The sequence below is a fragment of the Mytilus edulis genome, chromosome 1 (assembly GCF_963676685.1).
Source record: "Mytilus edulis chromosome 1, xbMytEdul2.2, whole genome shotgun sequence".
NCBI lineage: Eukaryota > Metazoa > Mollusca > Bivalvia > Mytilida > Mytilidae > Mytilus > Mytilus edulis.
Window position 1 is genome coordinate 42,662,359 of NC_092344.1, and position 54,115 is coordinate 42,716,473.

General features: G+C 32.0%; 3 protein-coding genes across 8 annotated transcripts; 1 reads left to right on the forward strand and 2 right to left on the reverse strand.

Moving 5' to 3' along the window:
- Positions 1 to 2,011: 2,011 nt before the first annotated feature.
- LOC139482776 (ER degradation-enhancing alpha-mannosidase-like protein 1) lies at positions 2,012 to 20,614 on the reverse strand. 4 transcript variants are annotated; one of them, XM_071266841.1, is made up of 13 exons: positions 20,282 to 20,614; positions 18,227 to 18,299; positions 16,290 to 16,390; positions 14,050 to 14,221; positions 12,045 to 12,228; positions 8,771 to 8,862; positions 7,775 to 7,857; positions 6,937 to 7,036; positions 6,870 to 6,890; positions 5,848 to 6,092; positions 5,380 to 5,476; positions 4,460 to 4,654; positions 2,012 to 3,822 (listed from the first exon to the last, which is right to left on the reverse strand). In XM_071266841.1, exons 1-13 carry the CDS (start codon positions 20,533 to 20,535, stop codon positions 3,733 to 3,735), a joined length of 1,707 nt encoding a protein of 568 aa, XP_071122942.1. In that variant the 5' UTR covers positions 20,536 to 20,614; the 3' UTR covers positions 2,012 to 3,732. The 4 variants fall into 4 exon arrangements, with proteins under 4 accessions (XP_071122942.1, XP_071122947.1, XP_071122952.1 ...); XM_071266846.1 differs by lacking the exon at positions 6,870 to 6,890 and having other exon boundaries at positions 6,916 to 7,036; XM_071266851.1 differs by lacking the exon at positions 18,227 to 18,299 and having other exon boundaries at positions 20,282 to 20,395.
- A 2,803-nt stretch (positions 20,615 to 23,417) lies between these two features.
- On the reverse strand, positions 23,418 to 27,316 carry LOC139519463 (uncharacterized). The gene is made up of 3 exons (XM_071311571.1): positions 26,826 to 27,316; positions 26,508 to 26,585; positions 23,418 to 23,679 (listed from the first exon to the last, which is right to left on the reverse strand). The coding sequence occupies exons 1-3, from the start codon at positions 27,127 to 27,129 to the stop codon at positions 23,465 to 23,467; spliced, it is 597 nt and encodes a 198-aa protein (XP_071167672.1). The 5' UTR covers positions 27,130 to 27,316; the 3' UTR covers positions 23,418 to 23,464.
- A 5,224-nt stretch (positions 27,317 to 32,540) lies between these two features.
- Positions 32,541 to 53,668, forward strand: LOC139482826 (uncharacterized protein PF3D7_1120600-like). 3 transcript variants are annotated; one of them, XM_071266880.1, is made up of 11 exons: positions 32,541 to 32,674; positions 33,420 to 33,494; positions 37,381 to 37,472; positions 37,728 to 37,816; positions 37,859 to 38,064; positions 38,385 to 38,455; positions 38,870 to 40,001; positions 41,245 to 42,837; positions 44,481 to 45,539; positions 50,667 to 50,897; positions 52,232 to 53,668. In XM_071266880.1, the coding sequence occupies exons 1-11, from the start codon at positions 32,671 to 32,673 to the stop codon at positions 53,518 to 53,520; spliced, it is 5,841 nt and encodes a 1,946-aa protein (XP_071122981.1). In that variant the 5' UTR covers positions 32,541 to 32,670; the 3' UTR covers positions 53,521 to 53,668. The 3 variants fall into 3 exon arrangements, with proteins under 3 accessions (XP_071122981.1, XP_071122986.1, XP_071122975.1); XM_071266885.1 differs by having other exon boundaries at positions 37,728 to 37,795; XM_071266874.1 differs by having other exon boundaries at positions 37,728 to 38,064.
- Positions 53,669 to 54,115: the final 447 nt, after the last annotated feature.

Sequence of the window (54,115 nt, forward strand, 5' to 3'; positions counted from 1 at the left end):
CCAATCAAACAGGAAAGAAATAACTACATTTATATCATATCTAATTGTAAATGTTTAGTCTTAAAAAAAAAAATAATATCTATTTAAAATGACCTAGATAACGTAAATTCAGAAATTATTTAGTGCATTTATTATTGCAATTTTGTCATTAACCAACCGACTGGATTTTAATTTTTGGGATATTGAGAAAAATCCTGCTTCATTTAAATAAAAGTTCCAAAATGCAAGTTTAAATTATTACGATTAATTATTATCACAATAATTTTCAAATTTACAGTATTCAAGTATCAAATGGATAAGACACTAATTTCATGATTAATATATTGAGTCATCTACTAATATGAGTAAACTTACTGCTTATCTGTATGTCAAGCAGATTTTTTTCTTCAATGAGCTGATGTTATATTTACGACTAGCAAAATAAATATTTACTAAAAGTATTACACAATTCATCTTGATCTTGCTGGGAGTTAGAACTTCACTGTTGAAGACATTCGAGTAACTATCAAGATCAGAAACAGCAATAAATTAGCTGTTGATTATATTGGTGATAATATATATAGATACACTGTATTAGTATATCTTTGTCCTTTTTGTCTAAGATGATTCAACTCTCAGCCCATCTCAAATTTGACATAATAACTAAGAATTTGACAACTAGAGGCTTTACCCATTGTGATTCATAGTCTGCTGAGTAGCTTAAATGTCTGTACACAAACAATCAAATAAGGTTCCACACGTAGCGAATATAAATAATTTCCCTTCAAAATTTTCATTTGCATGAATGTTGTTGTGGGGTAAACTTTGATGTGATGCCAAACCATGAATACAAAATCCCACAAGAGATAGCCAGGTAAACTAATGTATTCACCAATAAAAAAATTATGACCAGAACTGAATCAACCTTTGAAATAATGAAGTGAATGACTTATTTGCATAATATGATCAGTAATTGATATGTTGCTGTTTAATGCCACATGATCTTAATGGTAGTACTATAAAAATAAGGAGTTTGATTGCCAATGAGACAACTCTCTACCAGAGTTCAAATGAAGTGATGTAAGCAGTTATAGGCCAATTGCCTTCCCAATAAGATCAAATATATTATGTACCTCTACCTGTATAAAAAAAGTTCTGGTAGCACATATTTGAACAAAGTGTGTGCAGCTTTTTTTCATCTTCATCATTGACTAATACATTCGTTATTCATTCATACGGAGATGCCCAGACATGGATCATAAAATGGGGAATGAAAATTAAATTTTATTGGGCTGTATAAGTGTTGATCTAGTGCACATTTTAATTATGAAATGTGTTTCAGTTAATAATTTGACACCAAAAGAAGATTACAAAAAGAAGCCTTCAATTCTTCAAACATTATTTCTCAAAAAATGGAAAGAAAAAAATACATTTGCAATATAAGGAGCCAGATAATGACTTCTTCTATACCTTATCTAATTAAAGAGGTTGTATCTGTAAAAATTGGGACTACTCATATAAAATTAAACAACAAATAATCAAAAAAATTATCAAAAAAAAATAATTTAACACTAAATTTCTACACTTTAATTTTTTGATGGTGGTTAACAAATTTTACAATTGATATATTTGCCTTGCTTGATAGATGAACTACTGGACAAATCAGACTTGCGTAAACAAGTGAATTAAAATGCACAATATCACTTAATTTAAAACTGAAGTAAACATGATTCTTCAATTATTGTCATTACTATGCAAAATTTATTTGGTTCATTACAAAATTCTGTTTCAGATTTAAAACTCATATGGATTTTGTTTTCTTCTCCTAGTCACATTTTAGGCATAAAAAAACCCACATACATGTAATACTGAACTTTTTTGAAATACTTTTAAAAAAAATATGTTTTCCTTTATCAAAATAAAACATCTGATATATACAAACAAAATCATGGAAAATGTTTTGCTTAGATTGAAAAAGTAATAAATACCAGAGAAGTTCAGGACTAAACTCTCTTTAATAAAGCCTGTAATATGCATCAATTCTAATATATTACAAATTTGTATTCAATTTGGCAAGTAGTGAACAAGGCATTAACAAATTGTGAAAAGTTGACTTGTATAAAGAAATACACATAGTAACTTTCACCATACAGTAATTCCAAAATTACATCTTAGAAAAACAGATTTTCATTTAAATCTTTGCAGTTCAGCTATATATTATAATGATGATGTAGATTTAAGGACAAGGTCATGCAAGGCACAAAAACAGTTTATTGTGGATTCAATAATATTTATGGGGTACTTATCTTTTTTTGTGAATTTTGTTGATATAGTAGTAGGTGATCTGTAAAAATTAACTGTGTAAAAAACAAATTTCTAAAAGACTTGAATTATTTTGACCAGTACAACAATTTTCCACAAAACACAATTTCTCAAATCCACAAAAAATTAATGAATCCACAGTTACATTATAATCCAAGCTACTAAACTAAGGTGTCAAGCATATTAAGTGACTCTTGATTTTATACCCACATTTTTCTAAAATTTCATACAGCTAGTTGGTGTACATGGAAACATGTATATTTTTTTCAATTTGCAACAGATAAAAAAGATGAAAAATCTACCAAGCACCTATATAAAATGGTCCAATGAGATTAAAATTCAAGCTCATGCAAATAAAATTGAGCATAATCTTAAATGATTGAAATATATCTTGAATAAATATAAAACATCACTAATTTTTAATGTACTTACTGTTTATTAATATTGCTGTGATTTTTCATTTACATATTTATTTTGAATTTAGGGATAAATAAAAAATTGAAACAATAACATAGATGAAGTTATCTAAGGCAATAGAATATGTGTTGATATATATATTTATTACATAAAATAAAAATAATAGTAACAAGTTTCTTTTCATGTCTTTTTTCACACTATCATATCCATTTTTGTTATCAGCAATTCATGTAAAAATAGTAATGAAGAAATTAATTTAAGATCTGCTGTGTTTTGACAATAAGTGCATAACAAGTCAACATAACAAAATTATTCATAACTTAAGAAAATAATGCATCTATGAACATTTCTTAAGAATATTATTATTGATTAATTTAAACATATAGACTTGTATAATCTTACTATCTACTCATGTAAAATTGCTAAAGCAGTGATCATTCAATAAGACCACTTTGTACTTCAAAAACAGTGATACTTGTCTGTAGTAAACCCAATGTAAACTAAGTATCTGTCTAGGGGCTGTTTCATTAAACATACATGGTACCCAGGGAAGGCACTTTAAAAATGGGGTAACCACCAATAGAGGCAAATTAGAATTTCACTTACATTTCCACTATGCAAAAACATAGATGACACCCACCAATAGACTGAATAGTTGAGATTTTGAAGTATTTTCCCTGGGTCCCATGTATGTTTTAATGGAAAAGCCCTAACTGAACACTTGTCTTACAACATGAGTGAATATTTTTGAATAATTTAACAAATGCACCTGTGCAATTGTAACAATCTTTTCAGTAACAATGGATGAAAACGATTAGCCATATGCTACAATAACATGAGCTGAGAACAGAAGAAATAAGCTCAAAATATCAAAAATACAGAATTTCCCTTGAATATCCAATCATATTCAGTGCTGTCAAGTAAAGTTCTTTATGAGTTAAAAACAAATTTAATCCACCATCAGGCCTTTTCCCTAGACAGTTAATAAATTAAGTGACCTAAAACAGGTACACATCAATCTATACCAATGGCACTCTGAAGCTGTTCAAAATATGGACTCCTTAATGGTAGAAAATGTTTACGATCATTAGGAATGGTATCACACTGAAAATATAAAAGTTAACAGCCAATAAAATAATACTGTAAATTCAAATATTTTTACATGCATTTATTAATGTGATTGTTAAGTGTGATTTCAGAAATGAAACATTGGTCCTTAGGTACCTGCAGAAGAAGAAGACAACATCCAACCAATATCTGTCATAATTTTGTTGTGGAATTTGATATAATTTTGAAACAAATCATCATATTTCTTGATTTGTCTTACTTATTATATTCCTTGATTTTGTGCGTTTGCCTTTTCTATTTGCAAATATATAGCAGTTTTCAAAACCTTTATCTCTTGGGCAAAAACAAAATGGTCTTAAAGCCCTTACTCCATTAAATCATTTCAGTAAATATCAACAAAAATTGATAAATAAATTCTAACTCCCTCTTTAAATATCTATAAAATACTGTTGATTTACTATTTGCATGGGTACTAATTTTCTTGGAGTGAGAAAAACCTGTGATGTTTGATTTTGTAGATATTTTACAATTTCTGTATATATTTCTTCGAAAATCTGGATTTCCTTGGCCATTTTAGTTTGTAGTCCATGAAAATGCACAATCATTGGTATCCAACAAATGATAATGAGTCCACAGTAAGACTAAAGTTGACTTATATGTGGCTATAACTTACATTGAAAGTAGAATTATCTGCTACATTCACCACACTCGTCACTTTCGTCACAGTTTCCTTTTCCTTCTCCTCAGTCTCTGTATCCTCCTCCCACGGTTTTACTCTAAACCTTTTATCTATAGGGAACACATGTCCTTCTGTGGTGAACACATATTTTGAAGCATGTTTGTTTAAATGATTGTCTTCATCAAATAACTGAAATTTAGAATTTAAGTGAATTCATCATTTGATTTATAGTTATAATTTACAATAACAAAAATATATGTCACATTTGCATAATCAGTGAACCATCAAATATGTGTGCAATAGGGCGCACTACGTTTGCGCGCATTTGGGGATTAAAATATTTTACATTTGCGCGCAGCTTTTGATTACATTTGCGCGCATTTATTTTACAGGTAATCTCAGGTAAAAATATAAATAAAAATTATATTAAGTTATAAATAACTATATTTTTTTTGTATTTTCATATTAATCAATTATTAATTTTAAAAATAGTTTGTTTATCAGTCAAATTATATACTGTTCATATTGAATTCTAAAAGCAAATAACAACTCCGTTATAGCTTAAGGTCAAGTTACAATATATGAATGGGCTATGTCACGGATTTTCTTAAAATTTTGCATACACCTTTGACTTATTGAATTGTGTCTGAAAATCAAAAAAAAAAGTCTGCGGTTTTATCTCTTTTTTTCCTGCCTTATGAGACTTATACTAGATGTTAGAGTTTACCTGCCAAAAAAAAATGTGCGCAAATGTAATCGAAAGCTGCACGCAAACGTAATGATTTTTGCGCGCAAATGTAATGGTTATGCGTGCAAACGTAATGCACCGGTGCAATATCTATGAACAAAGTGTTGTTTTTGCATCTGTACCCTTTATATTGTAAGATAATGGTCATTACTGAAGAAATACCTACCAAGTACAGATATTTACAAGTTTCACTAAGGAAGAAACTTTCCATTCTGTCTTCCAATTCCTTTGTATTGACATCATGAACTGTACAATAACCACATCTACAAAACAAAATAATAAGTATTGAGTTTAGGAATTGTTATCAGATATTCAGACTCCTTTTTTTCCTCCAAAGATATAGGGAAAATATTTTGTCCCATAACATCCTTGTTTCTTTTCATTTATGACTTCAATAGCTCACCAAAGGTCATTTACCAAAATTTAAGCAGATTCTAGATTTAGCCAGTTATTTTTGCGAGATGTAGATCTCAATTATTTTCGCATATAGAAAAAAAAACGCTAAAATAAATTTTGCCAATTAAAAAGTGCACATGTAAAGAAGGTATTGATTTTGTTTTAAATGAATTAGTTGACCATTCAAATAGGCCAAATAAGCTCACCACAAAAAATAATATATAATATCATAACCTACTCTGCTTTTGCATAGGTATTAATATTTTGAAGGATTTCCTTTCCAACATGGAGGTAGAATGGATTTTTAGTTGCTTGATAAAGGAAGTATGTGGATTCAATAAGTTCTGGCCTCAGTGGATAAAACATAACTTCTGGTACCCGTAAATTCCAGTTGTATCTTTCTGGTAAAAATCCATATTTTTTCCATATAAAATAAAATAAGGCATGAGAACATATAGCTTCTTCAATGTCTCCATTTAAAACCTGTAATATATAAATATCAACATTAAAGAACCTCTTTAATATTTCATTATGAGCAATAATTCTATTTACAACAAGTTTGTGGACATTTCAAGGATGTTTTTATTTTATGAATACAATTTTCACAACAACAATGTTATCTATATACAACATAAAGAATCAACTTTGAAAACTTATTTTTCAACCATCTGTTATTAACAAAAGAATATATTAGAATAATGCAGCATCTTTTTAAATGTTCCATCAATGATACCTGAATGTCATCAAATCATTTTTTGCCAAAAGCAATATCCTTTTTGTTACAATGTTAACATACAACATAAAGAAGAATAAAACGTTGAAATAATAATTAAACATTACCTGTTCATGGTCACACAAGTTTTAGTTTAAACATATTTTATTTGCCTAAATATGCAAAAGGGATGATACACAAGTTAATCAAACTTATATATAACCTTGACCTATAATGGTTTGCTTTTATAAATTGTTACTTGAATGGAGAGTTGTCTTATTGGCACTCATACCAAATCTTCCTATATATATTATATAGTCTACTCCTGTCACACAAGTCCAATGCTACCCGAATTATCAAACTACATCAATAACAATGTAATACTTTTCTCATATAACTTAAACACATTCAATGTAAACATTACAGCTGGTAAGGAATATTCATTGTATACCCTAAGGTTGCTTGTTAACTAAGAACTTTAATTGACCATACCACAGTCAAGTGACAAGTGAATTTATCCAATATTTAAATTATATATTCTTACTTACCTGTATACCAGGCCATGCTGCCTGCAGCGAATCAATCATATCTTACCTGAATACCTGGCCATGCTGCCTGCAGCGAATCAATCCAATTATTTACAGTATCTCCTGTTTTCATATGTACATTAACATACAAAGGGGGATAACCTGAACCATTATTACACTTTATTCTCCTGGAAAATGAAAAAAAGAAATATTGTAGTAGATAAAAAAAATAATAATTTAATATTTTTAATATAATTGCTGTTTAAAAATATATATCTATATTGTTTCTGTGTATACTACACCTTTTTTAGCTATTTTTTTATTCTAAATAATCTATTTCTTATTTAAATGTAAAAGAACTACTACTAGGACTGTGTACATCATGCACTAGTATCTTTCAGCTGTTACTCTCATTGCAGACTACTGGCATCTTTTTTTCAACAACATGATGACAACTGTTGTTTGCTAAACATCGATCTGTTTTAATTTGATAAACAACTCAATCCACCGTAAGATTCAAGGCAGATCTAATCAAAATTATGATGTCACAACTGCTACCATTTCTTTATCAAATACTGTAAATTCATTACTATTGTGGGATATTTATTTTCATTGGTTTAACTATATACAAAACTGTTAAACATTGACCATATCACAAAATCAATTATTATTGACAAACAATTTTTTCTCAATCATGAAAATAGACAAACCCACACTAGTCAAATCTGCCATTAATGTTACCCCTTAAAGCACAAAACCTGTCTTGTTAGGTCTTTCTTTTCTTGTCTCTCTGTATTTTAAATATCACTTCAAATTACCAATCTAAAAATGACAGTTCATGCTTTTCTCTTGTCTTGAGGGTGACCTTTATTTACAGGTTTGTATGTACTTTTAAAAAAATCTTCACAAATGAAGCAACAACTTACCCTCTACGTAAATGGAATTTTATTGTTTCATAAGCTTCATTAAACATTTCTAAATCTTCTACTTCACCAAATAATATATAACTCTAAAAATGAAAAAAAATCTATTATATAGTTTTTTAAAGTGTGGCAGACAGATTTAAATGATGAATTATTTCATGATTTAATGTATATTTTGTATTTTTTTTCATCACTGAATCTCTGTATCAAGAAGCACTCCATAATATAGACATATCGATGGTTCACAGGGATTAAAGTTAAAAATTTTGAACGGCAGCCCACATCATTAATTTTGTAGCCAATATATATAGTTCTATACAAAAAAATGTTGAGATCTAAGTAGCCCACACCAAATTTTAGGGGCCATTGGCTAGTGGGCCCCTCCTAATTTCAAAGTTCATTGAAAGTCACCTATACCTTATAAACTATTAACCCCTAAAACTTGCATCCAACATATATATGGTTCCCATACAAACAAACATTAAAAATACAGGACAGATTTTTTCTTTTCATTTTTGCACACAACTTTTTTTCAGCATTTTGTTGGGCAGAATATGCATTTTCATCTTGTCTTGGATAAGCTTATTTTTGTATGCATGGGTTTTAAAGGTTTGATGACTTTAACACAATTTGAAGAATGTGTTTCACAAATTTTATGTGCTTTCTACATACATTTATTTTTGACATATTTTGAAAGAATTCATTCAGTAACATTTCGTAACCATCATAGAGATTAATGCACTATTTCCAGGATTTTAGTTTTGTAAGCAAAATGAGACCTGAAGAGGGGTAGACCTCAGTTAAACATGACATAACCCACAAAATAAACAACTCATTTGTGTCAAACATTTACATTAGTTTATTCTAAGCTTCTGGATTTCACTTATTTCTTCAATTCTGTTCCTTGTGATTATTTTTACATGGATATAACTGATTATGAAAAAAGCACAAAATATTTTATGGGTTATCTCCCTTAACAGAGGTCTTCTGTTTACAAACCTTTAACAGATATTCATAAAATGAATCATGACCTGCTCCTAAACCACTCATTTCTCCTGTCCATTCTCCTGTCTGGATGTTCAAAACACTTCCTGAAAATAATTTCAAAAGAATGCTTGGTATTCTACTGTAACGGCACATGAGTTATGAAATAAAATGTGTCAAGTAGTCATCATAGTTTAACACATCTTATTTCATAATAAGGGAATCATAATAAGGGAATTGATATGCAAATATTGTTACAATTAAGACTCTTCTTCAGTTGTGTGTTTTGATGAAATGATGTATTAAATAAAATGAGAGCCAAGAAACAAAAGAGAATCGTTGAAAATCAGAAATGCTATCTTTATTACTATGAGAGAAAGTACTATAGTATTTAGAACTATAAATTTTATTTGTACATGATTTAAAATTATTGTGATAAGCTTTAATTTTTTTTTTTAAATAAAAAGTTTGTGATTATTTGCAATGAGATGTCTACTCTCACCTTACTTGGGGTATGTGTAGTAATAATATCTATCAACAAAATTGATTACCTAGTATTGTTAATACAGATTTAATTTACTGCTATTAATAGTGTATGCTTTGTTAGGGGTCATCCATAATTGTCAACCATTTTCCAAAGTGTACAAAACGTACACTTTTTCAGACCCCCCACCCTCCCTCAAAAAGTGTTCATCAACCATTTTCAGATTTCAAGAGAGGAATCAATCATTCTTAATAAAAAGAAGATCCTGTTTATTATATTTTAGTTTAATATAGAAATTTGCATTGAAAATAAACTAAAACATATCTGATCATATCTGACTGTTTTATTTGATTACATCTATCTGTGATGCCTGTGTTTTGTTAGAATAAAGAGTTCAAAAATTAGTGTTTCCCCTTCACACAGTGGTAACTCCAATGAAAAAGGGCACCTAGAGCATGCAAAAGATTAACAAAAGGGCACATAAACTATGCTTAGAATCAAAGAAAGGGAAATGCATGGTTATATTGCATTGGTAAAGTATGGACTGACAGTTGTTGATGGAATCAGAGCTCAAGACAGCAATCAATAAAAGTGTTATGTTTTAAAACATTTTAAGGTTTTAAATTTCCCGCCTGTATTTCTATTTAAAAGGTCCCTGTAAATATGCCATTCATGGCACTATTATCGTGTATGTATATATACTGTAACGTGTACATATATTGGATAATTTTTAAGGTTAAGGTCAAACTTCATATGGAGGTGCTCCTAATTAAAGGAGGCTTATACTAAGAAAAATAAGTTTACTTCCGTTTTATTGGTTTACTGTTTTGGAATACATTACAAGGAAATTAATCGAAGGACCAGTTTAAAATCTTTTCACAAAATGACGTCTTGTCAAAATCAAAACATTCAAAGAATTTAGTGTTTCCATCAGTTTTGTTTATTAAACAGAGTGAAACGATAGAGATTTTTAATAAAGCAGGTGAAATTGACAATCTGAGAAATGCTTGCAAACTTTTTGTTTAAAATTTTTTACAAGTTTACATTTTTGAAAGATTTAGTTTTCATATGATTTGATCTTTTAAAAGTTCAATCCGGATTGAGGAGAATTATGATATCGAAATAAATATCATCAAGTGAAAATAATAAAGAAGAAATAAGAAGAGAAACACACCAAAGCCAATTCTCGATTTTATACATCGACCTTCCCTACGGAAACGAAATAAATTCTGGAAATAAAAAAAAAAGCGTACGGTAAAAATGTTGATTTTTTAACCCCCTCCCCCCAAGTGTACGTTTTGTACACTTTGGAAAATGGCTGACAATTATGGATGACCCCTTAGCTTAGCAGTTGGTTATTTTTTTTTTTTTTACAAATGAAAAAATGTTATTAGTCACATTTTTGAAGTATATGATGTTATAAAATCAATTTGATAAGGGAGATAATATATTTCAGAATTATAAATACTTTATAGAAACATTTTGTTTGGTAATTTTATTTGGAAATTCATTATTAAAATTAGGTTTAAGTAATTGTTAAAAGTTTAAAGGACTTGATTAATAATTAAACTTATGATAAAGTTAAGAAAAGATTTTTTAGTGAGGAAATGGAAATTTATGCACTTGGTTATGGCATTTAAATTTATATCAAGAAATGAAACTTACTGATAAGATCTTTATTTTTGTTGCTTTCATTTTGTATATAAGACGTAGCCTAAAATTTATATGCAATGATATTACAAAATAAATAATGAGAAATTTTTATGTTAGAAGAAAAGTTGTGATATTATATATATGGAGGATATAATTAACTATGATGACAATTTAACACATCTTCTTTCATAAAGCCTGTGTCATTACACTAAATCAAAAAATATTCTGTATACATATAATAAAATCGTCTTATAGTAATTTTTCTTGGTACTTCACCAAAAATTGACCTTTCTGAATTTGCCATAAATATATGTTAAAAATAAGATTATAAATTAGGCCAGGTAAACGTTAGGGTGCTATAAACAGTTTCGTATAAAAAAACTAGGGGTTATTCCACAACTAAAAATAGACATGTAGGGAAGTCCCTTTTTATCAACATAATTGGTGAAAAAGAATCATGTTTTTTGTGTTTGGTTGTAAAGATATGTTTATTAACTTCAATTAAAGCAGGTTGAATGATTAAAATAATTTTAAAAAATAGATTAAATATACATGTTTTGAGGGGAGACAACACTGTAAACAGTCTGTTTTTTTGACAGTGAAAATTGAAAACTTATTTGCAGCCACTGTAGCTCTTTTCGGAGCAGGTGAACGTACCCTGAAGCATGAATTTTTTGAAAAACCAGGTAAAAATCTATGAAATTCATAATAATTTTGATTATGAAAAATGCACAGGTATCATGTCTTCAGGGGTGTGCACATGACCTGATTTCAGGTTTTTTAAGCTTAAATTAGGCAATGTTTTTCCCAGTTTCTCTGGATAAAACTTTTTTATACTATTAAAAGTACCCTTTTTTTATTCCATTATAAACTAGAGAACATTATGATTCCAGTGATATCTAGTTTTATACAAGTATCTTTATTAATCAGTCCACCACTAAGGGTCACTTATACATGGTCCCTCAAAATATGACATCATAGAAAAAAACTGTTGATTGCACCCTTAGCTATCTAACAGGTAAGCACATCTTAATAAATTGCTCCGGACATGTCTTAAATGTGTGACACATTTGAAAGTCAGTATCAAGGTTTTTTCACTTTTAATCACAAACAACTATGAAGCTAAGAAAATTTAAAAAAAAAAGTAAATACCTAGCAATCCTGTGACATTAGACTTTAGCTGCCATAAATTTCTAACTGCTCTTCTTGCATAAGATTCATATATAGGATCGCCCAATAATCTGGACAAAACAGCAAATTCTAAGACCAGAGTTCCTGCCCCTGATGTACATGTTGTATTGACACAGTCAACTGGCACACCATTCTCTAAGTTCACCTAAAATATAAAAAACCACTTGTGCTATGTTTATATGGAAAAGCCTTTTATTAACATCTAGCTAGGTACTACAATTTTTATTTTTTTTATTTTGACATTTGCATAATCAAGTGACTCATCCTATTTCTGTTCTTATCAAAACCTTTTCTCCCCTTGTTTTCCATGGATATAAAAAAAAACATCATTAATTTAACGGAGTGTCATTTTATTGCATGTATTTTGCATTGGACACCACTGTGACATAATTTTCTTTTACTACTTATCTGACTTATCATTTCTGCTAAAAGTATGACTAAAAACACAAAGAGTTAATGTAAACTAGAGGCTCTCAAGAGCCTGTGTCGCTCACCTGTTAATGTGTTTACTGATGTCGGCCATCTTCGTTGGTAGGCGGGGTCATTAGACACTTTTTTCTATTTTTAAATAGATACCCTAGTATTATGATTGTAGCCAAGTTTGGTTAAATTTGGCCAAGTCGTTTTAGAAAAGATTTTTATACAAGTTACAAAAATGACGAAAAGTTGTTCAATATTGACTATAAAGGGCAATAACTCCTTAAGGGGTCCTCTAACAATTTTGATCATGATGACTTATTTGTAGATCTTACTTTGCTGAACATTATTGCTGTTTACAGTTTATCTCTATCTATAATAGTATTCAAGATAATAACCAAAAACTGCAAAATTTCCTTAAAATCACCAGTTTTAGGGCAGCAACCCAACAACAGGTTGTCCGATTCAACTCAAAATTTGTGAGGGGATATATCTTATTCTGATGGACATTTAAATCTTGAAAGATTTGCCCTAAATGTCTTAGTTTCAAAGATATAAAGCAAAAACTTCATTTTACCACTATGTTCTAATTTTAGCCATGTCGGCCATTTTGTTTGGCAGGCTGGGTCATCGGACACATTTTTTAAACTATAAACCACAATGATAATTGCGGCCAAGTTTAGTTAAATTTGGCAAAGTAGTTTTGGAGAAGAAGATTTTTAGAAAAGTTACAAAAAATGACGAAAAGTTGTTAAAAATTGACTATAAAGGGCAATAACTCCTTAAGGGGTCAACTGACAATTTTGGTCATGTTGACTTATTTGTAGGTCTTACTTTGCTGAACATTATTGCTGTTTACAGTTTATCTCTATCTATAATAGTATTCAAGATAATAACCAAAAACTGCAAAATTTCCTTAAAATAACCATTTCACAGGCAGCAACCCAACAACAGGTTGTCCTATTCGTCTGAAAATTTCAAGGCAGATAGATCTTGACCTGATCAACCATTTTTTTGCTCTAAATGCTTTGGTTTTTGAGTTATAAGCCAAAAACTGCATTTTACCCCTATGTTCTATTTTTAGCCATGGCGGCCATCTTGGTTGGTTTGACGGGTCACGCCACACATTTTTTAAACTAGATACCCCCAGGATGATTGTCGCCAAGTTTGGTAGAATTTGGCCCAGTAGTTTCAGAGGAGAAGATTTTTGTAAAAGTTTATGGACGACAGACGACGGACGCAGGACGACGGACGCCAAGTGATGAGAAAAGCTCACTTGACCTTTCAGGTCAGGTGAGCTAAAAATAAAGGCAAAAGATATCAGAGGGACAATAAAAAATTCAAAGTTGAAGGAAAAGAACACAAATGAAAAGACAAGTAACTGTTTACAAAATGTTAAATATAAAAATAATGACTGAACAACACAATTAACTGAGGGTGATCACAGCTCCAGAATGGTAAGCAGTTTCTGTTTCAGAAGTGGCACCGATCACAAATTCAGTGTTAAGATTCACTATGGTAGGACTTCAATTTTTCATATTATACAAACCCTAGGATATGGGATTCCTGTCTTTGTGTTTTCAAAAGCTGGAAGTAACCTTGTGCCAAGGTCATTAGCCAGGGTTAAGAGTTCATTATCATATCCAGGTATACTCATGTTACCAAATGGCTGTTCTGGGTCAGTGATGATAAGATGGGCTGACAATAAGGCACCTAACATTCTGGAAAAACAAAAGAAACAAAAAAATATAATCACATTTTTTTCATGTATAAGCTGCAAGTTCATAGCAGTGCTTAACTTAAATAAATTAATATACATGTACTGTATTAAACTAACTCATTTGTGCAGATACTTAATTTCGTGGCAGACACTTTCTAGCCTACTTTGCAGAAATTTATTATAACAATTTTCTTATTCTCTTGATGAGATCCATATATTTTTACCTATTTACAATGATTTAAATTCCCATTATTTTTCTTCTAGCAAAAGTCACAAAAAAATTGCCCCTGGCTCTGAAAATTAGTTGGTTTACTGTTCGTCATTCATTACTGAATCATAAAAGTAATCAGGGTGATGGACAGTATTTTGAACACTTCATCATGTTAATGCTTGTGTGAAGTATTTTAATCTTCACATATAACATTTTGTAGCATAATCCATCCTAAAATCAACACAAGCCATCAATATTTCTGTAGCAGATAATTTATAAAAAGTAGACTAGTCTGAATATACTTTCATGTCTACCGATGAAATACATTTTGTATTTATGTTCCATGCCCCAACCCCTTCACCTCGAAAGTGATATGCAAGTGCCATCAAATATTTTAGAAGCTTTTTTCTGGAACAGACCTAATACACATGTAGCAGTGTTTCGAAATTATTGGACCTCTCAGTTGTGGAAGTAAATTTGGCACATAGCAACCATAAAATTTTCAGCAAACATATGTCATAATGTTGATTTATTATTCAACAATATATGTAAATGTACATGTGAAACATACATTGGGAAATCAGGACATCTCAATAATTACTTCAAGAACCAAGAAATACAAGGAATAAGGAAATGTCACAAAGAAATTATTGATGCTGCTTGCATTAATTGGTTATAAAGAATTATACATTAATTTACAAAGTGCATTTGATATTAAGTTAATAATTATTGATTTATATTGTAAATACATTTTTATTTTGTCTTCAAGATGTTACATGTATAATTTTATTAACCTGTATTTGTTCAACAATCTGACATTCAAATATTTTTATTAATAAAGTTGTGTTTAGAATTAATATAAAAATTAAAGCATTATACAACATTGTACAATGAAGAAATAATTTCTTACTTAGTACAGATATCATACTTAATACCAAACTATAAATACAATAATGATAATTCTCTCAATAACTTTTACATACATGAAGAAGAACTGATGGTTAACAGTGGCGGATCCAGAAATTTTCATAAGTGGGGGTCCACTGACTCACCTCAGAGGGGGCCCGCTCCAGTCACGCTTCAGTGATTCCCTATATAAGCAACCAAATTTTTTCCCAAAAAGGTGGGGCCTGGGCCCCCTCCCCCTTAATCCGCCTCTGGTTTAACAAACACAAATACAGTGTACATGTAGCATGCTAACATTGTTCTTTATTCTCTACTTAACAAAGCTATGAAATATAGCTTCAGAGAAAAATGTGATAAAAATTAATTGCATACATACGAAAGTGAGAAGAAATATTGTGTTTGTCAATTCAATGAGACAGATTTCCACAAGAGACCAAATGACATAGAATTTAACAAATATGTGTCAATGTACAGCCTTCAACAATGATCAAAACCCATACCACATAGTAAGTTATAAAAGGCCACTATGTTTAAGAATATATATATTAAAGCATTAGGTTAACAGAAAAGGATGAATCTAAAAAGGATTTCACAATATAGGATACTCTCATAAATTTGATTCCAAATTTCAGGAAGTTCTGATTTGTAGTGCTGAGAAAAAATGTGAAAAAAAAATCAGACGTGCTTTAACATGAAAATAGACATCTAAATTTTCGACTATCACTGGACAAAGAGGATAAACTATGTCTGTACCAATTGCCTAATTTCAATAAAGGAAACAATACTTCAAATAATATAATGGAGTAAAATGTTTTACGTGTATATACATTTCACATAAAAAAAAAATCTTCCCTTTTCATCAATTTAACCAATGAAAAAGAATATCACTGATTCAGTTGCAATAATTAACACCATATTGCCTAATATAGTATAATTAAATAGTTAATTTTACCTTATAGTTACTTCAAAAACTTGCACTGTGTTTGATTTGAAGACAAGATTATCTATCACAATCTGTACTGCATTCTTAAATTCTGTGCTGTTTCCCATTATCTAAAATAATAAATAATCTCATAAATATGATTTATATAATTTTGTATACTGAATTGATGCATTGAAAGGATATTAACAAGAATCACCAAAAATACAGGACAGTACAACAGACCACATCCAGGAATTGAAACAGGTACATTCATGGAAGACCCATGCCAGCAACTTAGAACCATAGGAGAGGGACTTGTAAATAGTAATTTTGTTTATTTTCTTTTGTTACATCTTCTGACATCAGACTCAGACTTCTCTTGAACTGAATTTTAATGTGTATTGTTATGCGTTTACTTTTCTACATTAGCTAGAGGTATTAGGGGAGGGTTGAGATCTCATAAACATGTTTAACCCCGCCACATTTTTGCGCCTGTCCCAAGTCAGGAGCCTCTGGCCTTTGTTAGTCTTGTATTATTTTTAATTTTAGTTTCTTGTGTATAATTTGGAGTTTAGTATGGCGTTCATTATCACTGAACTGGTATATATATTTGTTTAGGGGTCAGCTGAAGGACGCCTCTGGGTGCAGGAATTTCTCGCTGCATTGAAGACCTATTAAAGACCTTCTGCTGTTGTCTGTTCTATGGTCGGGTTGTTGTCTCTTTGACACATTCCTCATCTCCATTCTCAATTTTATATAAAATAAACATATTTATCAAACTTTACAAGGGGACAAAAGCCCACTCTCCCTTTTATATCCCTCTGACATCAATCACCAACACCCAACTCCTAAAGGGGTCTTTAAATGACAACATGTACTAACAATTTATAATTTTGCTGAATAGAAGTACATTTGTATTAGTTTCAAAGTCTGGAAAAATAATACTCCCCATACAATTTCATAAAATAATAACAGGTGCGCTAAGTATATACTGTAGAAGCAGTAATTTCCGTGGAGGATTAAATTTTGTTTATTTCGTGGAAAGAATATCTCCACAAAATTAAAAACCCACAAAAATTTAACATTTATATAATATTATTTCCATTTATTGGATTCCACGAAATTAAATCCCCATGAAATCTTATTAAGACACAAAAACACGAAATTTCAACCCCATGAAAATGAGTGTTTCTACAGTAGATGGGTGTAATGTTTCTTTGGAAACTACAAATTTGGATTGAAATGAAGTAAATTATACATGTCATAATCAAATTTGATAAGACCTGATAGATAGTGGTGGTTTCACAGTATTTTGTTGATAACTTGCATGCTGGTATAAAAACTATAAATATAACACATGTATATAAACTACATGTACATGATGAAGAACTTCATTCATATGCTGTAAATTGAATTACATTGTGATATACACATGTATTATTGGTGAAAAGGTGATCAAAGTTTTGCAGAGGTTCAGTGTAGTTAATCAGGATAAGTGAACTGGAGATATCTGATGGATAGAGTACTCAGTAGTGAACCTACAACTGAATATCTATTGATTAAAAAAACCATGTAAACAGCACACAGAGGCATAGAAGAGATTGAAGACATTTTTAAATCAGTCCCTGGGAAATTTGGGTTAGAGTACCGGTCTTCCTGACAAACATGTTTAACCCTAAACCCAGTCACATTCTTTAAGTGCCTGTCCCAAGCTACAAATGTAGGTCAGGAGCCAGTGGCTGGCATTGGTAGCAGTCTTTCTTTTGTTGTTGTATAAATTAGGCAGATGGTTTTCTCTTTTGAATTATATCACTATTTGTAATCCAAGATCATTTTATATCTTTTATGAGTAATTATTTTTGCTAACTGATGAAGGTGGTATGGTGACCTGTAGTTGTTTTCATCTACATTGTATGTCTCGTAGCAACTATACCAAATCTCCTTATTTTCATTTAAACCATAATTACCGCAAGTGTATCCAATGTATCAACCAGACTAAGCATATAGTCACCAAGGGCATCATTAATATTGATGTTGGATCTATAAAAATACAAATAATAATGTCTACCTAAAATACTGTGTATTTTAACTTTTCATTAATTTTAGGATTAAGAAAATCATGCAATAAATTTATTTCATACCTAAAACTATTAAAAAAACAACAGCATCCTGGATTACTGCAAGGAAATGCTTTATTCTGGTCTATATGCATAATATATTTCTCCACTTAAGGTGACATTTTCAGGACAATTTAATGATACATGTAGGTAACAAGTGGTCAAGTACATAAAATGCATTTCAGTCATATTGGATTACCAAAAGGTTAACAATTATGTCACAATTAATGGTTTGACAACATTAAAATGAAAGTGAAAGTAAAAGTTAATAATGAATTGTCTGTATCGTTTCAAAAATGGAAAACACCTCACTGAACATCCTGTACCACTTCAACTGGATGCATGTGTTTTGAGTGTGTGTAGATGTAATATATATATAAATGAGAAGATATGATCTGATTGTCAATGAGCAATGATGAGACAAATCTCCATCAGAGACCAGATGATATAGAAGTTAACAACTGTGGCCACAGTGCAGTCTTAAAGAATGAGCAAAAACCCATACCCCAAAGGCCCCTGAAATGACAAATGTAAAGTAAAATAATTCAATGAGAAAACTGTGGCAAGATTTAGGTACAAAAACAAAATATGATGTACATGTTCAGCAACAAACGATACTAAAACCACTGAATTGAAGGCTCTTGACCAGTCTTCACGCTGAACCACAGGCCCAGGAGCCCAGGCTTGTAAAATTGCTCAAGGGCTTGTAAAAATCTTATCTACAGGCCAACAGAATCTAACTAAATTTTTCAAAATGTAGACTTCCAGGCTTGTAGATCTAAAAGTCCATTGTGAAGACTGCTTGACTTCGGTAAGTTGGGACAGGCACATACTGAGTGTAAAAGGAAAGATGATTCCTTTTTTTTTTTAATCTTGACTTTGGGAGAGAATTTTTGAAAGAACTTTAAAACAAATTTTGGTATGAACTCTTCAATTGTTTGAACAGAATTGTAAACCAATTTGATTTGTTAAGTCTGTGACAATGTTCGTGATGTCTCTCTTCTTTTAGTTTCCGCACTCCATCATAATATTGATGACTATGTGCCGTGCATGCGTGGGTAAAATTTACAATTTTATGTTTACATTAAAAAAATTAAAAAAATTTAATAAAGAAATAATAACTTGTTTTTGATTTTCACTGTACATATAGATAAAACTATTTACAAGGTGTTACATTACATGGTGTAGTATTGGTTGAGAACAGATATAGGAATCTGCTATCTGAATGCTTCAACTGTGGTGCATTGGACAGCAGTAACTGGTAAAAGGTTCCATTGGACGATTGTCTTATAGTCGCCGTCAGCTGAAATTTGTAGCGGTTATCGGTAAAAATAATCTAAACGATCAATCGCGTTCACTCGAGATATAGTTTTTCACATTCCATTCATAAATCGCAAAAAAAAAAACCACTACTGACCTACATGTACCTTTTAAGTGATCACACTGTAATAATCCTGACCTTCACATTATCCAGAATATTTTCCATTGTTATTCCGCCATCTTCGTCACTGTACGCAGTTTCCTGAAATGTTCCTTTCATTGATGTGAAAAGGTTTCCCGCGCTTTGTGCAAATTTTATGAAATTGAACTCCACGGAAACACTTCCGGTAAAAACAATGGCTGATTCCACCATTCAAAATCGTCTATGAAAAAGTGAAGGTCAGGATTATTACAGTACGATCACTTAAAAGGTAGGTCAGTAGTGGTTTTTCTTTTTGCGATTTATGAATGGAATGTGAAAAACTATATCTCGAGTGAACGCGATTGATAGTTTAGATTATTTTTACCGATAAACGCTACGAATTTCAGCTGGCGGCGACTATGGGATAGAATGAAAATTTATATGAGTCTTTTTTTGCCTGTTGCTTTTGTTGGACATATCAATCTGTTAGAAAGTTTTCTTACGGATTATCATGGTCATGTCCACGCCCTTCACAGTCTATCGGGTCCAATTCATCTTCAGGATAAGCATACTTCATGTAGTTGTCATAACCAAAATGAAACATATCTCTAGCTGCTTGTAAAAGTTCGATTCTCTCAGACTCGTTGAAATAACCATATTTCTTTTCATTAAAATCAAAATTGTCATCAAGTTTAAAGAAATTTAAGACGAAACCCAAGGAAAGGGAGAGCGTGTAGACAAATAGACAATTTTTCATCGTATGCCATCACTTTCAATAAAGCAGTCTGCTAAACTCAATACATCAACATCAACAGGAAGTGCCGAGCAACTAATTCCGGTTGTGAATTTAATTCGCATCAAAATATAGTTTTATTTTTATTTTTTATCACAACCTCACACAATCAAAACATAGAATAAAGTTATCCTATTTCTTTGCATAAAAATTTTTGCCGTAGATGAATGATTATAAGTGGAAAATAAATCAGTTTCCAAAATTTGCGGAGTAACACAAAGTGTTTAACCAATGAAAATTGTGAACGTCGCCAGAAAAGTCAAAAGTTAATTCAGCGGGAAACATGATTTTTTTTCACGATCTTATCTATACACATATGACCCTCCCTCCACCTATATAACGTATTACGTCTATATAGGTCATTGGCAAATTAATTTATCATTTATTTATATTCTTACCCGTAAGGAATATTTGAGAATAAACGATACTTGATCCATACATGTCATTTATTCAATTTACAATAAGTCTAAAAATAAACAATAAGCAAATTATGCATGGACTCGATAAATATAAATCAGCATTTCGTGTGTATCTTAGGCAGCAACCATTTGATTTTCTGGGGGGGGGCTATGGTTTTTTTTGGAAAAAAAAGTTTGTTTCCAGGTTTTGGTGAAAAAAATAATTTGTTTTGGACCCTGAGTAAAAAAAATTGTTTGTTTCACCCTCAGCTGCCACTATATGTAATGCTAAAATTGAAAGAAAAAAATTGTCTTCGGTTTGTCGCTAAAAAAATAGATTGTTCTTCGCCGAAGGCGAAAAAAAAAGTTTGCACAGAAAAAAAAAACCATAGCCCCCCCCAGAAAATCAAATGGTTGCTGCCTAACCCCCAGAAAATCAAATGGGGGGGGGGGGGGGGGGGGGCTATGGTTTTTTTTGGAAAAAAAAGTTTGTTTCCAGTTTTGGGAGAAAAAAATAATTTGTTTTTGATTCTGAGAAAAAAAATTTGTATGTTTCACCCTCAGCTGCCACTATATGTAATGCTAAAATTGAAAGAAAAAAATTGTTTTCGAATTGTCGTGAAAAAAATAGATTGTTTTTCGCTGCAGGCGAAAAAAAAAGTTTGTACAGAAAAAAAAACCATAGCCCCCCCCCAGAAAATCAAATGGTTGCTGCCTTATTCTAACAATTCAGGTGACATCAATTAACTGTCGACAATCATATAACCGAATATAAACAGAAGCATTAATATAAAAACATATAGCTACATCGTGCAGTTGTACTTTTATAGGTCTGTTTGATTTCGTGTAATGGGTTTTAAAAAAGTTAAATCAGTATCGTTTTTATCCGGCTGTTTAAGCTGGAATGATTTTGTTTCAAGTTGTGAGTCGAATCAGGCGATGAAATGGATCACCTATGTTTCACTTTTAAGGTTGATGTTCTATTCCTTTTAATGGCTGAACACGTTTAATACATGCGTAACAAACTCATTACTGACTTGTGGGTTTAATTAAAGGTCACATAAATACGGATTCGATGAGGTCGAATTATTCACTTGCAAGTGATTATTCATCAGCGACAAAAGAAAGAGCTTGACCAAAGTATAATGGCTCACATACTTGTGAAGACGTCTGCGGTCTAATGCTGATTTCTTTAACCTTAACATGACATTTAGACAGTTATTTTCGTCTTTGGATTGATCTAGGACTATTATACTATAATCCCGGGATTGATGTCTTGTTTGTTGTTTTTATTGATCGTCCTCATTTTTTTTTACAGCCAGTCTTGTTTCGTTTAATATGATGGTTTCTCACTATGGATAATGGGAGGTCCATTACTAGAGTTATGATAATATCAATCATCGCTAATATAAGACACAAATTATACATAATTGTATTGCATGCTTAGGTGCACTTCAAAATCGGGTTAGGACCAATCTTACATATCTCAGTTTAAGGGAGTCTGATGAATATGTCTCAAGTGTGATCGTAGATATCAAACCAAGGGACAGCACTCGTTAGTCTAAACTATAAGGGTTAGCCTAGATTACTTGCGTTTCTTTCGGCGAAGTTTAAAAACTTTGAGCTGACGAAGGTTGTTCGAAGAGAGAGTGGCAGAATTTTTAAGCATTACACAGAGTATAACAATCTTATCAGGAATTCCAAAAATAATGGACTATTTCAAATTGGTGACACTGGTAATTTAGGACTAAACTACAAATGGAAGCATTTTTTAAACTTTGAGTACAATACCCTTTTTCTGCACACCAGACCAATAGCCCGTCGAAATCATCGTCATCTAACCTTTTATATAAAAAAATCTTTTCCTCTGAAACTAATGGGTCAAATTAAAACAATCATCAATGGTGTATTAAGTTTTACCCGTAACTACCAACTAACATTGCCGATTAGAAATAGAACACAGGGTATTATGCAAGGTTTTAAAAAAAAATTAAAACAGGTATATAAAGAGAGAAATCTATTCTCAAACGACTTCTTGTAGAATTGAATAGAGTTGTCTGAACTTGTCTAATTGGAAATCATACCACTGTAACCGGAGAGCACGAATTTCATTACAAAATTGCTTGTCTCCACCGGGACTCAAACCCGGTACCTCTGTGTTACAAGGCAGCGCGTATACCGACTGAGCTAAAGAAGTACTTCCTTAGCTCAACCGCTTACGGCTGACTAAGTATCTACTTAAGTTTTTCTAAGTGAAGCAATCCCGTCACACCACATCTTCTTTTTTTTTTTATATCTACCCACAATCAGAACAATCATTTCTAACGAGATTACCGGCCTATAGAAAAGCATCAATTGTGTTTTACAGTCAAGAATACAAATCTTCTTGGACTGCACTTATTGCTCACTAAAGATGAATGAACATTTCTTTGATAGATGAGACACATATCTATTTATATACACAAAAAAAGATATTTATTTCATACAATTATTATTTACACAGATACTATTGGAAGATCGTCTCCCACAGCGATAACGTCTTCGCTTTTTTCAATTATTTCAGCATTCTTATTTCCTTTCTTCATCTGTTCTGTTCGTTCGGCATCTTTTCTGAGTTTTTCCTCTGTCTTCCTAATTTTTCGTTTTATGATTGCGTCTCTTCTCGCAATCACCTCCTTTCTTCGCTCTTCGCTCTTCCTTGCAGTATTACCTATGAAAAATAATACATAATTTCCGGTAATTCAATATTTTACAAAAGAAGAAATAGAATGATAAATAAATAAATAAATAAATAAATAAACTAATATCAGCTATGTACACTTTCTGTTTCTAATCTTCATATACTCAAGCAAAAAAAAAAGAGAGAAGTAAAAACATGAAAATGCTTAATCTCATCTTTGCAACTCTTTTTAAGTATTTACATGATTCATTTTAATTACATTTTTTCAGTTTAAAGATCATTTACAGTGTATATAAAGTGCGAATCCAGCTAGTTCATTTTTACTGTTATATGCGGGTATGTCTATTGTAGAATAAAGGATCATGGGAAAACTGTATTTGTTTACGTTTTGAAAATATCAAGTTAAAGGATTTTAAGATAAGTTTTAACATATTTTCATTGTGATATGTCTTTATAATATACAAACATAGCACTAAAGTTCAAATAAGTGTTATAAAAGCGTCATAATATAGCATATCGATTATTGAAAGCGATCCATTTTAACTATAGATGCGATGAATTATCACTGTTAGTGCAGTCATTATTAATGTAGAAATTTCAAAGATGCGAGGAATTTTTATTGTAGAATTATGTGATAAATGCACTTGCAACAAATGAAAAAAAACTTAGTTGATGACTTTAGGATTTATGATACATGTATTTTCAAATTGAAATACAAACTCCTCATTCATTCTTCATCAAATATATAGCTTTTCAAACTTGTAACAAAAGCGATTCTCAAAATGTCATATTGTATTCTTCAGATTACGTTTCTCCTTGATTTTAACTTATATAGGGAATCACTGGAGCGTGAAAGCAGCGGGCCCTCTTAGGCAGTCGGTGGGCCCCTACTTATGAAAAATTCTAGATCCGCGAATGGATACTACCGCAGAGGTAAAACCATGCACATTTGGGTTATTGTACACAAAATGCATGCTACAATTCATTTTTGTTGATTTTAAACCCTTTGGAACTCTATGTGGGCTATTTCAGCAACTAGGCAAAAAATCCCCAAACTAGATACAAGGTTAGAATCAGCATGTCAACGAATTCTAAATATCTATATTAAAGGACTTTTGTCTATAAATTTGGACACCACAAAAATTGAAAAAGGGACCAAAAATATAAAAAAAAATGCATGCATCGGATACATTTGTTATTGAAGGCATGACTGTAACAATAGGATGAATATACAAAAATATCTTATTCTGGGGTCTCATTGAGGGGTTCTGATCCCGGATCCCGCTTACTGTTTTTGGCAGATTCCTGTATTCCGCTTATTGTTTTGTCAGATTCCCGTATCCCGCTTATACTATGCAGTTCTAATTTTTTGTAATTATCCGTGTCCCGCTAGACTTCATTTCCCGTTTTTCACTACACAATCATTTGACTTTCACCTGTCACGCTTGCAAAAAATCGGCAATCCGGCGTGACGCTTATACCCAAATGCAACCCACTATTTTACTCTATTTTGACTCATATTAAGCCCATTATAAATATATTAAAAAAGTAGCGTGGATTTTTTTATCCCTTTTCATTCCGTCTCGTTTCGTTTTTGAGCCATAAATAGATGTCGTATGTGACAATGAGACAACTCTCCATCCGAGTCACAATTTATAAAAGTAGACCATTATACGTCAAAACACGGTCTTCAACATGGAGTCTTGGCTCACACCGAACAGCAAGTTATAAAGGGCTCCAGTGTAAAACCTTTTAAACGAGAAAACAAAGATCTACGTAATTAGTGGTGAAATGAATAAAAAAAATAAGGATAAAGATCCCTATACGCTTTATAAGAAACTAAATTGAATACATTTGAAATAAATGTTATTTCTATTGAATTTATTAGAGTGTTTTAAAACCAAACTTTCCTCCGTAAGTTAAATTTTATCAAATCTTTCTCTTACTTTATCTATTGTTTGAGCAAGTCGGCTAAATTAAGGCTTTACAGCTAATTTCCTAATGCATGTAAAGCAAAACTTTTTGGTTGGTTTGCTTGCTTTGTTTGTAAAATTGTTTATACAAGCTTTGTAAATAAGATTGACATTTTTAAACAATATGAATAGGCATAGTTTAACCCGCTGTATTTTTAATATTTGAATTAAATTGGGTGTTATCATAATGATTATACAATTAAAAAAAAAGCAAGCTAATCAACTAAAGTCTTGCTCTACATGCGTAAAGAAATGAGCTGTAATAGATAAAAAAAAATAAAAGTATACAGTGAAAATGCACCGCATATACAATACTAATGATTCGCTCCACAGTGAAAATGAAAGAATAGTATCATTATTCGACAGTAAACATGACTAGCATTACGAAATCATCATAGTGGAATTTAGTTAAATATGAAGAAACTGAATGACAAAACATATTCTACGTTACACAACTTTAATAATTGTATTAAAATGAATATTTTTTACTGCAACAACATCTTACATGTTAGTTATAAAGCACCTGCACGATCTGTTCGTGAAATGTCCTAAACATTCACCTATTTTGGTATATATTTCACAGCTGGATGGCTTTATGCGCGATAAAACCCCGCTCGCATCTCTTACTTTGTTTTATTAGTATAATGTATTTCTGAACATATACATTTTAACTCATTTTCTTCATTTTCTTCAAAAATTAAAAAAAGTTCGTCTGTTTATTTATCATTCTACATTAGACATTTATGGCATATACAGTAAAAATGATATTTTAGGATCCGCACTTTCATACACTGATTTACATGACTTGTGTTTAACGCATACTTGGCGTTTTACGTTTTATATATTTGTCTACTAATTTTCAATCTTTTTGTATTTAAACATTACCCTTTTCAGCTAGTGCCCCGTTTCTCCTTATTTCCGTCATTAGGTCTTTCTCTTCTCTGTCATATTGAATGTTATTTCCTGAAAAGTAGAGATAGGTGAATGATAACATTACATGTATGTGTCATTACAAATATATATCCATAGCCTGTTTCTTTTAATTCAAATTATGTTTTTATTGACAATTTACTCATGACATATGAGGGAATGAATTAAAGTTCAAAGGGGAACTGTCAACTCAGTCAATGAATTTCTACATTGTTTAATATATTGAGTAAAACATAGAGATAATGTGATAAATAATGCGAACAAAACATTTACCTTGTTTTAACGTGGTGTCTTCTTTTTTAAGTTTGTGTCTTTCCGGACAAACTAAGGCCGGAAGGCGTCTTGGTTTTTTCGTTTCATTACTGGTATGAAATAAGTCTACAGAAAATTTAACACCTCCTGACTTCTGTGTGATAAATCCAGTCTCTGTTAAGTCTTTGATTATATCGATTGAAGTTCGATCTTCTTGTCGTGACGGTTCACCCAAAACAAAGTCAGTTGATCTCCTTGTTGGGTGAACCTTGTTCGATTTCCTGCAATTTTTACAACAGTTCAATTTTGTCAGCATAGCCCCCATGGTTGGGGATGATCTTTTGGTACAGCTTACTTGCAGTAAGATGCAAATCAAAAGTGGACGTTTCCAAGATCATAATAGTGACGTTGTAGAACAAGGCATCGCGTTGCATGCTTGGATATTCTTTGACATGTTTATTTAAGCATTGCCAATTTGGTATTTTACTACTTTAATAAAGGAAAATAATATCGCCCCAATTTAATTGATATGAAATAAGAGCAAGCTAAAATGACTAGAGCATTGTATGCTTTACTAATGTTTAAATTATATGTTTTACATATGTAAAACTCAGTTTTACTCGTATATTGCATAACAGAAATTTTAATTTATACATGTATTCAAATAAACAATATACAAAAAGCTGACGCCATCGCAGCCGCCAAGTAAGCTTCGGTATATCTTCGACACAACAGTCATTGGCAAGGAACAATACCTTCCTTATTTCATTGTTTTAGTGGCATACACTAGTTTTGATTCCACGTCGATTTATTTAACGAAAATTTGCATACAAGCTAGTTTTCAACTTGTCAATGTGTATACGTAATAAAAAAAAATACCTTCATGTGATACAAAGAAATAAATGGAGTCGAAATTTTAGACATTTACCAAAAATTACTTTTCTTTTTAACATTTATATCCTTTGGATAGACATACCTTACTCAGAGACATATATATGTGTATATATGTCTCTGCCTTACTTGTTTGTTTTAAAAGATATTTGTAGAAAATATTGTTGGCACAAGAATACTCTAATTTTGGAGAAAAAGTTCAATTATAATTGTCTTTTTGAAATACAAACTTTAGATTTTAATTACTTAAAAAAAGCACGCTAATTAAATCTGTTAATCTCTTATAATTAGCATTTCGATGTAATATATTACATTTTTTCTGTATTAAATTATGCTCACTGAAATTGAAGATATCGGAAGTAAGCATAATGTGGGAGGACAATTGTTTTAGAATATTACAAAAAAAATGCAAAGCTTAGGATCATGCATGAACTGCAAACATGTAAATGTAAAAAAAATATTACGTTACTTGTGGTAGCAAGTGTCACCTAGTGCGAGAGTACAAAAATGGGATTCAGATGTACAGTTCAACAAATATTTAATTTCAATTGTTCGCTTGTTCACTTTATCCATCTAATTGTAATAATAACAATTTGTAAAATTAAAAATAAAGATTTCGATAAATGTTTCTTTCAAATTTAACCCATTTGATTCAATAACATGTATTGCCATATATACTCATATGGTCTGGAACATATATATGACGTTCGAAATGCAACGAACGCCAAAATCGTATACATTATGAGCGACCACAATATCTAGCACTACGTCTTAACTTAGGCCCCTGCCTACATTCGATAGGAGCCTTATTAAAGTTATCACTTTGTCTGTCTATCAATCCGTCCATCTATACTTTCTTATGTCGTATGGGATAACTCAAGTTTTCTCCGACAGATTTCAAAATAATTTTAAGACAACATTTGGTACAATTAGGGGAAGTTCCCTTTTAATATTTTTACTTTTTATATTCGAGATATTGGAATTAAGACAGTATTCATAATATTAACTTTTTCATAATTCCCTGAAATTTTTGGTATCCATTTTTTCCCTATTCCAATATTTTTTCTCTCACATTCCAATTTACAAGGTTATGCTTTATTCCTCAACCCTTATACTTTTCTTTTTTTTAATTTTATTTCCAAATACTTCAAAATAAAGCCTTTTTACTCATTCTATAACTTGTTCCCAGATGTTCGTGATGTTGGATGGGCCGCAAAAAAAAATCATGAAATTGAGAATAGAAATTGGGAATGTGTCAAAGAGACAACAACCCGACCACAGAGCAGACAACAGCCACGTCAACTCTGTGTTTTTGTTAGATGTATTTCTATGTGTATCCATCTCATGAGTTAAACCTTTTTCAACTAAGTTTGTTCTTATGTTGTATTGTTACAACACTGTGTCATGTTAAGGGAGGAATGGGATCCAACTAACATGTATAACCTTTCCAAAGTGAAAAGCCTGTAATTCAGTGGTTGTCGTTTGTTGCTGTGTTACCTATTTGTATTTCGTTCATTTTTTTATTGTACACAAACAAGTGTGGACACAGATCAGTGTGGATAATTTATTTGGATGTTTGACAGTGTTTTCTGACATTGAGAGGTTTTTTCCCCAAGTAGGTTTCTATGTTGAACTGTGGTGCACAGTGACAGCCAACCTGCACCAAACCCTAATCAAATACTGAAGTACTAAACATCGGATGACCGCATGTTCTTGTGGATGGTCAAAAGCACTTGTCTCAGAAAAAAAATATGCACATATCTATACCTGAAACTGAGGTTAATGTACAGAGAATATTTTTTTTCAGAGACAAATTCGTGCGCGGATGATGAATAAATGACAGGACATCCAACCTCACCGTAATAACTATTATATTGTAGTGATACAAATTAGTATACACCGGTTTGTGTTTATATACTAGTATTATATTACTATAACAGTTACACATATATATAATTTTCTTCCATTTGTATATCATTCTATTCTACTATTCTAGTAAATTTCTATGAAAATAAGGCTCAAAGAACTTTTTATATTATTTATATTAACAATAACAACGTACGTACACACATGTTGGCGTATGAATACACAACGTCAGAGTGGGCGTGTCTCCATAAAAATAGACAACATTGAAAATAAAACTAATACTTTTAACCAATCAAAAGACAGTAAATACACCAAATTTATTTATTTCTATATATATATATATATATACACTTTTATATATAAATGTAGGACTCTAAAGTGCGAAGACACTATATATATATAAAATTGTCCTCTCACAAAACATCTTCGCTCAAAGAAGCATCCTTTTGATAATGTTACTTTCCAAATCATAGGAGTAAACAGCGAGTGGGACACCACGTCGAGAAGGGGAAGAAAAAACTTTTGAATCCACCAGCTCCACATTTTAGAACCTGATGGTCTTAATGAAAAATAATGTAATATTGGCCAATGAACGTTGCAAAATTCAACCACCAATTTTGTAAATAATCTTGAACTTCATTCAAGTTTTGAATTCTTTACAAGGCAGCTAAACTAATGTGCAACATCTACGATGAGCTTCAAAAGTTTCTTATCATGTACATCCGATTTCAACGTGTTGCAGCTAGTTTGTCTAGCGAAATATTGCGTTTATTGTTATCGCATTGTAAATATAGACGTTACGCACAGTGTTCGGTTTAGTAATGATAACGTTACTCGACGTAGTTTTCAATTATTTCAACCGACTTCTGTACAAAACGTTAAAGCTTTGCACTTTTTTTTAATACAGCTGACATTTTAATGTTTAACATCTTATTTAAATTTTTTTAGACTGTAAACATGACTGATTAAATATGTTTGACAAATAAACTTTCCATTCTCAATTGTATTTATTTCCTTATAACCTTAACTTATTGAAAGTTCATATTTCAAATATTTGTCACTGCCCAAGCATGTCAATTGTTCCAAAATGCATATCCTCGATGATTCTTAGGTTAAGTAATCACAAGTTTTTAAGTCTAGGCATACATGTATAGTATATATCACGTGTAAACAGCCAGTATCAAAGCTGTTTAGTGCTTTAAGAGTATAGATGTTATCAACCCGCATTCATCTGTAGTTTCCAAACTACAATAAGGGAATAATTTTAGGGTCTTTCTATCCGTACTACCAATATCCCAAATATGTGTCTTTCGAGAAGATTACAATGAAAAATAATCCTCGTTCGGCTCAATGGCAGCAACAGCTGTTATATATCCTCTCTTTGCTTGATCTATAATCTCAATTTCATCCTCAGCTTTTGGAAAGAAAACGGCTGTTTGGAATAGCTCATTATATCTAAAATTAAAAAGTGATCTACAGTCCTTGAAATAGAATGAGTATTTTTCACATGGAAGTCAAATTTGATTATTGATTTATTACCTCTTAAAAGAAATAATTAAAAATTATATCCAAAAAATATTATTATACAGAACGTGTCAAATGCTAAAGACACAAAAATGCTAAACTTTCAGTCAATGGAAAATAAAATTATATTACGTTACATTGACATTCCGTACAAAGACACAAAAATGCTAGACTTCCAGTCAATGGAAAATAAAATTATATTACGTTACATTGACATTCCGTACAAAAAACGTTCAATTTGGACGTGGTAACATTTTGGGGAGACATGGACATTTTGATGGAAATTGATGAAAAAATTACCGTTACCTTAACATTGAAGGCTTGAACAAATCTTTAAAACAAATCACATTTCAGTAGTAACATTTGTTTTCATAGTTCATTTGTCTGTCACAAATTTAAAATACCCTAAATTATCACGGAACTGGAAAATCTTGAACGATGGCTTTATGGTAACATTTAGGGGAGCCACGGAAAATACTGAAAAAAAATGAGAGAAGCTGTGTTAGACATAAAAATATGTTCGTAAAATTCAATAAAATCACATTTGCATGTAGAGGTGGCGAACCTTTTCTATAATTAATGTGAAAATATTGTAATATCGAAGTGCTTGCTTTCATTTTTGTATACTCGAATTTTCACATCTTACAGCTCTATGGAGTTTCGAAAATGGCCACTAGATTGCGAACTGTTATGAAAGTTATCGTAACCGTTTCACACCATGAACATGATCATATTATGTCCCACCTGTACAAATTTCTTCGAAATCCATTCAGTAGTTTTTGCCAGTTTTTTTCTTCGTTTATATTTGGATAAAATTGAGAATGGAAATGGGGAATGTGTCAAAGAGACAACAACCCGACCATAGAAAAAACAACAGCAGAGGGTCACCAACAGGTCTTCAATGTAGCGAGACATTCCCGCACCCGGAGGCGTCCTTCAGCTGGCCCCTAAACAAATATATACTAGTTCAGTGATAATGAACGCCATACTAATTTCCGAATTGTACACAAGAAACTAAAATTAAAAAAAAATAATACAAGACTAACAAAGGCCAGAGGCTTCTGACTTGGGACAGGCGCAAAAATGCGGCGGGGTTAAACATGTTTATGAGATCTCAACCCTCCCCCTATACCTCTAGCCAATATAGGAAAGTAAAGGGATGGTCAGTTATTGTTGTTACGTCTTACACGGCAAAAACGGCATTTTATGACGGAATCATTGTTTAATTATGTAATAATACATAACATTAAAATTATTAAAATCAGGTCTTATTTAATTTTGATTAAAATGATGAATCAAGACAAGTAATTATTTAATAATACGCAGAATTGATATGCTTTTGTCCTACTTGTGCACCAAGAAATGGTCAAATGAAACATAGACCGAATACCGTGCGTAACGTCATAGTAAGTATGCGAACGGCAAACAATGGCATTAACGTCACTGACGTTCCCGTGTTAACGTTGACTTCCGCCCAAGTCATTTTTAATGAAATCATTGTAGTGTTCAGATTTCAAGAAACATTTCTTTATCAGATATCTACAATTTGAATTGTACACGAACATATATTGGTGAACAATCGGCCATGGGTAAGTTTTTATTATTATCTTTGTATCCAAAATTGAACTATATTTAACATATATATAACATATTTAAACCACGGAAAATGCTATTATTTATTCATTTGTTTAATCGTATAGAGTTAATTCGTACCATTTATACCAACTCAATGATACGCGGCAATGGGAACCCAACGAAAATTCGGTGTAATATATTTTTTATAGCTTCCTTTACGGTAGTGGTTTTCCTCATTGTTGAATTCCATACATTACCTTATAGTTATTTGCATTAAGGCCTTTAAGTCTCAGTTGGATAATTGACTCATATGAAATTATACCATATATTTTCATACCAGTTGCTCTGAAAGGGTAAATTGGATGCTAAAGTATGGCGGTGATAGCACCCCCATTTTTCATTAGGCTTTAGTGATACCTGCTAGTCATTTACAAAAACGGTAAAATAACCAAAAAAAACTTACCTCCGAGTGCGGGAATTTCTCGCTACATTGAAGACCTGTTGGTGACCCTCTGCTGTTGTTTTTTATTTGGTCGGGTTGTTGTCTCTTTGACACATTCCCCATTTCCATTCTCAATTTTATTACCTCCGAGGAAAAAAAATCTGTATACGAGTATAAAAGAAAAGGTATAGATGAAAAATCACTAGACTTTTCCTTGCTTTTGATAAAAGCATGCAACAGGGACTTATATATATATTATATTGTATTGATGTCATTTTCGACAGCCAGCACTTTAATCAATTTTGGTATGGTTCTAGATATCCATGGTGAATGCCGATTGTCATCTTATATGTTAGACATCTTGAGGATTACTGGTCCTTTAACAGAGAACCGTAAGTAGAATGAATTAATTGGAAACTTCGTTTGATAGAAAATGAGTTTTTTTTTCGACTTTTCAGTGTTTTGCTATGTTCTTAAAACATCTATATCTGTTCCGGACCATATGAGTATTTGGACCATACGCGTATGGTCATGACCATATGAGTATAATACTCGTTTGGTTATTAACGGGCCGGACCATATGAGTATTTAGACCATATAGGTAATTTTTTTTAAATAACATTATAAAAGTTTCAATAATACACAAACTGTATCTAAAAAAACAATGATGGTTACATGACAATGTATTATTTTTATAATTCAAATACTACGTAAAAAATAAATATTGATGCCATAGTTAGTTTTCATCGCTAATTACATTCTTCCATGTAGGCTTGGGGTGACATTTACTTCTACACGGTATCATACCTTTTTTGCAAATGTCCACACTAAAAAAACAGCTTTTCTATAAAATCATAACAGTTAAGATATATAAAACTTATATCCATAGACTAGACAGGTAAATACTATTTCGAAAAAAAGTGCGAATTGTTTTATCATACTTTACTATAGTCTAAAATAAGGACAACATATTGACTAAACGTCAAAAATATGCGTGTCAGACGTAACAGACTATACGCATAATAACTTCAGCAGGGGTGTTTGTGTTCTTCAAAACAGTGTTATATCCACGAAAATTCGAATGAATGATATGATTTATATATAAAGTATTACAATATTACTGAATATGCGTTCCTGTAACGATCAACGCTAATTTTTGGTAAAAACAAATAGTGGTCATTATGGTCAGATTTTGGAAAATGTTAAGTTATCAAAATTTATAGGTTTTAAAATATAAGATTATATGATATTTCGTTTGTGTAAATTATGCTAACAAATGTACATCCAGAGACCATATCAGAATCGAATTTTTCCAGCACTCACACTTCATATAAAAATGCAACGGCTTCTGGCAAATGTCTTGCAAGATGTCCAATGTCGGATTTTGCCGCTTTTTACAAATAAATTGGCATTTGCGACGTTATGCATTGAAAAATTAGATTAGTTGCATGCTACATAGTGCTTTTCCGTAATTGTGCTTTAACTTTGCAAAACAGCTACATAGTTTTTAATAATTTGCGTAGTCAAAACGACTTCGTTTTCAAAGAAATGAAATGTCTTGCAAGTTTGTCCACTGGACGATTTTCATACGTTTTCAACGTTAATTGTCTATTCGGGGTACGCTATTTATGGTGGATCGCCGTCTGTATATTTCATCAGACAGAATTTTCTTGATGGTCAGATACTATCAATAGGAACACAAAGTATTAAAAAAATCCGAAGACTGGGGTTGTTCGTTTAGATGAGGTTCTTAAGTTGTGAAAAAGTTAGTATCACGAGAGGATAAAAAAATCCTCTTTTTCAAATTTTCAAATTTGGGAAGCGTAAAACTTCGATTTTGTTTCATTTCTCTGCAATAAGATTTATATGTATAAAACTTGAAAGTAAAAATGAAATTGGGCCTAAAGCGTGCCATTGGCTATATACACCTCTCCATATATACACCTCTCCACATCATACAAAGCTTGTAAATAATGTATACGAGATGAATTATAAATAACCTTTTATTTCTGACAATCGTTTCATTTTTTTAATCTAATTGTACCGCTATTAGTAAATTAAATTTTATAAGCAAGACCCGTTTAACTTGTAATTCCCGACAAACTTATTATAGTAAAGCAAAATATATATCTTCCTCCTTTTCGGATCTAAATGGGGAAACATTGCATTTTATTAAGTTTTATGTCAATTGGTCTCTGGTAGAGAGTTGTCTCATTGGCACCCATCATACTGTATATATCTTCTCATTTCATATAGATTTATGCATTACCGAAATACGATATATTTTGTTGTTTGTTGCTTACGTTACTTTCAGTGGGAAATATTTCATGCATATTCAGTACAACTATTCATTAAGAAGTATCCATATTGATATGCAAAACAAAAATTACAAGCAAAATAAAAAACTTATCCCATATAATCATTAATCGCCGTAAAACGTAAGAAATTGACGTTACCATTTGAGACGCAATATCGTGCTTAACGTCATTTATAAGTATTGGTTGTGCACGATCCTTTGCATTAACACCTTATGTTTGCGAGTGAAAAGCTAGCCTTTTCGTAGCTGCGTACATTGATACCGAGGTCTTGGGCCATTCCGATATGTCTACGGTGTTTTTAAGAAGCTGTAGATCTCAAATATCGTAGCATGACTGCAATACATCATACTCACAAGATAACTTAACTTTCCATTTACTTCTTTTGTAACAATTCATTAAGAATTTTTGGAATTTATTTTTTTGAGTCGGCATATTGCCATTTTCTCGTAATAACAAATCGGTATTGACCATTCGGTAATGATCGGTATAAAATGTGTTTATTATAGTTTTGACAAGTAAATAAAATTAACTGTGTGAAACTTCTAATTTCTATTTAGCTAATCGTTTTGATATAATATAATAATGATAGCGTCTTTTTAATTAACGGTCATACCATATGAAGAGTTTAGAAGTATTAAAGGTAAACTGTAACAGAGTGTTAATTACCCCGACCATACGCGTACGGTTGGACCATACGTGGACCATACGCGTATGGTCCAAATACTCATATGGTCCGGAACATAACCAATCTTGCATAGTCCTGTATGATTTTATTTTGTTTTCTCTGACACCTGCTTTAGACTTGTTTTTTAAGAATCTATAAGTTTCTTTTGGAACTTTTGTTTTATTCAAATTCAAATTCAAATATTAATTGCTTATTGAATTCCTTCATTGTGTTAGCAATAAATAGTTACGATTTTTGAGCTTTTATCCGTCTCAAAACAAATCATAGTTCAGATAATAGCATGTAAAACTGTCTCACCAATACAAGGAGGAAAGATGAGTTTCAAAATTCAAGAAAAACATGTCAAATCAGTTCCCTTATGGAGATGGTTTGTTGTCAGTTTGAAGGAAAAATGAAAATAGGAGGTTGATAAAATCACCCGAGACATTTCATATAAAAATAAGATGACGTGATATGATTGCCAATGAGACACACTATCTACCAAAGATAACCTGTTTTGAGGGAATCCGTGGCGAACATGTTATTAGGGCGATCGGGCCCGATACATTTTTGAGGCAACACGTACACCCTTATCAATTATTCATTTTGCTACTCTTCCTCACATACATGAAGCATATCATGACATTTCATAACTTGAATAATTCAATCCCTCTCCGTGTCCATTTTTCGTTCATGCGTTAATGTAGTAGCCATCGTAGATCAGCAGAATATAACGACTGAATTATTCGTGTAAGACATTAAATTTTCATTTTTAATACAATACAAAGTGACTGTGTTATCGCTATTTTGTGCATTTTTCGTTTGATCTTTTTTTGTGATAATTTTCATATCATTCTACTCGCTTGAGATGGAAAAATTATTGCTAGAAACTAAGCAGGCACGTGGCGTTGCTAACGAAGTTGACATGAAATTGACAACGTCGTCATAGGTAAAATAGCGATAAACAGATTATCATTGGTCATCTCAACTCGATTGCCTTTCTCGCTTTCGCCGTCCCGGCTCAAGCGAGAACATCAATCTCGTTGAGATGATCAACGATAATCTATAAATACACAAATGATATCGTGCATGGGATTTAACTGTAAACCTTGTTTCCCCATTACACTGACACTAACAAGCACTGACAGAAACCCTAAAACATTTGTTATAACATAAGTCCAATGCAAGATATATAAAACAGACTAGCTAATAACATCGCTTAAAATTTATTTGCCAATTATGATAAAGCTATTTAATATATTAAATCTTGATTTAACTTCAAATAATTTTATACAGAGATTGAGCAGTTCAAAGATTTATCAGAAATACAGGAAACCAGACAAAGAATTATGGACATAAAACGTAATGGGCGAGAATTCTTTCTTCAGGTAAGATAAAAAGATACCCAGGTCTTTGTAGATTTGAATCGCTTTGCCATCATTATTAAAAATATTATGTTTAGAAAAGTTTATGCAGTGAAAGATTTTGAAGACATCAAATGAAATGACACTTTAATATTAATTTGTAATCGAATGGCATGGATATTTCTTTTTTTATCATTATTATTAATAGATCTCTTCAAAATAAGTGCACATTGAAAGCATTTTTTTCACATTGAGATACAAATTTTCGATTGCTTCCAGAATTCAAATAACAATCGTCATAAATTGGCATTGCGATCACCAAGAAGGTTCGAAAACAACACCGAGAGGTTCGAAAACAACATCGAGAGGTTCGAAAACAACACCGAGGGGTTTGATAACAACACCGAGAGGTTCGAAAACAGCACCGAGACTGAGACTGATGGTGATAGATTATTCAAAGCAACAGCAATACTCAAAGAATTGCTTCCTAAATACTTCAGTCGTCAGTATGGCAATATGAAAGACAAAGAAACACAAACAGAAAACAACACAGAGAAAACAGTTGATATGAACAAACTGAAAACTTTAATGGAGTTTGCAGTTGAAAAGATTCCAGGTATGTTTTAAAGTGATGAAAAATAAATTGTGGCCATGCTTAAATGCAAATAGCAGTGTTGTTTCTTATTATAAGGCATTTCCACTCTTCATACGGAAATAACTTAAGTTGTTTTTAACCACGAAATTTTGTGTATATGAGCATAAAACACAAATGATTTTAAGTTACACGAAAACTAAGATGATGAGAAGAGACATAAAAACATGGTAAAAATATGGCTAATATTTCATATATCGTCCATGGGTAAATATATTCAGAAATATTATAAACATATATGTTGTGTTTTTTATGTGTATTTTATTGCGTTGCTTGCTTTTCAGATAGTTCGATCAGCAATGTAAAGGTTTTCCTTGACTGCTGCATGGGCCAACTTGATAACAAAAATGATGAGGTAAGCACATTTTTCTAATCCTATAAATAGCAGTAAAAATGCTCATTTGTTAAGAATGATTGATAACATACATATTTAAGATATTTAAAAAGCAAAAAAGAGATATTGGATGTACATGTTTCTGGAAAAATCATTTCTTGTACCCCTCACCCATTTTCTAAAAAATTTGGATAAAAAGACTGACTTGATTGGTAATAATATATTCCACTTACATCACATGTGTTGGAAATAATATCAGAACGAGATTTTAATGAAACGTCAGAAGAATACATTCTTAAGATCACCCAATACGGAAAATAATCACGATGATAATTGCTTGAGAAAATAAAGCATCAGTACCATTGATATTTACATAATTTTTACAATAATTTCAATAACGCATTCTATTATATATTATTTTTTTTTCATTTTCAGGCTATGTCATTTTATTGTAATAGATATACACATGACAATAATGATTTGACTGATGGTAGTAAAAATGAACTATTCAGAAATAACACAGACATCGACGAAATCTGGAATAGTCATAGGAATTCTAAATATATGATCGATGATGATCATTTTGAGACCCGGATGCAATCAATTATCACCACAACAATTGACGCTTGCAATAAGCGCGCCAGGAGCCTAGGATGTAAACCCAGTAAAGATAAAATTATAGTTGATTACTTGAACACCAGAAATCGTATTGTCGGTGAAAAAATGTACTATAATCAAAATAAAGTATCTGCTGATGTTGCAGATTCCGTTGACATTTCAAATCAAAAGTATACATTTGATCAAGAAATGCCCCGGGAAAGACATGGTATCTCATTAGAAACAACATACAAGAACAATGAGGAAATGTTTTTAAATGTCATGGGTTCCAGTAGAACAGTAATTCCCCCGACAACGTTTGAATATTATTCTTCTGAAGACGATCTACGGGCAGCAAATGTTTCCCAATCAACAACAACATTAATGTCATCTACATACGGAGATAAATCATCAGACAGGGAGATATTTATTGAAAAGGCACAAACAAACAAACCGTTTATGATAATGAAACAAAATCACCAAAGTGACGAAGAACACATTGACATTAAACCTAATGAATCAAAGTCACATCCGTCTACATTTTCATACTATCTACCAGAGAGTGCGGTGCCATTTAACTGGGCAAGAAACGGTCCTGATCCATGCGATGACGTTGTTGATGGCGAATACTATAGAGAAGAGTTAGTTGTGCCAAAACTGGATCTTATGTTCACAAGGTTGGAGGATGTGCCGATATCGTTTCATGATACTGATAGTTCGTTCTGGTCAGAAAGCCAATCTTCTGGCAGAAGCTTTCAGATGTATTTACGAAGTAAAAGTGAAGATACAGACATAACTGGAAAAACCGAAGAAGAATCATCATTTAATCTTTCTACTAGACCAAACGTAACCAGTAATCTTTTAGTTGATCCTGATTTTGATATAGATGAATCTTTTGAAAAGATACCAGAATGTGCAGTGAAACCCACCAAAAGCCTAATTGAAAGAATTGGTAATGATTCGAACACAGGTAAACATACTTTTACTTTTCTTTCGGTGTTAATTATCCGTCTTTGCATATAAGTCTTTCTATTGTAGGGTTAGTTCAATTTGTTCACTACACTGCCTTCAATCAAAACTATTGATTAGAATGTGACATTTAGATATTAAATTAAATTCTTTTTATATTTTGTGGGTTATGAAATGTCCATTATTGATAGCTTCGTCGGGAATATAACTATCTTCTAGATATACTTTACTCGTGACTAAACATCTACTTTTATTCAAAATCATTCATTTGTAAGTATGAGCAACCTCTTTTCTATTAGGTTCATTACAGAATGGGCGAGTAAGGCCAATTGACTGCAACACCATAATTGGCTTCGTTTTCGTCTATCCCCAAATTAAGAGAAATGCATATTCTGCAGGATTAAAAAAATAGCATATCTTTTACTAACCCTTAGTATACATTAATTTGTACGTAGTAAGTGGAAAATCAAAAGTTATCGTTCGTGTATCAACTGGCATATTTGAATGAAACAACTCATACATTTGTAATAGATCTTTCCTAATGCTTGATCTTTCTTAATACACTTGACAAGAAGCAGGGACGGATCCAGCCATTTTGAAAAGGGGGGTGGGGGGGTCCTAACCAAGGACAAAGGGGGGTTTCCAACTACATGTCCCCATCCAAATGCCTCAATCGTAAAAAAAAAGGGGGATTCCAACCCCCAGAACCCCCCCCCCCCCTGGATCCGCATCTGCAAGAAGTCAGTTTTCCATTCTATTTAATTTTAGTCAAATCATACAATTGTAACAGAATTTGTACACGATCAAACTACTTTCATAGTTATAAAAAGGGAACTAAAAACTACCACACTGCGTATTATCCGTAACTTTTCTCTGTCTCAAAATAACGAAAAACATTTAAAATATGACATTATTATTATATAACTTTTAAGACAAGACATTCTCGACCCTTCAAGGTGTGTACTTGTACGTCATAGTGAAAGAACAGAATTAAACCATATTACAAGTAAATTTATTGTTAATAATTATACATTGAAAAAGTGCATAATATTGCATATGAAATATTTTTATTTATTTACATGTGTATGAAGGCAAAACAATATTTTTTTATAACTAAGTTGTATTCGCTAACGATGATCGATATTTATAATGTATCTAAGTGTACTGTTAAAAAAACCATTTTGTTAAGGTAAATAGTAAAATGTCGTATTAGTGAAAAAAACATTTCTTTTTTACTATAACAGAACTGAGAGAAAAAAGAAAAAGAATTTTAGAGAGTGCAAATACACGAATTTTACACGAAGAGAAAGAACTAGTTTCTGTCGATGTCAGTTCTAAAACTTTTAATCAAGAAGAAAATGATTTCAAAACATTCGATCTTGAATTATTATCTCCTAATACTAAGACTGATATGAAAAGACGAATTTTGAAGTCGGCAAAATGGGTTCTTGCTGTTGTCACATACATGGAGACGAAAAAAGATTTAGACGATTGTAAAAATCTTTTCCAGATTGAAAATTTGAACAATGACGTAGTCACAAGAGACATAAATAACTATGAAAATCTATCATCAACAAAATCACATCCAAGTAATGATCAATTTGGCAGTCGAAGTTTATATGAATCAGACAAATCAAGCAACTCCAGTCAGTCCAGAGGAAGAGGATGCTCGTTTGAAAAGTTTAATAAACCAACTGAAACAGTTTTCATTAGCAGTCCTAGCAGTTTAGTTCATGTATCTGTTTCAGGGAGTGCTTTGCAAAATGAAGCAGACAATTTGGCTCATAATGGTCAAATAAGGACAAAACTAGAGGAATCGACAGATGACAATGAACTTACAATGCAGTCGATTAAGCCCCAGGGACGAAATAGTCTCGACAAACACATCAACGAGGATATAATAGATAACCAACCACATAAATCCTTTTCTAGTGAATCGCTGAGCTCTGATATTATTCCAAATATCATAAGTAGTGTAGTTGAAACTATACAAAGAGACCACGCTAATCGTATGTCCGATCTAACCGACGACTTGTCAAACGAAAGCTGCTCTTGGAATATTCCAACGATCCCACCGGAATCCCCACACAACGGTTTGAACACGTTGTGTGACACTTCTACAATTAAACCAGAATTCCGTGCAGACGATCACATGGTAACGGACCCCATTACAACGGAAAAACTTAGTAATGTCAGGGATACATCCATTAACAATGAGGACACGTTGGTACAAAAGACACAACATGAACCACAGAAATCTTTAACACGTAATGAAAGTAAGAAACAAAATGTTGTAAATCACAATTATGAGATCGAAACACCCCTCTACGGTGATCATAAAGAATTTCCGGTCCATTTAAAAAATGATCTTTTGCAAAATAACCCCTACGCTCAACAAAACTGTTACATTGTTGAAGTCAAATCGGTACCTGAATGTCTACGTACACCATTATCAACATCGGACTGGCCGTCCGTAATCCAAGGCATTGACAGAATTGAAATTAGAACCATATCTGAATGTCCATCAACGCCTTCTAGCAGATCAGACTGGGCATCTACAAAATCAGACTTCAGCGAAGAGGTATGTCAAACCGGTCTTTTCGAATGTTCAGAAAAGAAAAATAGGACATACGATGGTGTTTCAGTGTGCAAGGAAGAAGATGGCATAAATAACAACAGAAGAAATCAGAATGTTGATGCTTTCATTGCTACCAAGAAAATCGAAGATATTTCAAATCCTCTGAACAAGCTCGATAGTGATGATCTACTCCTAAAAAGCATAGAGACAACGGATGAACCCAGTTACGTGTCTGGTAGCAAGACGAAAAACATTGCAGGTATAATAGTTATAATAGCATTTCTGTTCTGCTTTCATGACAAATGAGTAGGTCCAGTAAGACCCCTTTCTGGTCCCAAAATATAGCAGTTTTACAAAATAGGTCAAATGTAAACTCTTAGCTATTTATTAGAAAGTAAAATACTTCTGCTACATAAATATGGACAGTTGTTGACAATACAATGCACACATATCGGGTACTAGCATCATTAAGTCATGCTAAATTACTGAAATTTAAGCATTTGAGTTAAATATTAGACGGTTTTCGTCTCAAATGGAAGTGGCCGCATTTGTGCTCATTCTTAATATTTAAATGCAATTTGTATTTGATGATAATACATAACATATATAAAGGTTGAGCGTGAAGACGAATGCGACCACTTTCATTTATAACAAAAAACATCTGAAAAGTGACATATTATGGCATATTTTAAATATTTTTCATATTTAAGCTTGAAGTTAATGACTTATTCGGTTAAATTTTTCACAATAACAAATTGAATCGACTGAAGTAGATAGACACTTAAATGTTTAAAAACTGTCTACAATCTTTCGTCAGATAAACTTGAAATTTGAGGCAAAAAATAGGCCTTACCGGACCTACTCCTTTTCATAACAAATATAATTGATACTGACGTAGATGTTCAGTTGAAGTAAAATATCAAAAAGTATAACAAACTATCTATATATCCCAATACTTACTGTTTATGGAATTTATTAAGGGACCATGAACCTTTTACAGGCTGTGTTGTAGTTTGTCGTCTGCTCATTTTTCTTCTTGTCTTCTTAATTTTGATCTTCGTGTTTCCAGTCCCAATAGAACCTTTGATACTGTATTCCCATTTGTATCTTAATTTTTTACTCTATTATTTTGTTTTTAAATATGCAACGTTTTACTGGTTTTTCCTTTGGTGAATAGAAAAATAACTTCAAAAGTCAAAAACATCGGAGAACCGAATACAATAACAGAGAATATAGTAATCAAAGATACCAGACTTATGATTTAATACGTCAGACGCGCGTTTCGTCTACATAAGACTCGTCAGTGTCGCTCAGATCAAAAGAGTTAGAAAGCCAAACACGAACAAAGTTGAAGAGCATTGAGGACCCAAAATTCCAAAAAGTTGTGCCAAATACGGTTACGGTAATTTACGCCTTGGATAAGAACATCTTTAGTATTTCGAATAATTCATACTTTTGCAAACAGGAAATTTACAAAAATGACCATAACCTATAATTGATATTCATGTCAACACGAAATTGACGAATACTAGACTACCCTCGGGGACGAAACGACCACCAGTAGTGGCATTGACCCAAGGGCGTAAATAGTTATCAAAGGTACCAGAGAAGACGGCATTAGTTGAAATTTTTCAGTCAAGCGTTTTCACATCATATTAATATGCAAACGACACAACAGTTTATAATGCCTTTTATAAATTGATTGTTGCTGTCCTTTTTTCAAATATTAAATACGCCATGCATATTCAGGACGAGAACAAATTAAAAATTCATATAAAATATATCGATTCTGCAATGTTAGTCGATCAGGATGATGGTTGGGTCATTTAGACTGAAACTGGAAATTCAGGCTGTATCAATTTACGCTTTTATAAAACAAAGCTACCATTGACTTTTTTTCAGAACATCAAAGTACTGAACATAAAAACTATTTCAAAATTGGTCAGTGTGACAAGGAACATTATGCTGATACTTATGAAATCAACAACTTTGAAGATACATCGAAGAAAAGTGACCAGTCGTCTACATTCAGTGTTTTTTCCAACAAACCCGATATAAAACATGATGTGACAGGAAACATGAATATTTGTTCATTGAATAGTAGTCATTCAGGTGACACAGCACCTGTTGATCTTGTTGTTTCAGCTGCAAACAGTGAAACAAAAATTAAAGATAGGCATATAGACAAAGAAGTTTTTACTGTTGATGAGATTCTTAAGACCAAAAGTTATTTGACGTGCTTAAACAAAGAACATGAAACACACCTTGACATTGATTTAGTCGAAAATATTGGACCAGCGGGCAGTAAAATTAAAGAAAATACAGTTAATTTTGATGAATCATCTGCCAAGAGCAATGGTTCCTGCGACAGCGACGGATCAGAACGTCAAAACTTACTGAATAATGATGATGCATCTGTAACAAGTTGTTGTTCTTGGGATAGCAATTCAGCAATTGACAAACCCGATATAAAACATGATGTGGCAGGCAACATGAATATTTGTTCATTAAATAGTAGTCCTTCAGGTGACACAGCACCTGTTGATCTTGTTGTTTCAGCTGCAAACAGTGAAACAAAAATGAAAAATAGGCATATAGACAATGAAGTTTTTACTGTTGATGAGATTCTTAGGACCAAAAGTTATTTGTCGTGCTTAAACAAAGAACATGAAACACAACTTGACATTGATTTAGTCAAAAATGTTGGACCAGCGGGCAGTAAAATTAAAGAAAATAAAGTTAATTTTGATGAAGCATCTATCAAGAGCAATGGTTCCTGGGACAGCGACGGATCAGAACGTCAAAACTTACTGAATAATGATGATGCATCTGTAACAAGTTGTTGTTCTTGGGATAGCAATTCAGAAATTGACAAAGACGATTCTATAAATATGACAGCTAGTTTGCTTGAATCAGACAGTACAAAAATGCATGGAAATAGACAACTGGAGACATTACAAGGTATGTATGAAAACTCTTCAGTCTAACTTAGTGGTTTACGATGTCCTGAAAGTTCATTTTATTGTTTTAAAATTTGATCATTTTTTAAAACTGCTCCTAACATAAATATCATTGATTTAACACCAGGTTACAACACGTTTTTTGTTTTTACTGTTGTGAACGTTAAATATCGCGGCAGTACCTTTTTATAAACGTAACGTCGTTCCCGGCATATTTGACAGTTGCCGATTTACGTTACGAAATTCCGCCAACATGTGGCGTTCGAATAACATCTTTGTTTTCTAGCTTGTTATGAATCCTACATTTCTTTAGTTACTTATATTTACATGCTTTATATTGTTGAATCGGTGTCGAGACTTATGACATCGTGCTTGCTTTCTTTATAATTCATATTTATTTATAGGCGAGTGATATGAGAGCCAAATTTACATTTTTAATGCACCTACCTAACACACGGCTAAATTATATATCACTAGAAAGCTAAGAATGTGTACTTTCTAAATATCCCGGTCGTCAAAAGAAATTATGGTGCATTTTTTTTTAAATCGAGGTCAAAGGTCATGGGTGCAATTTCAATTCACGGATACTTCCAGTTGTAAAATCGAGTCAAAACAAATGCAAACACGAAACAATTTTATAGGAATGCTGTATTACTGTTGGGAAAATATATTTCTATCATAATATTAATTAATTTTGGTTGATTTTAACGGTAACGCATGTTACATAACGTTTTCTCTCGGAGTCTTTGAAAATCAACATTTAAGTCACACAAATGTATCTGTAGTCGCCCTTGCATTATTTAAATCATATAATACCTCCATATCATTTGATTGCACGTATTTACAAACATATATATCTGCAAATTTGATATAAATAATCCGAAACAAAATATTTGAAGCAAGGGGAAAATATAACACATGACGTATTTTGAATTGTTTAGAAAAGTCCCATGATGAGCTGTTTATTAAAATTGAGGAAGCGTATGGTCTCCTGTTAGTTTGAAAGCCTGACAACCATAGAGCAGATTTTCTTTTATATATGTTGCAATATGTTGATATATAAAAAAGAAGATGTGGTATGATTGCCAATGAGACAACTATCCACAAAAGACCAAAATGACACAGACATTAACAACTCATTCATCACTAAATCAGATATGATAAGAGTACTAACAAACATAACTAAAATGAGTAAAGTGCTACTGGTATATTTATATCAACAAATTGACAATTTTAATATAAAACATCGCAAGGAAAATATGATCACTCATTGTACGTCAAAATGTGTTTGATTTTACTTCAGTCGGCCTCCGTGTATCTTGAGATATATAATTAATCAAACAACACTTGACAAAGTAGTTTGTGCTCTTTTTAAATATTACACTAGTGATGACGTTTGGCTACTTTGGCACTAAGTATTACGTTTTTTTATCTTGTTTCACCGCATCAAACGGAGGACTAGGCTATCCTAATATTGAACCTTTTATTTGGCTTTCTAATGTTAAAATCCCGTGATCGAAACGTCGGACCAATGGGATGTTGGACCATTTAGGTGTCGGAATATTGCGATATCGGAATATTATAGCTTCATTTTAACTTGTAATCTCATCATTCTTATCGGTCAACATATCCATACAAAGACAACTTCCTTGGCATGGGCATATATCAGTACAGCAGAGGTTTTGCTCAAAGTGGACACAAGATCTACTATATACAGATTGAATTAAAAATTTTGAATAGACATGAGGGATTTGTCAAAAAGACACCAACCCGCTAAAAAGCAGGCAACGGCCAAAAACCACCAATGGGTCGTCAATGCAGCAAGAAACTCCCAAACCCGGAGGCGTTCTTCAGCTGGCCCCTAAACAAAAATGTACTACTTTGAAACGATAATGGACGTCATACTAAGCTTCGAAATATACTCAAGAAGTTAAAATAAAAAATCATACAAAACTAAGAAAGACACGATGCTCCTGGCTTGGGACAGGCGCAAAATTGCGGCGGTGTTAAACATGTTTTTGGAAATCTCAACCCTCTCCCTTTACCTATACCAATGCGTGAACAGATCAAATCTTGTAGAAAGTTGGATGACATCATATCGGACCGATGTTGCCTTTTAGCTAACCAAAGTCATACGGAGATCTTTTATTGTTTCTGTAGTTGGGTCGACATTGTCTTGGATAAAATTTTAACCCCCAGAAGAAAAATAATGCCATGTAGAATGTATGCCCCATTGTCATTGTTTCTAATCTCCTGATCAGTCAAACTTGTTAATAGTTATCAAAGGTTTGCCATAAACACGGTGCATTGGTAGTGATAAACCTAAATGAAAAAGAGTAAAAAAAATATTTATAGATAATATACATTCTACTAAAGCCATACATCTAAGAACTTTGTCAATAGGAATATCGTACGCTTTATTAACTGCCGCAGATGTGCCATCATCCAAAAGACAACACAGAAATGTTTTTAAAGCAGGTGGCATAATTTCAATTGAATAATCCAGTGAAATGTTTTTAGATAATGGATATTCATCTGATTGGATTACAACTTTACCTTATATTTGCTTCCGTAAAGTAGCTGCACTAAGTGCTTGCAACCAGTTTCGCAGTCACTGCTCAGATCTTTAAATTTTACAGACCGAATATCACAGTCATTTTAAACGGGTAATTTTCTGTCATTACGGCATAAGACAAAATTATAGAGCTACTGTATACAATATTGGATGTACCTTGGCCTTGTTGAAGCTGTATACATGTAACTATAAATTGACCATGTTTTTTTAGTTTTTGTTGAAGCTGATAATATGTTGTGTAGTTTTTTCGGCGGCGATCCTCGGGCAGAAATTAAGCCCGGTTAACTGATCAAGTATTTAAAGTTGTTAACCAGAATACTTCCTTGTGTACAGGCACGTCACCTTTAATCGTCGAAATGTTAGTAAAAGCTGTTTTATGTTAAGAACTAAATAGCTCTTTAATTTCTGATTTCAAATTTTGTAGCAAATATTTAGCGATGCAAGCTCGATGGTATAAAGATTTAAAAGTAAAATTATCATGAGTTATTTTGTAAATCAGATCATTGTAGGAGATATATGTAGTAACACTCAATACAGCTTGAGTTGCTCCTCAGAGGATACCTTATGAAGTTGTGTAACTTGCTTATAGGCTTTATACATTTGCAAAATATACAAACAGACAAATCAGAATGAGTCCTCGTTGATATATGAGAAGATCTACTGGTCGGTAGAATTGGTACATGTAGTACAAAGTCTTTGTACAGACAAAACAGAAGTTGATAGGTTGTGCTTACTTTTGAAATATTTATAGCAACTCTTATGATATTTTGTATTTTCAAATGGGATGTTTTCATTTTTTTCATATTCATCGATCAGTCTTCTGTAAACCTCATCTTTTCGTTTTCCCACTGCGGCAATACAACTGTATCTTCATTTAAGTGTTAACTACATAGTTTCTATGTAGTAAATATATGACAGACTATGCATCTGTGTCAATAAATGGATAGTTTTTTTGCTTTTTAGCAAAGGAAGGGTTTCATTGTGAACTGGACTGTGAAAATTTGACACGACTCGGAAGATTTTCTACAATTTTCCAATACGATTCCTTATTTAGAAAGGGGTGAATTCTACAGAACTCAAAAACTATGTTTTACTTTGATTTGATCTTTATTTTGGACGATTTTATATCTATTTAAGCTACACTGAAGTTAAAGATAGAAATAGAACCGTTTAAATATGATTTATCATACTCTAATAGCACTATTAAGTACACGGAAATCGACTAATATATTCAGTAAAAAACGATAACGAAATAGATAAGGGATTCCGGAAATTATAGTGATTTTACCCAACATTTTAAAATAACAGAAATTCGTGATTTTAAGAAATGTTGAGATAAAGTCTTGATCTTGAATGAAAAAACGATAACTGATGAGTAATTTGGTGTGATCTAAAACGGATAGATTGCAAAAACATTTAATAAAAATTTAATTGTAGATCCGAAAAGGTCGGGATTATGAAAATTTTCGTACAAAATGTCAAATATTTAGAAGGAATGCAAAAGCATGCGGACTTACAGTTGTAAATATTGTTTTTTTCATTATTTTAAGAATCTAATTCACTTAATTATTCTGTCTAAAAGAAGAGATACGACTAATTTCCTTTGCTTGAAAAACATGTCGTAATTATATAATTTTCAACTAATTTCTGAAATAAACGTCAATTTTACAAAAATTGCACCGTACGATTTTGTGACGACCGGGCAAAAATCAAAGTTTAATCATTATTCTTTCCTTTAAAAAAGAAATTAGCCGTGTGTTAGGTGGGTGCATTAAAGTCCTTAACTAGACGTCTTTTTCAAATATTACACTCGCCTATTACGCACTGACAATTATTTACATGATAGACCTTGACCGGCAACGAACTATATTCGTACATCCAAGGATAAGGCGTGCTAAGAACTATAAAAACTGGAATTTTCTTATAACGAAACGAATTTGAACCGAGCTTGAAAGAATCCAAGAGGTAATAACGCATACACGAAAAACACATTAAAATTATATTTCGAAATAATCGAACAGTCCAATAGTAAAAAAATCATATTCGTTATCCCTTTCCCATACACACCAGAGAGATGAATGATCGATACTACGGTAACTATATGAGTAGTTGTTTTAATGCATTTTATATCATATAGAAATAAGAAGATGTGGTATAAGTGCCATTGAGACAATATTCCACAAGAGACCAAATGACATAGAAATAAACATTTGAATGTTATGATAATAACTGGATCACTTGACATGGAATAAGTTCCTTTATAAAATCAGTTCCTAATGGAACAAATATAGACTATAATTTCCACTAAAAGAAATATGTGTCCTTCGTGCAAAAACTGAAATAGAATATGTGTTCCAACAGGAAAGGATATTTTTTACTTGTAATTGTACAGGTCTATAACAAAAAACAAAACAACTCATGACTATATATGTATCCCATACCATTCAGAATTGTTTCCGTTATGGAAGACAGTGTGAGTTCCTTTAGATAGTCTTAAGCTTTATGTTGCTTTATTGAAGTTTTCTTAATTTTTGAGGGATATTATACTTTCAGAACAAAATGAAACCAAAAACATCATTGCAGACATTCAACATATTGATCAATCTACTGTACGAATTCCTAAAACGGATGCGTTGTTTGGTAATGAATCAAAGACACAACTATCAAACAAAGATACTGATAGTAATAATGAATCGATAGAAAGCACAGGATCTTGGCAACATAGAGAGTACGAAAGAGACTGTTTTCAACAAAAATCTATACAATCTGAAACTAAATCAAAAGGTAAATGATAATAAATGAAAAAAACGTTGAATCTCAAAATTGGTTTTAAAAAAAAAAAACTCATTCTTTGTAAATCATTTTCTTTAAAAAAAAATCCTAATTTTTACAACATAAAAAGTTTTTTAAAATGCTATTACTTGTATTAAAGTCATATGGAGCTTCAAATTAAAGAACAAACTCACTATCCAGGCTTCTTTGTCGTTTGTTTAATAAGGTGACAATCGGTAAACTGCCGCTTCAGAACACGACTTATGAATTATATTGCTAGTAACTTTGATAACCAATTGATTAGCTTCCAAATTTTCACATCATAATAGTCCAATTTTTTTTAACGATTATACGAACAAACTCATCATAGATTCTAGGATTGAAACGATATGGATGCGTAAAAAATGATAAAACCGTACACAGAAGTTTTTGATGTATAAATGGATTGGTTCAAGAATTGGATAAACACAATCTAATTAAAATATTAAATCTTTTAATTGCTCCCGTTCTGATATTTCGCGCATCAATGGGATAAACATTATATTTCACCAGTCACTCGTTTCATATGACTTTAATATAAACTGCCATGAAAATAGTCACAAAAAAGTACTGTGTTGAATTTAAAGAATGCTCCCACGGTTACATCTAACTATAATATTACAAGTTAATATCGTATATGTATTCGTATACTATCTATATATGTAGGAGTTGTATGTGCGATGGGTACGCTAAAGTGCGATGGTCACGCTGAAGTGCGTTGGTTACGTTGGTGTGCGATGGTCTTCACAGACGTGTGATGGTACTTTCGCTGATATCTTCTCCGAGCTGCGATGGTCCTTTCGTTGATATTCGTTTGTCTACATACATGACGCGTGATGGCTTTTAGTATGAAAAGTATATGTTTTCAATTGCTATTTAAAGAATTCATTATCGTCCGAGCTTTTGGTCGAGGTAGTTTTTTATGAAGTTGAAGTCCAATCAACTTGAAACTTATTACACATTTTCGTTATGATATGATCTTTCTAAATCTAATGCCAAATTAGATTTTTACCCAATTTTCACGGTCCACTGAACATAGAAAATGATAGTGCGGATGGGACATCCATGTAATAGGGACACATTCTTGTTTTGTAATCCATTGCACTTCAGCGTTACTACCAACGTACTTCTGTGAAGCTATTAACAAGATAGCGTCACAATGCCACCATCGAAAATCAACGTGATAAAATCGCACTTAATCGTCTCGGCGTGACAAACACGTTTCAGAGTACCATCGCGGTTAAGAGTCATACACATAATTATATATTTCACATATTTTAATCAACAAATTCCTCTTTATTATACAGGTAAATTTGAGATTCAAATAGATAACGAAGATGTCTTTTTATCAAAGAAGCGTCTTTCAACGTTACACAAGTGTGTGCCAGATGAAGTTCTTTCAAATAGACATTTGAATGAAGAATTAAACAGAAATAAATTGGAAAATACAGAAATTGTATTTGAAGACATCGAAAATCTTGATGGAGCAATTAAACCAGTTGGAAGAAACGTTTTGTATCGAGGAGCATTGGTAATTGATGACGGTGGCGGTGATACAACCGACGACTGTTCAGTCATCGATATGCCAAAAAGTGAATTAGAAAGATGGCAAGAATCTAAAAATCAATCATTAGAGAAATGCGATGAAGATCAAAACATTGCCATAGAACAGATACAAACATGTTTATTTCAAAGGATGATACCTGATCACAAAAATGACCAGAATGATAAAATTATCAGTAAATCAAGTATTCAGGCTTTATTGCCATTAAGAGGAACAACAATATTGAATAAAACACAGAAGATGTCAAATGATATTACTTCTACTAAATCTTTCGATTATGTGTACAATTCACCACACCAAATGCCAAGTTTTAAACCATTAGAAACAACCAACATAGGAAAGCCCTTAAAACGTCAGGGAATTCTCGCCCCACTCAAACCAATACAAGAAACGATTAAGCAAGAAAAAGTGAAATCGCCAAAAAGAAAGAAAATAACAGAATCCAATGTTCAAAAATCAAAAACTAAAAAGAAAGCAAACAAAATAAAAGCTCAACCGGTACATCAGACAAAAGATGTTCATGAAAATTCAAGTACAGAAACATTTTCTATGCCATCGTTTGAACTTGCAGACAATTTTCAACTTGAAATTAATACTCAAAGGGACAATCACTTGAGATCTAATATCCAAATGGATGACGACTTTATTCAGAACTCGCCAGATAGTTCAGAATCATCTTGTAAAAGAAATTTCCGTGATTATATGGATAAAAGAAAGATGGACGATGATTTTGCGATAAATTCATACGAGAGTTCAGATTCTGAAAATTCAGGACGAAATGTAAACTACAACTGCAACGAGGATCCTACTACTGGTTTAAATGTAGTTGTTTCTCAGAAGAGATACAGACAAAAAAAGGCCCCATTGAAATCTGTTATTGGTAAACCACCTGTTTGCAATAACACGTTTAGCATTAAAAGTGTGAACACTACATGGACACCTGATTACCGAATATGGGACCCTCTTCGTATGATTGATGGATCTGTTTGTCAAACATTTGATTACATAGGGGAGACGAAAATTCAAATTTAGGGTTTTCAAAGGCTTTCCGTTCAACAGGCAGGTTTAAAAAAAAAATCAATTGATAAGAACTAAGATTTGTTCATTAGAAAAATATTTTTGTTGATAAATGTAAAATTTAACATTCTGCTATTCAGAATAAAAACCAAATATTGAAAAAGTGTTCATCTCTGTACCGCTGCATGAATATTTTATGCTACACAGTCACTTATAACATGACGTGAATGAATACAGAAAGAAAAAAATAAGACGTATTATTAAATGAAACAGATAACCGAGGGAAATAACAAGTTCACCTTACATTCAGCCAAGACATGACAACTTTGAAAACTAAAAAATTGCTGAATATGAATTATCGTGTTGTTTTGTTGGTTTCGAAACAGGCAACACCACAGGGGGGGAAACCCACACGTTCAAACAACACATAACTAGATATTACAAATAAGCATACAGTTTAAACAGATCAACAGAAACCTAAACAAAAACACCAGGGAAACCATAGATGGTTTGAAAGAGTAAGCAGCTGCTGCTCCACTAGTGGCACCCTTTGTGTTACTCATTGCAAGAAAATATCGGATATTATCGAATGTTATGAAAAATACCCAAC

Coding starts and splice junctions, on each gene's coding strand:
- LOC139482776 (XM_071266841.1), bottom strand. CDS start 20,535: ATGAAAAATTGTCTATTTGTCTACACGCTCTCCCTTTCCTTGGGTTTC. Junction 16,391..18,226: donor ATACATTGGATACACTTGCG/GTAATTATGGTT, acceptor TTATTATTTTAG/ATAATGGGAAACAGCACAGA. Junction 14,222..16,289: donor GTTTTTGAAGTAACTATAAG/GTAAAATTAACT, acceptor TTGTTTTTCCAG/AATGTTAGGTGCCTTATTGT.
- LOC139519463 (XM_071311571.1), bottom strand. CDS start 27,129: ATGGGGGCTATGCTGACAAAATTGAACTGTTGTAAAAATTGCAGGAAA. Junction 26,586..26,825: donor AGACACCACGTTAAAACAAG/GTAAATGTTTTG, acceptor TCTACTTTTCAG/GAAATAACATTCAATATGAC. Junction 23,680..26,507: donor CGGGGCACTAGCTGAAAAGG/GTAATGTTTAAA, acceptor TATTTTTCATAG/GTAATACTGCAAGGAAGAGC.
- LOC139482826 (XM_071266874.1), top strand. Junction 38,065..38,384: donor TGCAGTTGAAAAGATTCCAG/GTATGTTTTAAA, acceptor CTTGCTTTTCAG/ATAGTTCGATCAGCAATGTA. Junction 40,002..41,244: donor TGGTAATGATTCGAACACAG/GTAAACATACTT, acceptor TTACTATAACAG/AACTGAGAGAAAAAAGAAAA.